This window comes from Photinus pyralis, unplaced genomic scaffold (genome assembly GCF_008802855.1).
Source record: "Photinus pyralis isolate 1611_PpyrPB1 unplaced genomic scaffold, Ppyr1.3 Ppyr1.4_LG6, whole genome shotgun sequence".
Classification (NCBI taxonomy): Eukaryota; Metazoa; Arthropoda; class Insecta; order Coleoptera; family Lampyridae; genus Photinus; species Photinus pyralis.
In genome coordinates this window covers 2,538,955-2,600,266 of record NW_022170663.1, presented here as the reverse complement: position 1 = coordinate 2,600,266, position 61,312 = coordinate 2,538,955, and the positions used below count along the sequence as shown (strand labels likewise).

Here is a 61,312-nt window from a genome sequence, read left to right as displayed (position 1 = left end):
ATTAAAGTTATCGATAATTATCGACAGTTATCAATTAATGATTAATCGATAATTATCAGACTGAACAGACTTATCGATAAATCGATAACAATTTCATGTATCGCTCAGCTCTAGTAGGTATACGAATTCACGTAAACTGGGACCAATTTATTTGTGCACAATGCTGCATGGTTATAAAAAAAGCTGATTCGCGAAATTTAGTTATCAAATGTGAATGTGGAAATGATGTAGCTGCCTGCTTGCAACGGACAATATTTTGCCCTCAATTTTTTTTGATTTTTTTTTAATAACAAAATCTCCCGCTTTCAGTAACAATAAAAAAATGTCGAACCTGCCTATTGTACTGTCTGTGAATAGAATGTATGAAATTGCATTCCTTCAAGGACAGGGACTGCAACCTTCGTTCGTCTAAATGTATTATTATTTACATTACAAATTTACGCAACGCTTCTTAAGGGATCTATTTTTAGAACATTCCAATCCTATTTATAAAACCATTCCGATGATAACACAAAAAACATCCCGAGTTCCTGACATCTAACGATTAAAAAGGAAAATATTCGAATGGTCAAAATGAATGGTTTGTAATGCTGCCATCTAATGTCAATGTAACGCTCCACTTTCGATCGCCCACGGACTTTCAAACGATCGAACTGCCCCTAGCGGCGGAAAGTTCGCATATGGTCACAAACTGTTATAGGATCCGCGATTCTGATTAGCTTATAAATCAATGGCTATATCATTGGATTAAGATAGCCGGTATTTGTATAATAGTCAATGGCTACAGCAAAGTATTGCACAATATTATGAAACAAAAAATGTGAAGCACCTTGTATGACATGCCACCTTCACGCATGCGCAATCCATATTTGTATCATCATCTGTAAAAAAAAGTTGTGGGTGAAACAAATATGTCGGAATTTTGGGCTTGATAACTGAAATCAGTAGTAAATTCAGTAATTGTTCGTAAATTATCATTTGTGCAATTATTTAGTAATTGTGAAACCTTGACTTTTACTCTGTCAGTAATTTAAGGTAAGAAGTCATTTTAGAAATACAAATGATATTTACTTAATGATTACAAATTGCTTTTCTTGATTTTTCTGCTGAAAACTATAACCAGTATTGATTAACTGTAGATAATTATTGCAGAGCACTTTAGGGATAATCTGAGTGATTCATTACTTGTGATGCAAGTACTTTAATTCATGTGATTAGCAGAGATAACGCAATCTCACTTGTATCTTCTACCTCAATTTGCGTTAAAATAATATTCTTAGTTTGTAGAAATGACGACTTGGAATAGCGCCCCTTATCCTCCACCAGGTAAGAATCGCACTTGATAACAAGAATGTTAGTTTATAATCTTCCATTCAGATCCGTATGGTGGTCAACAAGGCTATCCACCGCAGCAACCTTACCCAGGAGCTGGCTATCCGAATGCCCCTCCGGCTTACCCGGCCGGCGGACCTGGGGGATATGCTCAACCGGGGCAGCCACCATACGGGCAACAACCTTATGGCGGACAACAACCCTATGGACAACCGGGCGGCGGAGGCTACACACAACCAGGTGAAGCAACTCGTCTCAATAATATGACCGGTTTGTTTTCTTATTTAAAGTAGTTTTTTATTCGAATACTGTGTGCGGTATTAGCTTACACCATTTGTTCGATGAGTTTATAAATACTGGAACACTTACGGCTGTTGAGGTAAACCAAATTGTGATAAACAATCCGATTGATATGCAACATGTTTTATTTCAAAAGCTGTTTTTATCAAATTGATATGGTATGGATGTTACTGTCGGTAAGCAGTTTCAATCGAGGGGTACACCAACTTTCAGAAATTTGTTGCAAATGTTTTGGAATTGTCACAAATGTTCATTTTTTGAAATGCGTAGGAGTGTTCTAAATTTTGTGGAATTATTTTGGAAATAATTAGGATATTCCATTTTACAGGGAATCTGTCCGATGGTATTCTTGCACAATTAAGGCGTTGTGCGCGGGTGCACCATCATGTTGAAACCAACAGTTTTTAAATTTTGTTTTTTTGTGTGTCGTACATCATTGTACAGAGTTATCATAAAATAAGGGATATATTTTAAATTATTATAACTTTAACAAATTAAGTTAATAATAAAAAATAAATGAAATCTAATTGGGTAAGAAATGGGATTTAGTATGCCCAAAGCCAGTTACGGCAATTGCTCAGTATGACCTTCATTTTGCTGTTTCAAGATTACCAATCTTTCCTCCAAATTGTACACAGCATTCCGTAACGTTTTCATGAAGAACCTCTGCTACTTGGACATCACCAATTCTTGGTCTTCCTGATCTTAGTAGGTCAATTACAGAGCCTGTTCTTTCAAATTTTTGTATCAAATTGCGGTACGCTTTCATTTGAATTCTACATTTACATGAGTTTTAATTTGAAACTAAAACTCCAAATTCAATGATTTCGTTTTGACACTTGTGTCAACAATTAAAATAACAATTTTGTTTTCTATAGATGCAATAAAATCCCATTCCTTAAGCAACTAGATTTCGTTTATTTTTTGTTATTAACTTCGTTTGTTAAAAAGTTATAGTAATTTTAAGTATATCCCTTATTTTATGATAACCCGATATTTGATACTTGATACTTTGCCATATGCCTGGCGTCGCCGCTTCTCCCAGGATTTAGTCAACTCTCGTGGGGATGCGTTTCTGGTAGGCACTATCAGGGGCGTTTCACCACTACTTTGTTCGTCACCGGCTTGACACCACAGTGTTGTCAAGTCTGGAGAAAGTGTCATTGACAAAGTGTTAAGGGGCATCTTAAGACCTAAAACCAAACCTTGGTATGGAAGTGTGGTCAATTTACTAGGAAAGGCATAAAATGGCATTTTAGTGGTTATATTTTTCAAAATGGTTCGAGTAACGACTCCCGTTTAAGGTCGTCCGCCATCTGACAGTGACTTTGGGAAGTATGTCAAAGTGAAGGTCGCCTGCTAGGTGGCTGTGACCTTGACAAGTAGATAAAGGTGCAAAGCATGTTTTCGAGGTTTTCAGTGACACAATTTAAGTGTAGTCATATTTCAATCCCAAGCTTACCAGAGGTCAATCACCCCATTTTTTGTGGGACCACATTTGACTTCCAAAGTTACTAAAGGTCAATAATCCCGTTTCTGCAATGCCATTTTATTTTCAAGGTCATCAAAGTTCAATGTTCAATTTTTTGCGGTTTAATATTCCATTACGCTTTTGAAAAATATCCCTTATCCGTATTCGTTTCGACATTGAAAACCAAATGAAGATCATAACAATTTGTTGACATGTCTATGAAAACCAAGCTTTAGAATAGGCCCTACATGGTTCACAAAAATCAAGTACCTATTGCCCTTCAAAATAAAATTTATCAGCACAAAAATGAGGTCATTGACCTTTGTTGACCTTGAGAATAAAATAACACTACAAAAATGGACTGATTGGCCTTGAAAATGAAATATGACGCCACAAAAAATGGAGCTATTGACCTTTAATGCCCTAGGGAGTAAAATGTGGCACACGCCAAAATATGACGGTACAAAAAGCCACGTGGCACCATGACTCACTTTTCCAAGTCGCCACCAGGTGGACGAGCGTCCTTAAAATGGTCCAGGTTTGCCATTGTATATCTACGGAGTTCCAGCTGTTGATCTCGTTTTCCTTTATTCCAGTCTTTACTGTAAAAGGAAAATATGTCGGGCAATCATTAAATATTAACGGTAGATTTGATTGTTTCTTCCTGTTTTTAATCAAAAAAACTTTAAAATTGACCTATTTCTTCCCAAACGTGATGACCTGATTTTTTTTTACTAGACACCTAGTAATGCAATATTGGCTATTGATAGACTGTCCCTATGCAATCTCGGTAGTTTAAACGTTATCTTGCATCTAAATTCAGGAAGTGGATACCGCTCGCTCGGCGGTTTTTCATTTGTGTACTCTATACAACTTATCATTTCCGTAGTACTTTAGAAATTGATAAAAATGTATGCGCCATCTGATAATGGCGAAGTAAGCGACAGATGTTAAATTTAAGCTCATAATAACAACCAATTAATTGCGGTGTTCAGGTTGTAGTGAATAAGATGTAAACACCTATGGTTCACAATTAAAAGACAGTGTTATGTTAATATTTCTATTTGCATTCGTCATTTAAATAATTTGTTGGTATGTATTAACATAACTTTATGTTCTGGGACCTCTGCTGTATTGGAGTACAATGTCCGATTTATTTTGAAAATGTTTGAATTGGAATTTGTTATCTAAACAGTAGAAATTTACCATTTAGTCTGTCTGTCTGACCGTAGGAAATTATTTCGTGACATAATGAAAAAATTTGACACATGACACTTGTACATAATTAACTTAGGTACGTCTAGTATAGAAAATTCACCCATCAACACTAATTTTATTCTTTTGTTCCCCAGATATGTATGGAACAACCTATCCGGACGATCCCGATGTCAAGGGATTTGAATTTAACGATAAAAGTATACGAAGAGGGTTTATTCGCAAAGTTTACTCCATTCTAATGGGTCAGTTGCTCATAACGGCGGGCATGATTGCCTATTTCCTTTACGATAAAAACGCGAGAGTGTTTGTCAGAAACAACTCGTGGCTAATGTTTCTCGCGCTTGCCGTCGTCTTCGTCGCAATGATTGCACTGGCGTGCTGCGGCGAGGTGCGACGTAAAGCTCCAATGAATTTCATTCTGCTCGGTCTATTTACGCTTGCCGAAGGGTTTATGTTGGCCGTCATTTCGTCGCAGTACAAGGTTGACGCCGTGTTAATGGCGGTCGGGATAACGGCGGTAATATGTCTGGCGCTTACGCTTTTTGCCTTTCAAACCAAGTGGGATTTTACGATGTGCGGTGGATTTTTGTTCATTTGTGTCATTGTTTTATTAATCTTTGGGCTTGTCGCTTCTATAATGGCTGCTACTGGCAATGGTAATCGGGTTGTTAATCTGGTTTACGCGTCACTTGGCGCTTTGCTTTTCTCAATTTATCTCATATATGATACTCAATTGATGATGGGAGGGAAGCATAAGTATTCGATATCTCCCGAAGAATACATATTTGCAGCTTTAAACCTGTACGTCGATATAATAAATATCTTTATCTACGTTCTTACAATAATTGGTGCTGCAAAAGACTAAATAATCAAAAATGTAATTGTACCAATTTCTGTTGTTTATTTTATATTTCACTATCTGGCGCATACATGTTTATATGATAGATTAGTGAAGTAAACTTTTGTTTTAAAACACCTCAACGTTTGATTTTTTTAAAGATTGTAATTTAGTTTAAGCTGGCGAGATGCACTTTAGCTTTTGTAGATTTTTACAACGTCGAATATCTTAACAATAATCCTGATGACGAGGGGCCTTCTGCCAATCGAACGAATATAAATGTTACTGAGATAGGTAGTTATTTATATTTATAAACATAATTGTATTCATTGCTTGGTGTATATTAAAGCTGTAGTAATTCTGTAAATATTACGATTTAATAAAGGTGTAATTTACTACGTGTTACTTAGGTTCCTAATCGACTGATAAATATCCCTCACAGCTTTTCGTGTATCAGTATTTTGTTTAGTTGCTATTTTATGTACATTTTTTTTTCAATAAATCACAATGCTACAGAAACCGGACTTTGATGTTTTTCAATTTACAATGCTTTTACTGTAACTATTGTTATTTATGCCAGTTACAGAAATGCTCTGTCAATCCTCTTGTTTTCAAACATTTAATGTAAATAATTACGGGCCTGTATTGCATAATGGGGTGAAGCACCATTCTGCTAAAACTACATGTCAAGATTTATGTCTTTGCCCAATAATATCAATGTCTAATTGATTTCTTAAAAAATCTTACATTATGCCATTGAAATTTTCAAAAAAATAACTATCCCCAGCAATAATGCCTTACCAGACATTAAATGGGATTTCCTCATCCAGTGTGGATTTTCCTGCGCCCAAATAGTTATTATTGTGTCTTGTTTACCTTTGGGAAATACCAGAAAAATAAAAATTTAAATGTTTGTCAATAAGAAAACCTGCCCACGATTATGGAAAGTGGTTTTGTCAGAAAAAATGTTATTTTTCAAGACCTAATTTCATTGCATTTGTGCACTATTTTCAAAATGTTGCCTTTGGTGAAGAGCCAATGTGGTATGGATGAAGAAACTTGTGCAAGTGCAATATGATTATAAACTGATTTTTTACTCATTCCCACATCACCAGCAAGCCTCCTGGAACCTACGGCTCTGTCCTCATTCCTTTGACGTCTTCTTCGAACTATGCTTTTGAGTACCATGTGACACTCCGGGTTGTTTGGATTTGAAACCTCTCTGCCCATACTTACAGCTTCTCTGTAATTTTGTCTGCGCTCCCTCAAAAATTAACTTGTCCACATGTTAAAACAGTTCCATGTTTTAAGTAATAACATTGAATAGAGAATCTGACGGCCAGGTGCACAAAAAAAGAATCCAGGATTATTGTTTAATCCGGTATTAAGACATTTGATTGGCTTTATATTGCAGTTGGCAGCCAATCAAATGTCAAAATTCTTGTTTAAACTCACATTTGGCAAATAATGTAGGATTTTGATTATAATTCGCTTTCTATAGGTTCATGGGTGACTAGATTTCACGAGGAGCCAGAGATTATTTGCTCCGTCCGTCTGTCCGCTCGTTTTGCGACGCTACTAGTTCTTTATCTTAAGAGCTATTGTTCTACTTTTTTCGCTATTTGGTTCGTTATGGTGTCGAGGCTTGCACCAAGGAAGGAATTTTTTCTGCGTTTATTGCTAAAAAAGTTATTGTAAAAAAACCAACAAACCGTTTTTACATGTTCCATAATTTTACACTTTTGCCGTTTATTAACGATTCTAGAGATCGTTTATAATTTTGTATTGCTGTCTGTCGTCTGTCTGTTGGTCTGTCCGTCTGTTCCTTTGCCTGTCTGTCCCTCTATCTGTCCGTGTGAACGATAATTTTGTTTAGAAATGTCCGATCGCTTTTACATCTCCGTTAGTTATGAACTGAATTGCATGAAATTCAATATGGGCATAGCTTAGCCATATAATACGCAATGCCAAAAGTTGAATCGAATCGATTCAAAATTCACAGTACCCTTTTCGCATCTCGACCATTTATAAACCGAATTGCAAACTTTTTTACTTATAAAAGTATTTGAATGAAATTTGATACATAGGCACTTGGAATAAAGGAAAATCAAACGCAAATTTCAAAATTTGGTTTTGCGCATGCGCAGTGCCAACTTTTTATTTATGGAAGAATTTAAACGAAATTTGATACATAGGCACTTGGGATAAAGGAAAATCAAACGCCAATTTCAAAATTTGGTTTTGCGCATGCGCAGTGCAAACTTTTTTATTTATGGAAGAATTTAAACGAAATTTGATACATAGGCACTTGGGATAAAGGAAAATCAAACGCCAATTTCAAAATTTGGTTTTGCGCATGCGCATTGCCAACTTTTTTATTTATGGAAGAATTTAAACGAAATTTGATACATAGGCACTTGGGATAAAGGAAAATCAAACGCCAATTTCAAAATTTGGTTTTGCGCATGCACAGTGCCAACTTTTTTATTTATGGAAGAATTTAAACGAAATTTGATACATAGGCACTTGGAATAAAGGAAAATCTAGCGCCAGTTTAAAAATTTTATTTTGCCCATGCGCAGTGCCAACTTTTTTTATCTATGGAAGCATTTAAGTGAAATTTGATACTTTGGCGCTTGGAACAAAGGAAAATCTAACATTAGTTTCCAAATTTAGGTTTGCGCATGCGCAGTTCCAATTTTCTTATTTAGAAAAGCATTGAAATGAAATTCTTCTTATAAACTGAAATTGAAATAGCATGTCAAAAATGGATTGCTCATGTGCAACGCTATCTTTCATATTTGTGGCCGGATTTTTATGATTTTAACAGAAGTTGCATGTTACAAATGGGAATTGAATGCAAGTGGAAATGCGGTTTATGTAAATCGTTTACGATTACTTTCTAAATTGTTTTAATTGGGTTTGGATAAGGACGCGTTGGAATTGGAATATTAATTACTATTGGAACTCGTGGAAGGTTTCGTTGGTAAACGAGTCAATTGGGAGGTTGTAACCAAGTTTTGTGTTTTAATGTACCTACCTACATTATACATATGGAACCAGGTTGAGGGAGAGGAGGGGTCTTATGTGCGCAGCTGTGAAGTGCTAGGTAGTCTGGTTACTGCGACAGCTGCAATGTCATATCTATAATTTAAGTAATGTGGAGTACTTTAATCGCCAGAGTTGAATTAGGATCGAAATATTGCTCACGAGGCTCCCGGTACATAGTTTAACTTCATTTTAGTGGATACACACGCCCTCTGCGCTAGAGCTAATATTGCTTTATATATGTATAGCGCAGATGCGGTAGTTTGAAGATATATTAAATATATCTTGGGTAGTTTATAAGATATTTCCCCCACTTTAATAAAAAGAAGTCGGACAGAGACGCGAGGGTTTCATTTCTGATTATGTATATATACAACCTCGCTAATCCGAGTTTTCTCTAATCCGAACACGCTGCAAATTTATGCCTCCATTTCGCTAATCCGAACAAATTGGGGATCTGAACAAAAGTGCGAACACGTGCACAATTCTCCTACCAAAACGTGTGATATCGTACAGTCGGTACAGTTCCGCATTTGATATTTACAATGTGTTTATTATTAGATATTTACATTTTTAGGACAGTCGTTGTATGTTTCAAAGGAGCTTATCAAGTTTTGTACGATTTGAAACTGTTTATTTCTCAATAAATGATTCAAAATATAGTTTTATTGTTAATTTTCATAATGCGAACAACCTGCAATTCCTCTTTTTCGTGAAAGATAGCTTTTGGAATTGGGGCAATGAAAAACTATTATTTAAAAAAAATGGCGGTTTAAGATAGTTTAATGCTAATTTCAAACTTGGCGCGGTTTTCTAGGGATATTTGAGACCTTAAAATTGAAAATCAATTTAATTTGTACTCATCCTCTATTGTCATTGCATTATGACCTCATACAAATTGAACGTCAAAAGAACTCTACTGTAAAGTGATGATATAAAAGAAATGGCAAAAAAGACTTACGACTTATTATTTAAATTATTACTAATTGGCGATTCCGGCGTCGGTAAAACTTGCATCTTATTCAGGTTTTCTGATGACGCCTTTACCACAACCTTTATTTCCACAATAGGTAAGATAACCTCAAGTTTATTTATATTCTCTGCGCCTAAAATCTTCCAAGAGAAATTGTTTAAAATATAAAATGGGGTTACATAATGAGTGCGTTGCAGGAATTGACTTTAAAATCAAAACCGTCGAACTTCGAGGTAAGAAAATCAAATTGCAAATATGGGATACGGCCGGTCAGGAGCGCTTTCACACAATCACCACTTCGTATTACAGAGGAGCAATGGGGATTATGTTGGTTTATGATATAAGTAACGAGAAAAGTTTCGAAAATATAGTTAAATGGTTAAGAAATATAGACGAGGTGAGTTGCGATCACCCTGTCATAATTTATACATTCAGCTTTTAGCACGCCAATCAAGATGTGGAAAAAATGATTCTGGGTAACAAGTGTGATATGGAGGACAAGAGGACTGTTAGCAAAGAACGAGGCGAAGCGGTAGGTTGTTTTCCAATTATTGCCTCTTTTTGAATTTAATTTTAGATTGCGAGAGAACACGGTATTAGATTTATGGAAACGTCAGCAAAGGCAAACATAAATATAGAAAGAGCTTTTAATGAATTGGCGGAGGCAATTTTAGATAAAACTGCGGGTAGGGAGTCGGGAGATCATATCGATAGAGTAATGGTGGACAGACGCCAACAGGCGAACACTTCAAGATCTTGCTGTAATAATTAGGTCAGTTGGTTTGTAGTCAACTGCAAAAGTAATCAAATGGGATTTTTTGCAGATTAATTTTAAGCATCATTGAATCCTCACCAAATTAAGTTTTTTTCTTTCAGTATGATACCAATGTACGTAGATTTACGCTTTCGTATGAAATTTTTATAAATACCGCCTATTGTGTTTACATTTCATTTTGCAACACGCAACCATTATGTGATCCATTAACATTTAAAGTGTAGTGTAAAAAATGCAATAATCATGTTGTTTTGTCAGTTTGAGAATGTGCATTACGTTGATTTTAAAAGGTTGAATTTTGTACACAAACCGTACCGGAACATCGAATGACTCTTTTCATTGGGGTGATTTCAGTGTTTAATAAAATATCGGCGACACCAGCAGTTTGTTTGGCTTTTTCAATAAATGTTAGATACAATTTATCACAGTTGTAGCTTGTCACCTAATTATTTGTCACCATAAACATAAATGTAACACTACCTACTTAAACTTTGTATATATTTGTATTTTGATAATTATCTCTTTATATAAATGTTTATAGGAGTTTAAGTTACATTTTTTTTCACACATGATTTAATACCAAATTTTGTGTGCATGTAAATGTATAACAATTGGAGTAACGCTTTTTAAATAAACAATGCTAAGATATTCAAATTGATAATTATTAAGTAGGTACTTCGGTGCTATGACACAGTTATAGTAAAATCTAATTTCAATACAAGTGCATTCATAAATTTCACTTAAATATAAATAATGAACGCCCTGTAAAGATTTCAGCCTTTTAGAATTGCATCAAGAGTTAAAGAGTGCACACGAGAAAGTCTTGGACGTACAGAGTTGTACACTTTCTTATGGAAACGCCCTTTATTTTGAGAGATAGAGAAAAATGGACCTAGGTACTGTCTGGAGATCAATTTCAAAAAGAAAATCACTGGCACAAACAGAATTCAGTTATCTCTAATCGTTTGGCCGCTAGGGGGCGTTTCTCAAATTTAGTTGATTTCTTTAATGCCCCATAAAATTTTACGAGATGAGCTCGTATACCTACATTATGAAATATTGCCTTAAGTTGATTGTTCGGAGATAATTGGACGTACCCAAAATTGCTTTCTTGGTTTATTTATCCGCTTCCTTCGTAATTCGATAACCTTAATGAATCAAACTTCTGGGATCTTGTGGTGCTTTGTATCCCTAGGGACTTTAAGAGTATGGAAAACGTAAAACAGCATATACTAAAGCATTTTTCTAAGACAGGAATGTAAACAAGTTGTATACGATGAAAATATTTTCCCAATCGAAATGTTAGCATAAATAACGAGTTTGACATCTTTTGGACGAAATGCTCATAATTATCGCACTTATACAAAACTCGGTTTTATTGGGAATGAGACGTACAATTCCTCATTAAAAATGTTTTCAGAGAAAATGGTGCAACCCAACACTCATTGAAAATGTGTTTTGCGTTTTGAGATCAACAGTTTGACACTGGAGAAGAAATTGACAAAGTTTCGATACAAGCAATGGGGAATATTTTCGTAGCCTCCTGTGCTTATCCAAATAAAAAGCACTTTAAAGAAACTGTATAAACTTTAACTATACCCTGTATATTCAAACAATCGAAGGTGCAAAGGTGGCAACATCGTTTTAGTCGACAAATTTACCGTAGGGAGCGCTGTTGTTGTCCCTACGAATTTGACAGATGACATGACAATTATTTAATTGTCAATTGTGATCAAATCGAAAAATTTCCAGTGTTTTCATTAAATCTGTTTATTTTTTTGTTAAAACCGGCGATATCTTTTAAAAATGACCTCTTTTTTTGGAAGTGCGCTGGGCGGCAACCCATTTTCTACAACAGTGGGAAACAAAATAGGTATACATTATTATTTTTGTTTAGATGACTGTTTGTCTACAGCAAATCGATTTTTCTGTTTAATTTTATTTTCAATATTGCTTTTTCCACGTAGTTACGTAGTACGTTAAATTAAAAAGATCGCGTCGTAAATTAGGACAATTAAGGTGTATGTAGTGAGTCATAAAACTTGTGGTCGTGCTAATAAAGTTTCTTTTTTGTCATGAAAGTTGTTGCGAATTTTTTTTATTGCAGAGCAGGCGACAGATGGCACGCTCGCCTCGGAAAATTGGGCCCTCAACATGGAAATTTGCGATTTAATAAACGAAACGGAGGACGGACCGAAAGATGCGATTAAGGCGATAAGAAAACGACTCACTCAAAATACGGGAAGAAATTATACGGTTGTCATGTACACTTTGACCGTTTTGGAAACGTGCGTAAAAAATTGCGGACGAAATTTCCATTTATTGGCATGCAACAAAGATTTCGTGCAAGAGCTGGTAAGTAAACGTAGCTGATCATTGAACAAGGATGTCATTCATGTTTAGGTGAAATTAATTGCTCCAAAAAACGATCCTCCGCAAGCCATTCAGGATAAGATATTGAACTTGATACAGTCTTGGGCTGACGCCTTTAAGCATCAACCGGAACTGTCAGGAGTCGTTTCGGTTTATCAAGATTTAATTAACAAAGGTATCGAATTTCCAGCAACCGATTTAGATGCAATGGCTCCGATTTTTACTCCACAAAGGGTAAGCATAGCAACTTGGTTATTAAGATCTTTTTTAGTGTAGTGTCCTTTTGTAAGAATTATTCAACTTAGTTGAACAATGTCAGTTTAAACTTCAATTTATTGATTGGCTAATATATTTTACAAGTTAACCAATCATGTTTCTGAAATCTGTCAGTTAAACTAATCTGAAGTTTAAACTGACATTGTACAAGCGCGCCTTAGCAGGAAGAGATTTGGTTACTTAATAAAAGACACTATAAGCCACCTCACTTCAATTTTATTCAATTTATTATTTTGAATAAATTAGAAAAAATCGGCTGTAAAATTGTCTGAAGAATCCAAAAATGTAAAAATATACAGGGTGTGTCACTTGAATTAAAAAATTTAGGGTTGTTTGCGGTCCAACCGGGAAGTGACAGGAAAGTACTATTCCAAGCATTCAGTTCGTTTTTATTCACAATATGACTCGCAGTTTTAGTAACCTTTACAGGGTGTCCCAAATTCAAGGGTAACCATTGGGCCCTCGGAAAAGATAAGAAATACGAAGTCTGTTAAATGGGGATTCAAAGTTTCGCATTTGTATCGAATCTAATACTACTTGGAAAAAGCGCCCATAGAGGGTGCTAACTTCAGTGTTTCCGTGATAGCTCAGTTTTCTTTGAAAGATTTTTCAAAAATTTCAAGTTCGTTTTTTTTTAGTCACAAAAGAGACTCGAAAAGGGGCAACTTTGCTCCCATTTAGCCTACACTGTATTTCTCAACGTTGCGGAGATTCCCACGAGTTTGAACCACCCAAAAAAACTGAGAAAAAATGTCAAAGTTTAAAAAAAATTGTCTATAATATTGTAGCTAAAATGCACCCAAACGAAGATATAAGCGAAAATCTGAAGAAAGCGCCATTTTTTTCGTTTTTTTTAATATGGCGGCGAGCGCGGAGGTCGGGGAATTATAATCACGGTCTTGTCTCCCCACTTACGCCGAGACACGCGCATATCTTCGTAAAAAATGTGCATCTTCCTGTCTGAAATTTCGTCTAACAATAAAACTTCTTATCGTAAACGACCAGATATAACTTTTTATACCTAAATCATGTAAAATTAGACCAGATGCGTTTTACTTCTAGCACCTTAGCTAAATTGAACAATTTACAAAAGTGAAAAAATTAAATTAAACAAATTTCTAAAAGGAAAAACAAATATTGAAACACAAGTTTAAACGAATGATCACCCTTTGTGTTTATTCATAAAAAAACCAACCAGATTTCATTACCAGAGTTCATCTCCCTTATAACGTTGTGAGATGCATCAACATAAGTTATTTCCTTTGCAGAGTGTGGAGGCGACCACATTACCACCGGTAGAACCCGAGCAGCCCTACTCCACAGCGCCACTAGTATCCAGTCCCACGCATGGAGCGTTATCACCCGAACAACGTTCTAAACTACAGTCGGAATTGGACGTTGTCCAATCGAACATGGTTGTTTTCGGAGAGATGTTAAACGAGATGCAGCCTGGTAACGAGCATCCAGACGAATTAGAGTTGTTGCAGGAGTTAAACTCCACATGTCACGGAATGCAGCAGCGTCTCGTCGAGTTGATAAGCAAGTTGTCCAACGACGAACTGACCGCGGACCTGTTGCGGATTAACGACGATCTGAATAATCTGTTCTTGAGGTACAGTAGATGGGAGAAAAATCGCGAGGCGGGCGGTCAGTCGGCTTCGGCCGTGTTGGCTAAGGCGATTGGACCGGGCCCGAAACCGATTCCGTCACAGGCAGATGACAGTCTTATTGATCTGGGGCCGCCGGATTTGTCCGATCATTTTGGTAACTTAAGTAAGTTCCGTTATAGCAATTTAATTTTAAATCGATAAGGGTTTACCACATAAACAGTTGATAAGGAAACGCCAGATACTGAAAAATCTAAAGGTCATGCTGATTAAAGCGTTTCAATTTTGTACTTTCTAGTGTTATTTATAAATTATTGAGCAGGGAGTAATCTGGACTTGGAAAATGAAGTAGTTTTGAGTAGACTTGTCTGAACTTCACCCTCAAGCTTCACTTTTGGTTTACATCCTACATGGTTGATGTTTTCTCTTATTTCCAAGGTTATTGACTTTGGTTTGGAATTGATCATTGTTAGTAACAGTTGACTGTAGATCATGCAACAATGAAGTTATTAAAACACACTTGGAAATTTAATGTGGTCATTGGTGACAATTACAAAAATGTTCTTAGAGTGTGATTGGTCTCGCTACAGTAACAAGTGTATGAGCGGGTACTGTACATTCATATACACATGATAAATTACATCTAATGCATAAATCCATAAGTGTAAATGGTACATGTTTATACTGCTGCTCAATAGAGGGCGCTGTTAAGTGTATCTAAATGTGATACCCATAAAATACATAAGGTTAGCAATCTGTTCTATGTGTATATCTGTGCTTTTTGAGTTAGAATCGGCTCTATATAACGTGCTCCTAGCAGAGTTTCAAACCGAGTTACTTTTCTAGTAACTTTCGAATATAGTGACTTTTTGACTTGGAATTCAGTTTGGCATGATTGCGGTGCGTTATCAAAGAATGACGCCTATTAGTGGGAGGGGCATTTAGTCCATAAGACCCCATTTCAGAAGGGCTGGTATTATGCCATCCAATTGTGGTGATTCGTATGCTGAGAACGATTTCACTGTCCAGATCACCCTTGTCACATCCAACATCTGACTGGCAACCGCCCAGTCATTCTCCGTAGGAATGAAGGGAGTTACCTCTGGCCAATTGGGATATGGCGCTGTGGTGGCTCCGGGAAAGTGGGCGTCTCTCAGTACCTCTGCTGTCTCTGAGAGGTTGGCAATGTAGGATCCATTCTCTTGTCTGAGGCTAGCTGGGTTATAATATGAACCTTTTGTGTGTTTTGTGCCAAAATCTCCCAGGATAGTACTGATGTTATTACTACTTGAGCTTTACCTTGTATTATAGTCGTGAGATCACAGCCACTTAGATGTGCCAGCAGAAGAGCCTTAAGGTTCTAGAATTTTCTTACTGTGTATGGGTTCTTTTGGTGCCCGAAGACATAGAGTAAATAATATAAAGAGGTGTCATGGGATAGGATATTGTTGCAGTAGAAAATCTTGTAAGGAAGTGTTGCTCTTGTGACTGTTCTTCAAAGCTGTTGTATCGTTGTATTACCATATAGCAGCATGTAACCTGTATTACCTATTTAAATATACTGGCAACAAGGTTGAGATTTGAATTACGTCATTACTTTGCACCAGACACAGACCATGATACTGTCAGCATTATATTTAATCACCGGAATGTGATATGCTTCCAATGCAAAGAGTCTTTTAATTCTTTCAGGCCATAGACTATTTATTTTATTATTTTAACGCCTTACCTTTACCCAATTACAAACTTTATTTGAATTTAGCTAGCAATGAAAATTAAATAGGTACAGTGAGAAAATATAACTGATTATTATATAATTTCTAACGTTTTTGTTGGATTAGCGGTACACGTAGACCGTTTTAACACTGCTTTAGCAATTTTGTGTGGAATTTACGCAAACAAGGTGCTTTTGCGCAATTCACTAATGTGGGAGTGCTGTAAGTATGGTGTATTTGTGAGAGAAAAGATCAATTCCATCCATACTACCATTGTACCTATATATAAGGATGTATATTATATACAATATTTTTTTTTCGGGGCAAAAAAAAGGCAGTGTATACCTTCCTTTTTTCCAAAAATCGATTGCACCAAAATTTCTCGGGAAAACACTGTTTCTTATTAATTTTGGGGCGTAGAATCCAAAACAATTCGTACTTTTTCGATCAGACTTCTCTTCTCAATCAAAAGTTATAGACTAGAAACCAATTTCGAAAGAAAATTCAAAGGGCTGTAACTTTTGAACTAGCAGCCCAATCTTGGAACTGTTTGAAATTATGGATTCTACAGGCCACATTCTATAAGAAAATTTTTTTCGGGGTCGATCTGAGACCATTTTTTTTTCAGGGCAAAAAAAAGGCAGTGTATAACCTTCCCTTTTTCCAAAAATCGACTGCACCAAAATTTCTCGGGAAAACACTTTTTCTTATTACTTTTGGGGCGTACAATCCAAAACAATTCGTACTTTTTCGATCAGACTTCTCAATCAAAAGTTATAGACTAGAAACCAATTTCGAAAAGAAAATTCAAAGGGCTGTAACTTTTGAACTAGTAGCCCAATCATGGAACTGTTTGAAATTGTGGATTCTAAGGCCACATTCTATAAGAAAATTTTTTTCCGGGTCGATCTGAGACAATTTTTTTTTGGGGTCTCAAAAAAAGGCAGTGTATAACCTTCCTTTTTTGCCAAAAATCGACTGCACCAAAATTTCTCGGGAAAACACTTTTTCTTATTAATTTTGGTGCGTAGAATCCAAAACAATTCGTACTTTTTCGATCAGACTTCTCAATCAAAAGTTATAGACTAGAAACGCATTCAAAAAATACTACATCAGAAATAATTCGGCACTGGGCAGTTGGCAGTTCCGCACAGAAAAATCAGGAAAATTCTCTCTTCGCTGACCTACTTCCTACTTTACGAAGATTGAATTACTTTTATTTCATACTGTCCGGTAGATGTTCGATTACACTATCATTTTGAGTCCGGTAGGTGAGTTATTACAGCATCGGAGCCGGTAAGTGTCGCTAAGCAACACTTACCGGACTGTTATTTGTATACATCAAATTTGACATCTTCACACAATTAATTGAAAACCCCAACATAAATTTGACTGTAATTCTTTATTTCAAACATTAACATTGATTGTAATGAAACAATTTGTATTGCCCTCAACACTACGCCTGGGTTATTACTGGATGTCGAGTTAGTAATGTTTGATTCCTTTTGCTGTAGAACTTCAATGAAATTTTCGCCGCCTTGTATCAGTTGTATCATACGGGCAATGTAAACTTTTCCTTCTACCGAGCCTTCGATGTATTTTTCTGCCGTCGATGAGCTTTTCCATGCTCCATGACGCTTTAACACCGATACCCAGGCAAAAAATCTCAATTCAAAAACTTACTGCGTCCAAAAAGTATGCCAACATGACTTTTTCCTCTACTTGTTTCGCCCCATGTTCGTTCCTCAATTGGCAAAACACTTAGTACTGTTTTTCATACCTTGCGGCCGACTTCTTAGGAACCAACTTTTCGGTTGCTTCATGAGATTTCGACAGGATTGTATCGGGAACAGTGGAACATCCCACAACGTTTATAACGTCAATTTTTCAGTGAAAAAAATTCAATTGTCAACAAACTACAAACTATAGCAACGGCCGTTGCCACAGAAACAAGGTAATGCGATTTTTACAATATAATAAAATTTTGTAATCTTTGAAATGAAATAATGATACAAAACAGACTTACAGTATGAAATAAAATACGTTACGATATACGTCCGGTAGTACTTGTAACAGTACTCGTTTAAGACATTCTTGACTCGGCTACTGACGTCGCCTCGTCCATAATGTCTAACTCGTACTGTTACAAGTAACCTACCGGACTTATAACGTAAATAACTATTATGGCTTGAAGATAAAGCAAAAATCTACGTAGGCCTAGATGACGATCACATTACAAGGCCATTTTCACTTTTATCTATAATTCTATAATAGAATTTGAAGTGACGTTTATGATTATGTAGATTACTTCTTATGACGTATGTGATGAAATTTTTCTGAAATACTTCTCGTCAATTTTCTTAGTGTAATTTAGTCCATGGTGCTCTACACACTCTGGATTTTGTTACATGGCAAATTTACCGACTCTATGGTGTTTCTAAGCACATAGGTGACGAAAACCTCAAAATTAAACCGAATTCTATACCAAGGCGCCACAGCATTGAAATTTCTTTTTTTTTGTAATGATAATTAAGCTACAGAACAAAGCGATACAAGCTTTATATAGGAGGTCGATGGTGTCCGTCTGTCCGTCCGTGAACACGATAGGTAACTGCCAAACGCTTGAGCAGATTTGGTTCAAACTGTGCACAGTTGGCCTATACTATATATCATGTGTAATAAACTTATTAAAAATTGGTCAAATCCAAGCACCCTGTACATGCATGTATTTCTCACTTATAATTGCACAAGAGGTTTGTATTTTACCGAGTAAATTTGGGTTGTTTAGGTAATGAAAATCTGTTGCCTAGCAATTAGACCAGAAAAACTGTCAACTAATAAAAATGCGACACCGCAGGTGGAGCATTTTTAGGTTGACAGTTTTTCGAGTCCAATTGCTAAAAGGAAACAGATTTGAATTGCCACAACCCAAATTTATTCGGTTTCAATACAAACCTCGAGTGTAATTCGGCAGGACAATTTAACGAACAAGAAATTCACCAAACTAATCAATTATTGACAGACGTCAAACTAGTCATATGGGTAAGGATAATGCGATTATTGGTTCGAAAATGAATAAGTGAAAAAACCACTAGTGCATTTGTCGCTGGAAAAGTTGCAGGTAACTTTTGCCGCTGTCAAAGTGACAATTACACTGCGGCTTATGTGATTTTTATACATGAGTTGAATTGTCATGTTCAAAAACATGCACACAATAAATATGAAATTTTTTTGCCTATTGTACACAATATACGAATTTGAATTTTCATAAAATAATTGTTACGTAAATCAGTGATGTCATTTAAAACGCTATGCCGTCTTGCGATGCAAATATAGCTAAGATAATGTTCTATAATGGGCATCATCAAACGATATGCAAAAGTTTATTATTAAATGACAAATTGTGGTAGGTCAAGGTAATTGTAATTTAGTACACTATTCTTGAATTCAGAGGGAGCGTCGGCATTTGCTTTTCGCCATCTATGTTCAGGGATAGTCTCTCACTGCCACAAATTTATACAGCATGGAACCTCTTTATATTATTTACTCTATGCCGAAGACCAGAAACCCTTGATTTAAATTTAACAACCCAGGGTTTGTGAATGAGGGCAATGAAATGCTGGTGTTGTCTTGCCGCTTTGGTTGGGGCTGTGGTCTGCCCTTCGTCGTCGGCGGTTGAATCAGTCCTCTGACCTCTCTCTCTCTCCGCCTACCCGTTTGCCTGCCTCATCAGAGGTAGTTCTAGGAGCCTACTTTTGGGCCAGGGTTGGATCGGAGGTGGATGGTTTGGAGGTGACTGTTGGAACAGTTTGACCCATTTGGGCCAGCCTGGCCTTCTTTCTCCTCTGTTGCTTGGGACCGGAGACGCGCTTGCGTGTTGTAGAGGCTCTGGGACCTGTAACATAGGATGAGGAGTATCCTGGGACGCTCCCTCAGGTTTATTATTTTGATCGGTCTCCATGTCAGAACAGATTCGTCCCTCCCCACCCACCAAGGAGTCCAACAAGGGCATGTCTATTCAGACATCAGGTCGAGCATCAGGTTATCAGTCTGCTGCCACTAATAATAATAATAATAATAATCTTATAAATAAAAAATGACAAACCAAACCCATTTTTAGACTTATCTTCCGTCTCCGCATCCGCACAACTGGCGCAAGTCGGTACCGTAACAGCCAGAAATGGTCCGAAAGGCGATGACGAATTTGACATGTTCGCGCAATCGCGAAACGCGACGTATGAGCAGAGCAAAACGGGGTAAGANGTATAACCTTCCTTTTTTACCAAAAATCGACTGCACCAACATTTCTCGGGAAAACACTTTTTCTTATTAATTTTGGTGCGTAGAATCCAAAACAATTCGTACTTTTTCGATCAGACTTCTCAATCAAGAGTTATAGACTAGAAACGCATTCAAAAAATACTACATCGGAACTGATTCGGCACTGGGCAGTCGGCAGTTCCGCACAGAAAAATCAGGAAAATTCTCTCTTCGCTGACCTACTTCCTACTTTACGAAGATTGAATTACTTTTATGGCTTGAAGATAAAGCAAAAATCTACGTAGGCGTAGATGACGATCACATTACAAGGCCATTTTCACTTTTATCTATAATTCTATAATAGAATTTGAAGTCGGACGTTTATGATTATGTAGATTACTTCTTATGACGTATGTGATGAAATTTTTCTGAAATACTTCTCGTCAATTTTCTTAGTGTAATTTAGTCCATGGTGCTCTACACACTCTGGATTTTGTTACATGGCAAATTTACCGACTCTATGGTGTTTCTAAGCACATAGGTGACGAAAACCTCAAAATTAAACCGAATTCTATACCAAGGCGCCACAGCATTGAAATTTCTTTTTTTTTGTAATGATAATTAAGCTACAGAACAAAGCGATACAAGCTTTATAAAGGAGGTCGATGGTGTCCGTCCGTGAACACGATAGGTAACTGCCAAACGCTTGGGCAGATTTGGTTCAAACTGTGCACAGAGTTGGCCTATACTTAATACTATATATCATGTGTAATAAACTTATTAAAAACGGGCCAAATCCAAGCACCCCGTACATGCATGTATTTCTCATGTTCAAAAACATGCACACAATAAATATGAAATTTTTTTGCCTATTGTACACAATATACGAATTTGAGTTTTCATAAAATAATTGTTACGTAAATCAGTGATGTCATTTAAAACGCTATGCCGTCTTGCGATGCAAATATAGCTAAGATAATGTTCTATAATGGGCATCATCAAACGATATGCAAAAGTTTATTATTAAATGACAAATTGTGGTAGGTCAAGGTAATTGTAATTTAGTACACTATTCTTGAATTCAGAGGGAGCGTCGGCATTTGCTTTTCGCCATCTATGTTCAGGGATAGTCTCTCACTGCCACAAATTTATACAGCATGGAACCTCTTTATATTATTTACTCTATGCCGAAGACCAGAAACCCTTGATTTAAATTTAACAACCCAGGGTTTGTGAATGAGGGCAATGAAATGCTGGTGTTGTCTTGCCGCTTTGGTTGGGGCTGTGGTCTGCCCTTCGTCGTCGGCGGTTGAATCAGTCCTCTGACCTCTCTCTCTCTCCGCCTACCCGTTTGCCTGCCTCATCAGAGGTAGTTCTAGGAGCCTACTTTTGGGCCAGGGTTGGATCGGAGGTGGATGGTTTGGAGGTGACTGTTGGAACAGTTTGACCCATTTGGGCCAGCCTGGCCTTCTTTCTCCTCTGTTGCTTGGGACCGGAGACGCGCTTGCGTGTTGTAGAGGCTCTGGGACCTGTAACATAGGATGAGGAGTATCCTGGGACGCTCCCTCAGGTTTATTATTTTGATCGGTCTCCATGTCAGAACAGATTCGTCCCTCCCCACCCACCAAGGAGTCCAACAAGGGCATGTCTATTCAGACATCAGGTCGAGCATCAGGTTATCAGTCTGCTGCCACTAATAATAATAATAATAATAATCTTATAAATAAAAAATGACAAACCAAACCCATTTTTAGACTTATCTTCCGTCTCCGCATCCGCACAACTGGCGCAAGTCGGTACCGTAACAGCCAGAAATGGTCCGAAAGGCGATGACGAATTTGACATGTTCGCGCAATCGCGAAACGCGACGTATGAGCAGAGCAAAACGGGGTAAGATCGCGCGACGCATTTTTCATTGTTTGTAAACGGAACATTTTAGAGGCAGTTCGTACAAGGATAATCTTAATCCCGATCAAATCTCCGGCGGTTTGAGTTCGGCGACCCAAGCTCGCCAGGTAAGTCCCTCTTTTCCTTTTTCTAGTTGTAGCATGTGTTTTTGTGCGGCAATCAGGGTTTAGTTTCCTTTATTTATATTCTACAGAACTCCAGGGACTCTGATTTTGATGAAATGGCTGCATGGCTTGGTGACACGGTACGTATTGCTACTTCTTTTCTTCCCCAGTTCTTAACCCGCTTTACGTTCATTAACCACTACTAGCGCTCGCTTTTTGTAATCCCCCTAAATCGACGACGTAAACATTTTTATTTTCCGCAACAGAATACAGCCGAAGAATCGGTGACCAGTAGCGAATTTGAGAAGTTTCTGGCGGAACGAGCGGCCGCCGCCGAGTCATTACCGAACGTAAGCGCGACCCCTAGCAGTATCAATGAATCTAATGACCAAGAAAACATTCGATCGCGATCAAAAAATAATAATAAGAAAGAGGGTTTATTAGCATTGTGAATTAATATGATATATTTTGTACATAAGAAAGTGTATACTAAGAGTTTAGTATTGTATAATTGTTATATTCTTAAAATGTTGACTCCTATAAGTATTCTTTAATGCTTATGCTAATTTCTTAATTGCTTCAACTGATATAAATGTTATCTTTTATTAGAGATAGAAATAAGACTACTATTGTAAAACTATGGATATATAACACTTTTAGAAATTTCATTGTTGGTTTTATAGTTCGTTTTAGGTTTTGGGTTAGACGTTAGGTTGTGATCTGTACAATATTTTACCGCTTGCACCATTACACTTTAGAGGTCCCGTTACAAATAGTGACAAAGAGAAATTGTTGCAAGTTACTTCACCTGGTAGACGGATAGCACAACTGACCAACATACAAATACATTTGTAGGTATTTGCACTGTACATCGAAACGCCGAATAATGAAAAACCCTAATTTAACGCACGATACAGAAATGAATTACAATATCCGAGTCTCATATTAGAAGTCTAAATGATATTTTGTTGTGATCAGAATTATACAGCGCCTTTTGTCTATTTCAAACCAAGATTCGGATTTTGCTGGCAGCTAGTAAGCCGCAACCGGTTAGTATTAATTTTCCATTCTTATTTGCCATGTAACTTTTACTTTTTAAACTGTACTTTGCGATTATTATTGGTTGTTAAGTATTAATCGAAGAATTTTTATTTTATATAAATGTTGATAAATTAGACTGTTGGATAATTCGTATAACCAGTGTTAGAATTTTAATATTTTTGTCCGTACCTAATTGTTAAATCGGTATATAATTGTTTTGTTGATGCTTAGATTATAATTTTAGAGTAAGGTAATTGTACTTATTAAAGAAAAAGACACTTTTAACAGAAAGATTTGTTTTTATTTTGGATGGTAATGATTTTTTGCTTTCTTATGTAAAACTTGTTCGCTTACCAAAGAATTATGTTACTTAGGTTTAGTAGATCCTCTGTGGTTTTTCTCAAGATATCTATAATAAATGCATTTTAGCTCACTTAACAATTATTTGTTTTTTTTAATAAATCCCTTTCCGGTCCAGATTTTAAAGTTACATTTTATTTATTTTGTTTTGTTATAGGAAACTTTTGGAGACATAAGCTGAGAATCTGTTTCAAGCGTACAGTTATTCACAAACAACATGTCCGGTCCTGTTTTCTGCAGTGTCTTGATCAGTCTCCCATTATCTGTTATAGCAATATCGCCTTGATTGCTTTATTTTTTTACGTTTGTGGTTGAAATGACACCGAACTAGCAATACTAGCGGGTGTTCCTCAAGGGCCTCTCATCGGACCACTTCTATAAAATACCAAGAGGTGGTGAAAATAAAGGCGCGATAAATGGAAGGCTGGAAAATCACTTGCGATAAACTTCTGCCGGAAGCTTCAGATCTCCTCTACACACAAAAATAAACTGTATAATTACAAAGCTGAAATTTAATGAAGGTAAAAAAATTGAACATCTAGCTGTAATTTACAAGTCGAAATCTGTAGACGATGACGGCGGCGATAGTCGACGGAATGGGATCACCAGAAGTTTTTGGTCTCTCTTGCTTATGGACAAGATGCAGTCGCTGATGGTAAGCTCCAGGTAACTCGAGTGGAGAACGGGGGTCCCAGGAATTCTTAAGGTTTCTCTGTAGTCAATCCGCCATGGAAAAATTGCTAAACTTTCTTATGAAATGCTGCTTTTGTAGTTGAAGTCTTAACAAATTCTCGATAGTGGATATTCTTTGCAATGATGAAAAGAACGGCGGTACTTAAAAAAATTGAAATATCGGTCTTAGTTTTTTAGGAAGATCGATGAATAGAAAAATCGTTTTTTGTAGATAACAGCCGTTGTAATGAGGGTAGAAAAACGTACAGCACCAGTTTGGAAATCCGCCAGTATTTCCTACGGCGGTACTTAAAGATATTATTTCTATTTATTATGATAAGGCATATCTTTTAAACAATATGTTTCGAGATCTTCAGAAAAAAATCAAAACGCTAACGTAAGGATAGGCAACTCAAATTGCACTTATAACGCCTGAGGCGACAACTCATTACTTGAAAGGGAAAACAAAAGAAACTACCTGGCATTACCCTACACATTGTTACGCCGTTCCTAATGATATGGATTAGATAAATTACTATTTATTATTTATTTATTTGAATGCTGTTGATTTGTAAATCATAATTTTTTTTCATTTTTTTTGCATCCCATCCATGCGGAGCAGTCAAGAGCCGATTCCCACAAAATGTGGTGTAAATGATTTTAACGTTTTAAATGGTCCATTTAGGTCCAAATAACGTGTATTTGAAGAGTGTACACCAATTTTTTCCGCCACAACTTTTGGCAGCCAAAAAACCTCAAAACGTTCGGACTTTTTTCAGTTTTTCGCTTAAAACTCGAAAACGGTCCATATTTTATGAATAACACTTCTTTAGTAAATTAAAGAAAACAAAATTCTGCGTCGATAAAAAAAAAACAAACAAAATCGGACCACCTTTTGCTGGTCAAAATTATCTGCATACTGTACTAAGAGTAAGTTTTCGTGGAAATTATCTATTTCGAGAAATGCGACCAAAAGCAAAAAATGCACATGGCCTTTGCTTTCCATAAAGTTGCGCCCAATAGATAACAAATGACACATAGGCATTTTTTCACTTATTAGCGGAACATAAACATAGGAAACGTCGTGGTATATTATATAAAAGAAACGCTACCGATATAAATACAATTCCCTTTTTTAGTTACATTCCTAAGCGAGATATACGACTACTAATGGCAGACACTGACAATTTTATTTAAAAAAGTGTCACTGTTTTGCTCATGTAAAGTCAAGTTAGTGAAAGTGGTGGATATAAAAAAATTCTTGCACTTTTAAAAAAATTCGACTATTTATCTTTCCGTTTGAGAATACCTTTTGATGGAGTCCCACAAACTTCACATCAACTTGGCGAATTTTTTTCAAATTTCCAATACTCGTAGCGACAGAAACCGGTAAATTTTTTACTACTACCTACTTCTTTTTCAATATGGACTGATATCAACTTTATCAACAGGAATATTTGTCCCTCAAAAAATAGGAGGATCAATTAAATTTTATTTTTACCAGTGAATTCAGGGCAAAAAAGTGAAGTCATCTTACCGCACAAAAGATGTTCGGAAAAATTCTCCATGGGTCGTGCATAGATATAAATAAGTAATACGCTAAATGTACAATTGTTATTAATTTTTGAAAAGATAAGGATTTATTTAGAATCAGTATAAATGTTATATGTATTTTTAATCATTGTAACAGAATTTTAAATGTTAGCTACCATTTTTATGAAAAACATACAATTTTTTTTGTTTACCCTTGTATATAAAGTGTTCGAAGTGCCGGTTTTTTTAGGATCCTACCATACCTAAGTGAATTCATTCATGCACATGTACCTAATAACTACCTATAAAAATCTTTATAAATCAGTAAAAATAATTAGAACAAATCACAAGAAATAAAGGGGTAATTAAAAAATGTTATAACAAACAATCCTACATAGTCCACTAATTACCTGAAAACCAGGTAATTTACAGAAGGTGTCATTATAGAAAAATGCAGTAAATACATTGAATAAGTAATTTATTCAACGTAACAGAAATAGGTATTTGTGCATCTCCAGTCAAATATTGTACAGCTTTTCGATAAACTTGCTTACATAATTATTAGTTCTTGATCATTATACATGGTCTATTGTGTTTAACAATAAATGAAGAGAATATGCAAATCTGAGAAGAATAGATAGGTACATCGTTGGTTTCACTCAAGGAGATCATGTAGCAGTGTGTATTGTTGGCTTAGACCATATAGTACATGGACTGCTAATTGTAACTAAAATATAGTCAAGGACATCGCCTGGGCATGTGAGTTTCAGGGTAAACGAGTCTGTCCGAAGTTGTCCGATTAGGCACGATTTGAGATTGTCAACCTATAAATTTACAAACGTCAATTAATTAATCGCATTGATATCCCTAAAAAAGCAAACTTATTCTTATTTGTGGACGTATAGCAAATAATGAAGAGTATTTAAAGCTTCCTGTACTACGCGGTTACTATAAAACTGCTCTTTAAGCGACCCTAGTGGTGTTTACGCGACTTTAGTTTACCCTGAGATTCACATACCCACGACTACAGTGCCCTCTATCCGTGACCATCCATTTTGTATTGAAAGCATAGGGCGAATAGCAGTCCATGTACTATATGGTCTAAGATTGTTGGTGGTCTAACAGAAAAACTTAGTTACGGAACAGCCATTCTTTTAATATGTGGCTTATCGTTGTTTGTGTGTGTAGTGACCTGTTGTTCGTAATTAAAATTTTCTCCGTGAATGAAGCAGTCACGGGGCGGCAAAACCTGCACTCAAATGAGTTCATTCAACTGTACGTTCGAAACCCCGAACGAGGGGCGAATTACATATCTCGGGGGCGAAATATTATGCAAATCAAAGCTCTTTGGTTTTGAATCTATGTGCGATAAATGAGTTGTGATTCATCAATTTCTACATATTTTGTCTTAGTTGAATTTGCCTACAAGGCCATGAATTTTCCATCTTGTCCTTAACTAAAACACTTAATTGCACCAAAGATGCATATGTACCCTCAAAGCCAACTTGAATGATCATCAATTTTGCAATTTAAATTTGTGAATGTTCGTATTTTCGCCATATCTCTGCTTAGAAAACAGTTAGCAAAATGCAGTTTTCACTGACATTCTCACTTTTTCCCCTTATTTGATAATATCATATAATAATTATATCGTTCCATTTGAAATTTTCAAAAAATAATACAAAGTTTTTGTTAACGTCACATCGCGCCCTCTACCACGCAGCACATTTACTAAAAAGACTCTATTCATGTAAAATATTGTAACGTGATTTATAAATTCGGGTTCGATTTATATCAATATTTATTAGACAAAACTAAAACGCTATAAAAACCGTACAATTTATATCGACTATTTATATTACACACTTCGCAATTTATATTTCCGCGCTCGATGTTTCATACGTACTCGATCTCGTTCGGTAGTAAAACTGACTGCGATGTTCGGTCCGCAACCATTTATACACGCAAGCAATGTAAGTCCAGAACACTCGCGTAATTACCGGATAGTCTCGAATATTCCTATACAAATCCCACTATCGCGCGCGTAGAAAATTCCAGAGCGCCAAAGGCGACGTCATGTCTGGAGCGTTTCCGTTACAATATGATTCCACAAAGAGCGCTCTTTCCAATAAGACCTATTATGTAAAAATCTGTTAATCTAATCCGAAGTTACATTTAATTCCTTAAAGAGATGTTCCCCTTCCCACACTCCTCATATTTTATGAGCTAGAGCAATATGTGCTGCATCAAAATGATGCAAAATTGCTGTGCATGCATTTTTATGCGTTTGTTGGGTATATTTTAGAAAAAGTCATTTTTCTACTTAACCATGAATCGCACGCCCTCTAGCGGCGAAGCTAGAAACTTGACAATTTCCAGAAATTTGGCCCTTTTTGTTAACAAAATTTTTTTCCCGAAGCTGAGCAATTAACGGTTCCATAAATATAGCCTGTGACCATTATTAATTGGACACCCTATACACTGAATCTATTCATTATTATATTTTTTAAATATGTAGATGTGTTCTTAATTCTCAACTGGTCTGAAAATAGGTGAGGAAAAGTTGGAGGTTGCGGGTTGACTTCCAGATATTGAAAAATAAGGGATTAAAGGGGGAGTGGTTAAAACAAAAGATAAAGGGGGTGAAGGTAGAGTGGTCATGAACACCGTAGGTTGTTACGCGAAGTTGTTAACTCGGCTTGAGTCGCCAATGAGGATACTTCAAGGCACGCCAGCGCCCCCTACGCGCGTAGTACTTTTTTCGCAATCCCCTAAATGCAATAATAAATCAAATTAGTTCTTAAGTCCTAATGTTTGTTCCGAGCCCCAGTGCCATGTAATTGGAATTTTTATTCTGTATGGTGTCTGGTTAAACAAATAAATAAAAAAAAATGTTTTGAGACGTTTTCGGTTGCCTACTATGCTGGTCATGAAAAAGTAGATTTTTGTGGGTTAAGTAAAAGATAGAATAATGCTTCATCTGAGTCTTCATTGCAGTCAAACATGTTTAAATAGTAACATAAATATTTCCATATTGTTTATTAAATTAAACCAGCTATCCATTTTATACTGTACTGGCAGTACTTACAATTATCTTTAATAACTTAAATCATCGAGAAAGGTATGATCACAATTTGTGTGTCTTTAAAATAATGTAGAAATGATAGAACTAAACAAAATATACACATTATTACTATACATAAAACTTCGTACAAATCACATTAAATTAAATCGTAAATGTCCTTTTGGTAAATTCAAAGAAAAGTTTGTACATAACGCTAATGTAAAGAGACCGTAGAATTTCTATCTAGGAACGTGAATTTAAGCACTATCGTCGCTCTCTTCCGGCAAAGGGACAAATTCCTCTTGCTGTTGTACCGAGTTGCTTTCGGACTGGTACTCCTCAACGGTGGGGGAAGTAGATGACTCGGCGTCATTGGCATTTCTACCAACCGTAGGATCAAAGGCCTCCCTTATTTGACTACTGGCCCCTTTCGGATCCAAATCGGTTGCCCAACTGAAGTGCATCAGGGCCAAGTCGGTGTTTCCCAATTTCTTGTGCACCTTACCCATTAAATAATAAACCAAAGATTCTTTGGGTACGATCTCTTTTAGCTCCTCCAGTTCCTTGAGCGCTTCGGCATGGCGCCCGAGCGCGAAATAAATGGAGCCCCGATGAAATTTGCACAGCGCATTTTTATTGTCGTTGCTTATGGCCGTATTAAACGTCTGAAGAGCTTTCTCGCTTTTCTTTAACGCGTGCTGTACCATTCCGACATGGCACATGAGAACGGAATTATGGGGGTTGATCGAGAGCGCTCTCCAATAGTTGATCTCGGCCAACTGGTAACGTTCCTGCTTCGAGTATATCGTGCCAATGCCAAACCACGCGTTGTAATGACGGTGGTTGATACGAATTGCGTTCCGAAAGCAACTCATTGCCTTGTCTAGCTCTTCGGTCATGATGTATTCGTGACCTAAGAGGGTGTAAGCATATGCACAGGAAGGGTCGACCTGCACGGCGCGTTGCAGAAACTTAATGGCGGTATCGTGTTCCTTGTGTAGTGAAAAACAGTTGCCGTTCACGCACCAAGTTATCGACGAATTCTTGTTTAGCTGGATCAGTTCTTGGGCTAAAGCCGACAGCGTGACCTCTTTCTGCAAATGCCATAAGGCCGACGAGTAAATGTCCATATAGTCTATTCGATACGGTTCCTTACTACGAATTTCGCTAAAGTAATTTATACAATTCTCATACTCCGACATCTCGAAGTACGCCAGGCCGATCATCGAGTACACCCAAGTTGTTGTGTGATGGTGAGAGGGGAGATTATTTAATTCGACTATCGCTGTCTTACAATTAAATTGTGATAAATTGAGATAGGCCTGGCCCATACTTCGTAATAGACACATCAGACCTTCGGCACTTTGTTTTATGGCAGCTTGTTGACTCGTTATTGCACTATTCTTCGTTTCAGTCGAGGTTATCGTTTCCGCTTTCTCCTTCTCGAGGCGATTTTTGGCGTTTTCTGTAAAAGTGTCCGTTTTGGTTAAATTACATTTGGCAAAACGTTGCTTTGTTTTTCTCGACGGAGACTTTGGTGTCGCAAACTTATTTCGATTCGGAGATTTGTTGTTCTCTTTAACCGAGTAGCTATGGCTGCTAAATATGCGGGAACTACGCCGTACGTTCGACTGTATGTTAGTGGCGGGAGTGGGAGTACTTGGGGAAATCGTATTACTAGACTGGCTAAAGACGGGTTTACTATTTTGCAAGTGAGGTTCCTTTCGATTAATTAAGTGTCCCATATGAGCTCTAACTTTTTTCGCTAGCGATTTGTGTTGATCGTTCACTTCGGTGAGTGTCGTTTGAGAAACTATCGGTGTCGACATAAATGTATCGGGGCTATCGAACTGCAACTGTCCAAAACTCGGCTGGGGACTAATAGATCCGGATGCCAAGCGATTTCTTAGGGGCTTTATTCGAGAAGGGGGTAATAATCCGAGTCCCGACAAACACAGTGGATTAGCTAGTGGGCTTTCGTCTGGCGAGCAAACCTTCGAATTGAGACGAGTTTGATTTAAAATAGGGAGCTGTTGTGGTGTTATAAACGATTGGGTATCCATGTTCGGTGTCGACATATTTTCTACGTTATTCATACTGAGTGAAACGTTATCTGACGATGACACTTGGAAAATACTGTTCGGATTTGGTTTTTCTCCTAAATTACACAGCTCTACAAAGCTTGACCATAAAAATGGGTTCAATTTAAGCGCCTTCCTGAAAGCTTCCGCCGCCTTCCCTCTTCTTTCAGTTTTAACCAAAATCTTCGCCAAGAGAAATAACGCAAAGGAAGCCTGTTCACCGAATTCGGTGATCAAACTATCAAAGGATCCCTCGCGCTCCAACAATGCCGCCTCTGCTTCGAAATATCTGAAACAAAACTAATGTAAATTCTGTACAACAAAAATGAATTTTAATAACGTTCAAACTACACTGTATTCATTGCTTACACCGAATATCCACCAAAAATGCCTACTTACTTTTGCATTTCGTACGCACAACAACCAAACAAATAGCGACATTGAGGAGTTGAACCGAAGCGATCCTTCAACACATAATAAGCGTGATCCATCTTCCCACTCCTATAGTAAGCGGTAGCAAGCATAAACAAACTGTCATCGGTTTTCACTAGAATCAACCGATTAAACACCTACATATTACATAATGAACCACTACCTTCAGCGTGTAATCTTTCGGATAAAAAAACGGCGTCTAAATAATCGTAATGATCTAAGCAATGCCATATTGCTGCCTGAAAGTATTATGTTTAATATACATCTTTTTTTTTAAGGTTAATTGATACCTTCACAGGTTCTTGAAGAATCATGGCTTCAATTCGGAATTATCTATTTAACCACAATAACTATAAATATATCATCAGTACAAGGTTTTGAGGTAATGTCCCAATGGGTCTTTGGCTATTTTAATATACGTTTATTTTCAAAATTTTTGACGTACGCTTGATAAAATCGCAGCCATTTTATATAAAATTGAATCTTTGACAATGTTGCCAAACTAGCTTCCACAGAGACGTCACCATTTTGAATGTACAAGGTACTAAAAAATAATGGATCAATCGATTTAAAAAAAAACAAACCGTATTCGTATACATATTGTTACATTATACAATGATTATACATTAGCATGCATTGTATTATTTTTTGTTTACTCTCTTTCACATCAGCGATAGAGGAAGCATCAATTGCTAATATTATCTCTTTATTGACCTATGATGGTGAGTATTTACCTGAGATACTATTTCTTGTTAATGTATTTCTCTTTTTAGGCACTAAGCTGTCGGCGGGATGTGTGCCGCGTTTGCTCATTCCGGACAAGCGGAACCCTGAGACCTTTTTATATGTTTGACCATTGAATAAAAACACTATAAGAAGCCTAACGCTTATGGAAGAAAGCGCGACAAATCTCACAAATCCCCTTGCACCCGCATTGGTTGTGAAACTCTCTTTGCGGTAAATAGGAGGAAAGCAAATTCTCATTCTTCTCAGCGAATCGACTCTATTGACAGTGTTCCCATTATATTCTCAGTTCAAACTCTGTCGCGCTTTATTTCCACGGGGTTAGGCTTCTTATAGTGTTTTTATTCAATGGTTTGACGCTGTTTAAGCGCAATGCGAAAGCGTTTTTGCGTCGTTTCGAGGAAACCTATGGATCCACTGGTACACACCAGAGACCAAGGAGCAGTGGAAACAGTGGATTTCACACGGCGAATCAGTTCCGAAGAAGGCGAAAACTGTCCTATCAGCCGGAAAGATGACCGTTGATCTATCTGGAGAAGGGCAAACCGGTCACAGGCCTCTACTATGCCGAATTATTGAACCGGTTCGACGCGGTGTGTCATATATTTCTTCGGTATACACACAAATTGACAAAGGAGAAAGAAAGAGGCTTTCAGAGCCAGATTTACACATACCACACATGGAAGCGATCGATAGACAATTAATTAAAGAAAATCTTAATTACTTACAGTTTTTAATAATCCTTACGAACTGTACGTCTTGAGAAATCTGTAAAATTAGTAACGAATATTTAAATTTTGTTCTAGGAATGGAAAGAAAAGCAATTTTTCACTCAAAAATGGCATAAGCCACAACGCGAATTTTCAAACAATACTGAATAATCAAAGCTGAACATATGTGACGTATTTCTACATCATTTAAATTGATATAGTATACGAAAAAGTATGAAAAAACAAATTAATATATTGTTGTCACAAGAAGTTCTAATTTAAAGACACGTTCTACCATTGAATAAATAAGTTCTGTGCTTCTACATTGCAAATGTTTCTCGAGTGAATACGCAACACACTGTACAAGGAGTATTAGTAGTGTCAACATTGTAACAAAGTTCGTGATATTTCGTGAAACGAACTGTCACTTCTGTCAAAAACCTGTCAAATTTGTTTTTTCGTTGATACCGTCTGCTCCATGCGGATTTTGTGGAAATATTTTTATCGAAAAGTGATTAATTAATTTGAAAAATGCCTCCAAAAGCAAAAGCAGCTGCGTCTAGTAAAAAAACCGAACAAAAAAAGTTTTTTCGTTGATACCGTCTGCTCCATGCGGATTTTGTGGAAATATTTTTATCGAAAAGTGATTAATTAATTTGAAAAATGCCTCCAAAAGCAAAAGCAGCTGCGTCTAGTAAAAAAACCGAACAAAAAAAGAAGGAGAAAGTGATAGAGGTCAGGAAATACAGAGCACTTATGGGTCGGCTTGCTTATGATTGCTTTTAGGACAAAACTTTCGGATTGAAAAACAAAAAGGGCGCTAAACAGCAGAAGTTTATTCAGCAAGTCGAAAAGCAGGTTAAATCTGGCGGGCAGCATCCGATTATGCTGGATGGCTCCGGCAAAAAAATAGACAAAGAGAAGAAGCTTAAAGAACAGAAGGAGCTGGCGATGCTGTTCAAACCGGTACAGTCGCAAAAGATCGAGAAAGGTGCCGATCCTAAGTCGGTCGTTTGTGCGTTTTTCAAACAAGGCCAATGCACGAAAGGCGATAAGTGTAAGTTCTCGCACGATTTGACCATTGAACGAAAGGCGGAGAAACGATCGCTTTATTTCGACATGCGAGATGATGAAGATGCCATGGATAGTTGGGATGTCACAAAACTGGCAGAAGTGGTTGAAAAGAAGCACGGCGAGACTAATAAGATACCAACGACTGATATTGTGAGTACCACGAGTCGAGGGGTTTTTGACCATTTAATTTAAAAATTTAAAAAAAGGTGGTTCACTATAATAATTTTTGAAAATTTTGGAATTTGCTTTCATGTTGTGTACCATTTCCCAGTGTGAAACACCCCTCAGCTACGACCTACTGCTTATTTTTTATTGCAAAACATTTCAGATTTGCAAGCACTTTTTGGAAGCCGTCGAAAAATCGAAGTATGGTTGGTTTTGGCAGTGCCCCTCCGGCGAAAAGTGTATTTACAGGCACGCTCTCCCTCCCGGATTCGTCCTGAAGAAAGACAAGAAGAAGGAGGACAAGGGAGACGAAATTTCCCTAGAAGATCTAATCGAGAGGGAACGAGCAGCGCTTGGTCCTAATCAAACGAAAATCACCTTGGAAACGTTCGTCGCGTGGAAAAAGCGTAAACTGTTCGAGAAGGCGGAAGCTGAGAAGAAGGCAGAGGACAAGAAACGAAGCGATTTCAAAGCCGGTAGGCAAGTGGGGCTGTCTGGTAGGGAGATGTTTAGCTTTAATCCCGATTTGGTGGCTGATGAAGACATGGAGGAGGGTGATGAGGCATTCGATTATTACGCTGTCGAGGACGAAGATGATAATGTATATAAAGAATTGGAGCTTGATATTATAGGTCTGGAAGCACAAGAGGCGGATAACTCGGGTACCATGGCGGCGGTAGATCGCCTGAAAGTTAACCTAGTAGAAACTCTACCTAACGGAATATCGATAGGTGGAGAGGTCCCAATTAATGAGAACCTATTTGTCGATGATGACCTTGAGGATTTAGACAATGAGCTTCAAAACCTAGAGATTGAAAAATGATGCACACTGTAATCATTAATTTTAATGTAAAAATATGTAACTATTAAATTAAGAATAATTTAGTATTCTTCAGTAATCTTCCACAAGTCCTCAAATACTTTGTGGTATTGCCCGATCAAGTAGGGATTATCTGTAAAGATCAGACTGTCCCAGTTGCCGGTCATTCCTTGAATTGTTAAGTTTAAAGTTCCAAAGAACATTTTACGCTTCATAAGTGAGTTTTCATCAGCATAACAAAACTTGTGGTGTATGACTTCGTCTGAAGATTTTTGTGTCTTAACGGTTAGACCTACAATAAAATTAAGTCACATTGAAATTTGGAGGACATTGCCCACCTGCAGCTTGAAGATGCCTAATTCTTGCTGCCTTATTCTCTGCCATTGTTTTATCCACTATGATACGAACTTTAACTCCTCTTTCATGAATGAGGATTAGAGCATCTTGAATTTCTTGCGAAGTTAATAAGCATATACACAAACACAACGTGTATCTTGCAGTTTTAACAAACTCAACAATTCGCTGAAAGTCAAAGTAAGCGCATGTCTGTTGGCAGGGACGGCTCTTGTAAATGTGAAGTTTGCAATTGTAATTATCGACCGAAAAATGTACAGGTTTATACCAGTAATTATCTACAACCTTTTTCTTCAATGCCTTATTAGCTTTGTATCGCATGTACCTCAAAACAAAGTATGCAGGTACACTGGAAACAATTGAAAGCACTAATAAACTGGGCGCATGAGGGCACTCGGAACGAATTTGACGAAGAATATCCATTACAGACTAAAGTTATAAACTATAGTTTAAAAAATCAAACATCATATGTAATAAACCACCTTTTTGTTTATGATCAAACGCACAGCCCATCACAAAACACGTTTTGTGCAGCCCATAAACATAAACAATGCATCGCACGTGGATAACATAACACTTGTTACAGTGGCCACCGGTGTTGCCAGATTTCAAACGCTCATTTCCGTACTTTTAAAATTGCCATAGGCGTACAATACTGCGAGGAAAAATCGATATCCAGGTATTTGTGACGAAATTGTGAATTTAAACTTGTAGTGTACTTAACCCCCAGGTGCTATTTAAGGCTATCTTACGTTAGTTGTAAACAACGCTATGAAATACTGTAAGGAAGCACCGCAAATTAAAACGCTGACATAACCAAACGTTTGTTTAATAATTATCGTTATTATTGTGAACGCTCGGAAGGTTAGTCCAAATAAATTACAATGTAAGAATAAACTTTGTAATGGTAGTACACCCTGTAAAAATAGTAAGCTGGGGAAAAAAGGCACTTGGCAAGAAAAAAACCAGCCCACAAATTAATATTAAACTGTAGTATAGTACAATTACCTAATTAGTGCATATGTTGAAAAGCTTGTTTCGACTGATTTTTACAGCTTATTTTATGTAAATTTCAGAACCGATTGATACCACTCTCCCAGAGTTGAGCATTTTGAGGTATTCAAAATGGCGTCCAAGATGGCGCCCGAAATATTGCAAATTTTATTCTGAAGCGATATTAGCTTGTTACTATTATATGTTTTTTTAGCGCAAGGAGTAGGTATGCATAAACAGTCCAATTTTAGGTACAGTTAATTTGAAAAATATTATTCCCAAACCATAGAGGAAAATTGTATTTCCTCTATGCCCAAACTAAAGCTGCAATGAACATTTTTAAGTTTTAAAGTTATAAAAATTCGATACAGATGCGAAGATCGTTTTTGGACTGTACTTTTTGACCCGATAGTCTACATAGCTGAACATGCAATAGAGACCTTTCTTATATCCTTAAAAACAAGCGTAGTAATTTTCAAAGCGATCGGACTTTGAGCAGAGTTATCGTGTACACGAACACACAGACGGACAGACAAAATTATAAACGATTTCGAGGATCGTTAATAATTGAAGGAGTATTGCTTCAAGAATACGTTCGATATTTAATATATCATAAAAGTTACCTTACTTCAAATGCCCTCTGACTTCGGCATTGAAATGGACTGTAGTTCTGAACCTATACCTATAGTTTTTTTGCTAGGAGAAGGTAATAGTTATATTTATATAAGTCAGGAAAATGACACATTACTGGCGAAAAAAATGAAGTTTAATTTCCGAGTCATTATAATTACTAATTTTGTATTAAATTTGAAGGTTTCATGACGATTTTGGGTAAAAGTTTTGATTTCTAGCGTAGTGTTTTAACCGCTGATAAGAAAACCAGCTGTCGCACATAATTGTGAGGTTTCTAATTGCTACCGTAGAGATACGTCAATTATGTTTTTGGCATCCGACAGCCCTCGGTATGGGGAAGCAGAGAAGGAATAATATTTTATAATTTCAATTTAGTTAATTAATTATTACCGATTTTAGTTTTGCAATGTTAAGCGAAGACGAGCATTAAAGCATCGAGTCATGTAATAATGGGCAGTTACTGGGCTACTGAATTTGGAAATTTTAATCCGGCTATTTAAGTGAGTATAATTAACCGTAGTTAATTAATTGTGTTGCAGCAAACTTCGTCTGATTATATTGGGTTTGGTCTCAAAGGAAGTGCGCTTAATTAACTTAGATTTCAAGATTTGTCTCCGATTTTTAGGACGCCAGGGAGCTTGGTAATTACATAAAGAAGTAGGTGAGTAGGTAAAAGGAAAAATTCAATTTTGCGTGAAGCTCATATTTTCTAAAGCGATTGATTCATTATAAAGAATTCATAGAATCGTACTACCTATAATATTTTAGCACAGCCTGAGGATGGCTGCTCGGCCGAAATTGATTACTTTAGAAAATAAAGCTTCACGCAAAATTGAATTTCTCATTTTACCTGATAACATAGAAATTAAAAAAAAATTAAATACTTTATAAAGAAAATATAGTATATTAAGTATGGAGAACGGTAAGGGATTTTTACCGTTCGAAGACAATTGTTTGGAGGAGGAGCGAAGCGACGACTCCAATTATTGTCTGAGAACGGTAACCCTTAACGTTCGACGTGCTTATAACATTTTTTGCGCGATCGAAATTAAAATTATGCAACCAATATAAATATGCACTAAGAAATTAACGAGCAGAATAAATCGAAATGATCGAAGTGGTATGGTGTACATCACTAGGTAACCAGTTTATTTGTCAAAATTGAAGTTACTAATTTCATAAAAATGTGCATGTGTCTGATGTAGTTTACTAGCTTTGCACTTCCTTTATGACTTTATGAGCGTCTTGCCATAGGAAACAACAGCACAAATTGTACGTTTAATGTAACAATAATTAAAGATTAAATGTAATGTAAGACTGTTGATTTTTAAAAAGGCGTCGGTAAGTATTTTTGCTGTTCTGTTTTTAGATCGGTAAGTAATTTTGACGTCGTCGTAATCATAGCAACTGGTAAATTCTACGTACTGTCATGGAAACACCCATGGTAAATAGTCAGAAATGACCGATCGCGCAAAAAATAAATTTAAGTATAAATTGGGTTCGTTTTCCTCGTTTCATTTTCACGTAGTTAGTAAATAAAATGCAGTTAGTCAATTTGTGCTTCCACTACCGTATGAGAAATGGGTACCGTGTCCGTATATAGCAATTACCATACAGGCCAAATGGACGTCAGAAGGTAAACCCTCCCCTTTACGATTTGACACGGCCTACAGTAATTTTGTTTTATATATTCGCCAGAGACAGCCGCCATTTGCCCTCCAGATCTCTGGAGTTGTCCATTTCTCTGTCCGGGTACCCGTGCGTTGCGAATTTCCACTCCGAAACCGCCGTCCTGGACCAGGAGCAAGGGGTTGAAACCTCCTGGTGGCGCTCGAGATTTCTGTACCGTTTGCCGACCACCACATCCAGGTTGCCGCGGACTACCGTCGCTTTCAGAATCTTTTATTCACTGATTGTTTCCGCAGATGGAAGTAAACAATGACGCACGTGTTCTCTTGAGAACCCGTAATAATTGATCGTGGCTTCTCGCTCGGTGCCTAAACGAAGATTTTTTATGAATTTTTAAACTACCCGTGTACACAAAATTTGGCGAACCATAAAAACGTACTTTTCCGCTCGGTGGCTAATGGCAGAATTCAACTTCCTAATTAATTAACTCGTTTGATTCGTTTGACATCCATCAATTACGCTACCTCTAGAGCCATTACCAAAATCCCACGCTTGCGATGAAGACACTACGTATTTTCTACACCGCCTATTTTGGTCACCTAGACCTAATTAAGATAGCATTCTCTCCTGTTATCGTCGACAGGTTGTCGCCAAGACGACAGTCATTAAACCCGTATGTAATCAAACGTTATATCAAGGAGTCGTCGAGAATAAAAAAAAATTCCTTTGAACTGCAGGTCGCAACCTTGTGAGCTCAGAAAGCCGCGTTCTGCCCCATCTATAACAGATAACAACACAATCAAACAACAAAAGGAGTAGTGAATAGCGCGGCACAATAATATTGCGAAAGCAATGTCTAACACCAGACACTGATCAGGTAAATCGTATAATAAAACTGTAATTATTACTCAATAATATTCAATAATTTTGACGACCACGAATTTCTCGTACAAACTAAATTTCTATACAACAGCAGTACAATATAATTAATTTAAAATGTAACTCAGGTAGTATGAACAAATTCTTCGGGATAAAGCAAGTAACGTAAGTAGTAATTGGAGATATCCATTTCGGATTTAACCTGTCGAGAAGGTACCTATTCTTCGTAGCGAAACAAGTAGCGTAAGTAAAATCAGATCTATCAGAGCAATTTACAAGATAATAATTTCCAAAAGGGTTTCGTTAATAGGTACTTGCGGTTGAAATTCAGTAATAATATCGAAATCTTCAAGTACAAATTTCGATGTAGGTAGTGAGGATTGTAGAATGAAGTAGAATCACCAGGTTTATGTAGGTAGAACGGGGTAGATCACATGACGTTGTCTCTTCTAATCTTGTAAGCTGGAGGGTCCAGGTAAAAATGTGATGTCGTGCACGTATTGTGTAGGTAATAGGTTAATATCCAGGTAGATACAGCGAAAAAGGTAATCCAAAAGAGAAAACAATGAGAAAACTCAGAAACTTGTTGTTGAGGAACTCTAAATGAACTTGAGGTAAAATAAAGAGAATTTTGAGAAAGAAAAAGAAATACAACTGACCGCAATTCCAAATTAAAGACGGGATAGCAACGACCTGGGGCGGCGAAACAAAGAATTGTGATAATAATAAACCACTACAGGAATAACTGGTGGATAACAAAGGATGCTAGATGGCGTAAGAATATCAAATTTAATTTCTATTTTAAATAAAACGTAAGTAACAACCTGAATAGTTCTTATTTATATGAAGGCTTTAAGCAATATATTTACACATACAGCTGACGTTCACTATACTAAAAATATTCCAATGGTGGTACATCTTCACAAGTCTCGATCTGCAACAGCAAACAATTTTGTATTGGTTCCACCTCCAGATAACAGTGTCTGCAAGTGTATTAATATACAACTTTGTGTAAACATACCACGTTAAGTGTGTACCTTTTTTCGTCCTTTACCGATTTATGAGTGGCAGTCGATTTGATATCTTCCCTGTTTTTGAAAAAACTCTCTTTGTAGTTTAGCTTTGGCATTGTAATAAGCAAATGTCCAGTGACCTGCGATCTTTGCACTTTACTCGCCTCGATCTTAATTTCCTCCGGAAGCACGTATTGGAATATCTTTCCCTTTATGGATACTCTCACATATGTCGGCTCCAAATCGACGTTAATAAAGTTGGAATCCAAATACCTGTATATGGCGACGTCCAATCTGAATTCCCGCGGGTCATCTTCAAATTTGAAGGGAAGTTTGGTTTGGTTAATGTTCAGGGGACGACCTTCCTTAGTGAATAGCCGAACAGCTTTGACCTCCTTAACGGGCTGATCCGTACAATCGCGCTTTCTCTGCCTGTTCGCTAGCTCCACTCGCGTTTCCGGAGCGTTTTCGGACTTTGTCTTCCAAAAGGTATCATCGTCCACCTCGTCCTGAGGTCGGGACAGCCTTTCTCTCTGCTCATTTCTGAAGACGTAGTAATCCGCTTGGCTTTTCAAAACTTTGCCCTCCACATGGCGCAACATTTGCGCAGCTTTAATTCGCTCGCTTCGCGTAATTTCTGCGTTATCCAACGTTTCGATTTGCGGCAACTTTGCGATGACGTAATTTCGATAGCCGGAATAATCGGAGCACGGATTCCCCGTTAAGCATAGGTATTTAAGGTGAGTGTTCGCAATTAGACTGGTTACACTTTCAATATCTCCAATAAAGTTGAGCGTCAGGTCTAATTTTTCCAATGATTCGCATCTTTCGAGATTTTCCACTCGTTCTATGTTGTTGATCGCAAGATTAAGGTAACGGAGGTTTTTAAGTTTGTTTAAATTTTCTGCAATTGTGCATGATGAATAGTTAAGACTGTTTTTACCTACCTATCTTGGAGATTAAATTCGACTGCAGCAGTAAAATTTCTAGATTTCGGCACCAGTTATTTAGGTGTTCGATTTTTTCGACATGCTCTTGGTGTAAAGACAGCTCCTCCAACGAGTTTATTATTCCTTCATTATGTTCTGATTTCTTCCTAACTAATTCTTCTGTAACTGAAGGGCAATGGGTTATCCGAAAGGAACATGGTCATCTACAAATACTTACTTCTGACCATTTTAAAATTAAAATATATTGGCCACTAGCTTATAATGTCAAATTCGCATGTGTGACAATACACATATCGATCAAACAATGGTAGGGGAAACCAAATTATACCGCTAGATTTAATATGAATTTTTTTAATGGCACGTCATTTTCAGCATATTTCAAACGTTTACCACATTTTCTTCACGCATAGGTACCCACATAGCATTCGATATCTTATGTACATACATTTTAAATCCATAAAGTACACGGAATATCCTGTCCATCTTATGTATATACTATGTATACTCATTATCGGATAGGCATTATGTATTTTATGTTCAGTATGGATATTCTATAAATATACATTTTGGATATGTATAAACATGGTATTATATGTTATGTATATGCGTTTTGGATTTGATACATGCGTGTACTGTATTACCGACGTTACAAACGTTATTATAAAAAGTAGTCGAATACTTCGAAAAGTATTCGAATACAGTAAAAAGTATTCCAATACTTGTCACTCAAATACATTAAAAATGTAAAATAGTATACTAGATAAAAGTCTTAATACTACTTCAAAAATCAAGTTATATGGGGTTAGCTTTTTTTATATTTCTATTGTTATATACAAATTTAAGGGGAGTAAAAGTAATAATTTCAAACAGTTCTAAGATTGGGCTACTAGTTCAAAAGTTACAGCCCTTTGAATTTTCTTTCGAAATTGGTTTCTAGTTTATAACTTTTGACTTGAATGAGAAGTATTTGTATCGGACACTGCCTTTTTTTGAGCTCCGAAAAAAAAATTGGTTTTCTTATAGAATGTGGCCTGTAGAATCCATAATTTCAAACAGTTCTAAGATTGGGCTACTAGTTCAAAAGTTACAGCCCTTTGAATTTTCTTTCGAAATTGGTTTCTAGTCTATAACTTTTGATTGAGAAGTCTGATCGGAAAAGTACGAATTGATTTGGATTCTACGCACCAAAATTAATAAGAAAAAGTGTTTTCCCGAGAAATTTTGGAGTAGTCGATTTTTGTTAAAAAGGGAAGGTTAAGTATTCCAATACTATGCGAAGTATTCGAATAATAAATATTTGTGAAAGTATTTGTGTTACAAATACAAATACTGCTTCCATAAAAGTATTTAATTACAAAGTATTTGAATACTTTAAACGATTTGAATACTAAAAAGTATTAACAAAATCGAATACTGCCCAGCTCTGGTATAGACGCTAGTAACCTTCCCGAATGTTAGAGGAATCTCTATAGAACATCCATTCTGTAATGTATACAACATACATAGAATATCCTATTTAACATCTTTTGCATATTACAGGAATATTCATGGTATATCCAGTTGTCAGTATACCAATATACATAGCATGTCTGATGCATATACATGCATATACGTAAGACATCCAAAACGTATATACTATGTATTATGTGAGGTCTGCCAAACTTATAACCCATGCACATACATCGGACATTATCCCACGTGGAATGTACATGGTATATGCAATGTATATAGGTTTGCTATGTGGGTAGGTACGCCATATCCTTTGTGTACATGCACAGCTCCTTTAAGCGTACCTCCATTGACACCTGATTGCCTGATTGTCTCTTTCTCTTCCCTTTTTTTCCTGTTGCTTTTCAAGCTACGACATTGTTCATTTACTTCCTTCTGTCTCTACCGTCGTTGCTCAGCATTATTCATTCAACAGCTACATCAGTCCATCTCAGAATTTGTTGCATCTTTGAAGGGAAATTTGAAAGACTGCATGTTGATTCCAGTTCATAGGACATCGCTGGTCTATGTCTCAAATGTGGTCCACCAAATCATAGACCACGTGATTGCAGAATTAACCGTAACTCCTTGAAGTGCACCTCCTGCGAAAAAGTCGGTCACGTTACAAAGGTATGCGTCACTACCCTGCTACAAAAATCGAAAACAAACATTCTGACGTCCCAACACCCTAAAGAGAAAGAGGATATGAATATGGCATCGTTCGGATCGAGGTTGTGTACGAGGTTGGACCAGGCACGGATAAGTACGCCGTCGAAGTCATAACTGCAAGGGGGGTTTCTCTCACTGTCACTCATTGGGCAACTGATCACTAATATAAATTCAAAACATATCAAATAGGCTACTATGTGCATGAGCGAGAGTAGGACAGATATCCCCCTTGTGGCCCTCTCTCTCGGATCGCGCTTGCGGACGGAGCGCGTGTTCCAGTATAGTAATTATAGTTAAGTGATAAAATTGGATTGGCAAATACTCATATTAAAATTCCACTCGTAGATATCTTGTGAACACAGTCTGGCACCCAACCGGGGGCAATGCCAATGTCAATTGTTCATATTTGAAAGTAACAATTATTGTTAATACAATATGCAAAGTTTCGAAGAAGATTCTTTGTAGATAATGTAGTTTCTTTAAGCATGACGTAATTTCATAATTCTTATACTGCAGTGAAATTCTCCACACAAAAAGTTCTATACACGTTTTCGCTGGGATCAATATTTAAAAAGATATTTGACAGGGGAAAATTAATTATAATCAATTCTATGCATAGTGAAATGTTGTGTCATTGGCGAGTGAGCCAAGCGAGCGGTATTCTCCAATCCTACTGGAACAATATCTGATGCTTGAGGGACGGATTTTGCTTGTACAATCGGTCGAAGGTTACTAGACAGCTACTGTTTTCAAATCGCCTTGGAATTGAAGACTCCAGGGAAAATTTCGAAGATAACGACACATTGGGGGTGTTATTGTGTTCTTATTTACCAGGAAACTCTTTGTTTGGAATTTTTTTAATTGGCATAAGGTTGGTTGAATACAGTCGAAACCACACAGTTAATTTTACTGATTTCTTACAGAAAAGGGAAAGTTTTCGTTTCTACACCGTATAATTAATTAAGTTCATAGTAATGCGAAAATGTTTCTTCACATGGACGATGGATACACTTTCAGTCTGTCGCCCGGAAATTGTTCACCTTACTTGATACTAGATAACGAAAGAATGTTTATGATGCGTTTATTTTTTACGGAATACGAAGTTCCGATTAAGTTTTTTGTTCGATCGCGCCACTCAAACTCGGATCTTTCTTTGATTTGAATCAACTAGGTCCTCGTACGAGAATTTTCTAATTAGTAGACGATCGAATCTAACCAAACTGCATTACGCACTTCCTAACAGCAAAATGAAACTTTTATTGCGATATTCGCGGGTGATACACCTCAACAATCAACACGTGAATGCTGAGGATCGTACTGGGTCGCTTTGAATACCAAAACGCGAATCCTGATCCCTTTTAATTACATCTTAAAATTTTGAACGCCCACAATGGTGGCTTATCACTCAAAATGGCGATCACTAAATTTTCATTTGTTAGTGTTAATTTACCACCAATCTCAAACTGCTGTTAAAGGTCCAAATCCAAAAACAACACGATCAGCAGTTTCCATGTTGCGAGTTTATCTCATGATGAATTCACTAATGTAATATATCTCCCCATTAAAAAAATCTGTACTCTCGCTATCTTCGCCTCAAACAATTAAAGAAAGAAAAACCTAAATCCCAACTGTGCAAAATGACGTGAACATTCATCTCCCTACAATCATCAAAATAATTCCTGTATCTTACATCCACTAGATTAATATTTAATAGATCTAATACTTATGAGTTTTAGAGGCAAAATTATACCCATAGCTATATCAATCAATCAAACTTTATTGACGCTAATGGGCAAAAAAGGCATTACAAAAGAGAACCTAAAATTTATACGGTTTTTATTTTATTTCGTCTAGGATCATTCTCATTCACTTCTCTTTTCTTCGCCTCTCTTCCAGCATTTCACTCCTGCTTCCCCTTGATCTTTTCACTTCTTTGCATTCTCATAGCATGTGCTATATGTGCTTTCTTTTTTCTTCTTATCTCCGCTTATCCTTCTCTCTCTCTCCCCATTTCTGCATCTCATCTTACCATTATCTTAATATGTTTTCTTCCCTTCCCTAAGTATTTCGGCTCTTATTAGTTCTCTATTGTACCTAGCTACTGTTTCCTCGTAAGCTCTCCATCTTCACTCTCCGTTGCGGTACTGTTGCACCAATATCCCATGCATCCATTCTTTTACTAATTCTCCTCCTCGAATATTACCGCCCGCCTGCGCCCAGACACTATCCCTTTCTTCTCCATTTTCGTTTTACTCCTCTAATATATAATTTGGTGCCCTTTTGTTTAGTCGCATTATCCTCTACTTATTAACGATCCTCGAGACCGTTTATAATTTTGTATTGCTGTCTGTTTGTCCGTTCGTCTGTCCGTCCGTCCGTCTGTCCGTGTGCACGATAACGTTGTGTAGAAACGTCCGATCGCTTTGCAAATTGATACACATGTTCTTCAGGATATATGAAAGGTCGCTATTGTTTTTTGGCTACGTAGACTAACGGGCCAAAAAGTAACCGCCCAAAAACTGCCCAAACCTCCAAAAAGGGTTTCTCTTTTATAACTCTTGTTACAAAGAACATATGAATGTCCGGTTTTCTGTGTTAGTAAATATTTCTTAAACTTCAGGCAACTATGCAGATGTAAAAAAAATATTGCGCATGCGTATTACAAATGTTATATTTGTGCAATCCCAATTTTTTATTTGTTACGATATTTAATGGAAATGTGGTATGTAGGCATCTCGAATAAAAGGAAAACTTGTGCCGAATCAAAAAATTTGTTTTGCGCATGCAAACTAATGCCGATTCAAAAGTTCGTTTTACAAGCCATGCTGATCTGGTGGGACAGAATCAACCCCTTAAGGTGTATTGTAAAAATGATGTATGTGTGAAGATCTCGAGGATCGTTCGGCATTCAGTTGTATCAAATTTTTGTATAATATTCCGTCAAGTTCATCTCATTAATTCCTCCACCTTCGTTTCGCACATAAGCTTCCTTGTTCTAAAGTCATTTTTGAACCTCGCCTATCTCCTATTCCCCAGGCCTGTGTCATCGTTATTTCCTCTTTTTTTCTTAGGTCTATTTTCTATTTACATCCTCTGCCTCATTGGTACTGGGTACTGTCAATATTAATTCCTTCTCTACTCTTCCTTCCCTCCATACCCATTTTATCTCTCCTTTCCTTCCACCCTTTTTCCCAAATTTTGAATTCTTCGACTTTCCGACATTTAACTCCTTCCTGCTGTTTTGACCACTTTAACAACTTGTCTAGGTCCCCGTCAGGTGTCATTCACGTCTTCTTTACGCCATTTCCACACCTGTATTCAAATTATTTGCATTTTGCGACGTCTCCTTCAATCTATTCTTGCGCTTCTTGTATATCCCATTCATCCATCCCTCTTTCCTTCACATCCGATCTACGCCCTCGTCGCGTATCCTTTACGGTCAGTTTACAATTTCCTTTAAGTCTGTAACTACCTCCTTCACATCATCAGGTCTTCTTTAAGAATTATTCACGCTTACTTAACAAATTTACCTTTGAACTTCCGGTGACAACCTGTTGAGCTCAAGAGGACGCGAAACTGCAAATCTGTAAACAGACAGACACACAAACAAAAAAATAAGAGGGGTAATGATTCGCGTTGCACAATATATCGTATAAGAAATGGTTAACGTCCGACACGAGAGGTTATTCTTATACGTAGAATTGCAATCAGTACTCAAAAGAATCAAAAATTCAAATGACTTTACAGCAAAACAAAATTTGGTTCGGCTAAGGGTTGGTCTTTACAATCGGTATGACATATCAAAAAGTGCCATAAACTTTAAGATAGAAGTAGAACATAAACAATAATTGTGGTCGTAATTGATGGTAATTTAATAAAATGATCTGAAAATATTACAAATAGGCCGCTGTGATATCTAAATGTTTAAATTTAAATAACTTTTTCAGTAAAACGGATCAATTCGTAGTCAGGGAAATTATTAAAATCAAAACAAGCTTCTGCAGAAAACGACGGTTGTTAAATGGCTATCAAATAAATGTAGTAATTATAATTCGATTGTATCGAAAACCAGTAGGTATGTAATTAAACGTTATATTAAGGAGTTGTTAGAAAATAAAAAAAAACATTATTTTGAACTCTGGTTGTAACGGCCTTTTGAGATCAGAAGGGTGACTTCTGCCTTATCTGTAACAGATAAAAACACAAACAAAAAACGAGAGGGATAGTGAATAGCGCGGTACATAAATATTGCGGTAGCATTGTCTAACATCAAACTCAAATCAAAATAATTCGCCCTGCCCACTATACGTCCATTTTATTTCTAGTTTTATTTTGCTACACTTTATTACTGATTTTGACTCTCCGACGTTTGCTATATTTATTGAAACAGATTTTGAAAAGGAAACTCGACGAATACCACTATCAACAACATAAATCATTATCTGTTCTTCTTCTGTCACCTAAAATGTATCTTTTTATCACTTACAATTAACGATGTTTCTTCGTTATTATTTTACATGACATCTCTGTAGCACTAACTCTTAAATTCTTGTAAATCTTGCGGATCGACTGAACTGATCTGTATGAGTACTATCATTCTATACAGCTTTTGTGATGTTTATTTCTAAACCATAGCAGCAAAGCGTAATCATCACTTTATTTCATCTTTTTGTTTTATAGCATAATGGTGATCAGCCATGGTCTCCTGGTTGATATTTACAGGAAATCTAAATCGGCCTCTTCAACTGCAAGAGTAATTTATTGTCTTTTACTGACTAGCCAAAAATCTTCCATATAAATACTTCCAGTTTTATATTGAGCATGGGGTGATTATTATATTGGAACACTCTCAAGAACAGTACCTAGATTGGAAATGTCAGTAGAGCAGAATGTCTCCTTCGTCGCTAGAGTACGTTGAACTAAGTCAAATAAAGTACGTATTAAGGTAGGTATATTTTGCTGTATAGAAGTGAAAGGACAACCGGTGTGATAAGTTCATTTGCATTTCTCAAGTAACTACACATTTAACATACACAATTTACGCTAACAAATTATTTATACGATTTCGGAACTCATCTAACCCTTTCTTATTCGCGTGGTACCAGGATAACGTTGAGCAGCGACGAATCCACCCCTTAATGTTCAAGTACTTTTCGTCAATTGCTACCAAACAATCTAAAGTTGTTATTGTAGGCAGCAAACTTAAATCGGCCAACGTTAGAAAATCTCCAGCGACCCAATTCTTCCCCTCTAAGAAAGTTTCCAAAAAATCGTAAACGGTAACAACCTCATCGATGGAGGACTGCGGAATGGTTTTTGCTTTCTCGAAGAGAATAGGCATCTGAAATGGTTTCAACTTGGGAAAATTACCGGTTACGAAAACTTACAACTATGCGTATGAAAGCAGGAAACGCCAAACCGGAATCGAAGTGTTGCTTTTGGTGGATAACCGCACGGGTGAATGGATCTTCCGGGTACAAGGATCTGTCTTTGCTGTACTTGGTAACTAAATAGATCATTATTGCGTGGCTGTCCCAAATAATTTTGCCGTCATCGTCCAGCGTGGGTACAGTGTGTTGTGGATTTAGCTAAGAATTAACCGCGAGTGATAGGCAACTACGAATCGTGGCCATACCTTAACAAATTCCGGTCGTAATTGATCTTCATTCATCAAGCTCATGTGGATGCGTTCTAACTGCAAACCCAAAATTTCGGCTGTCAAGTAAACAGCCCGTACTGGAGGACTCGTGTCTAATGAGTACAATTTGAGCACCATTATCTGCTCTGCATGTATCACACTTGCACATACTTTCACTTACTGAAAGGGTGTCATGTATCCATTTCGTTTTAGAACAAACGAGGTGGGACCGAGCGCTTCAAATGGCGATCGTTTACTTCATTTTCCTTTACGACTCATTTACACCTGCTTCATCGACGCCTTTCTCGTTTGCTGTTTGCAGTTTTAAATTTCTCTAATTCGTGTTACACTTAAGTATAGGAAAATTTACATAATGTAACGCATCATACGATAGCGATAAGCGAGTGATAAGACGAACGTACTTAGAGAAGCGGGCGATGTTGCCGCAATTACTGTTTACGGTTGTAGAGGAATGATATACGGGAAGATTATTAACTCACAGCGGGTTGGGTCGCGGCATTTGCTTTTGGTTCCATTTCGGTTTTTTATTCGGTGATTTTAATAGAGATCGTCGCATTCCAAGACTACTGGAGAATATAAAACCGACTGTACCAATTTTCACCGAAGAATAATTATAAAGCGTCTGTGGGTCCGAATTGTCGTAGGGCCTAGTTCAACTTGCGTATAACATTGTGCGACCAGTCGGAAGAAATAAACTGATATTGCGTTTTATGGAATATATTTACAATATACAAGGTGTTAATTAAGTAAACTTTAAGAGCGAAACTAGACGGTCGTTTTTTCCGCGCGGAATCAAAGCAGCGTAATTTCCGTTACCATTGCAACTACACGGTAGCGTCTTTTACAATTTATCGGTGCCAAATAAACGCTAGTAACAGTTATTTTGCAGCGGAAAAACGCGTGTATCTCATACCAGCATGTCCAGTTTCGCACTAAAGGGCGAATCTTTGATTAATTTTAAGATAAAAAGTTCATATGAACATGGGTCTGCAATGGCTTGGTTTCTGAGATACAGGGCGTCCAAAAAAACTATTTTATTTGGTTTTGGGCTATATTTTTGTTAAGTATCATGGCAATTGGACGAAATTCCGGATACCGGGTATATTGATATTACTTAGCAAAAATATAAGCAAAAAACCACATAAAATAGACCGATGTTCATATGAACTTCTTATCTACGTTCTTACCGGTTGCCCGTTTTGACCAATGAGGGTGCAACATGTTTGAGTTTGCTGCCGGATGTCCATGCGGCGCGTCGCCACATTACGTAAAGAGCGATTTTTAAATTACGAAGATATAAAGCTCAACTAAAAAGGCAAATTCACCAAACGTTCAATGACCTCATTCGTTGGGAAGAAATGGTGGCATAAACAAACTCTCCTTCGTAAAACGGTCTTCGTTGAAAATCAGAAACGCTTATCCTATTTACAGTGACATTTTGCTCACGAAAAAAACTCCAATAATACGCATCAAAATTGGCGTGTACAGGGTAGTCGGCATTTAGCTTTTTTATTCTTGTGTAACTAGAGTTATTTGTTCGAGAATTTTACGCAGAGGTCCAGGTAAATAAGCTTCATTATTCTGAATATTTCCAAAGAACAAGAGACAATCACTAGAGCAAGTGACAAAAGGGTTCAACTGTATCAGCCCAAAAACGATCCAGTTTTCAATTTTTCTTGGAGGGGGAAGCCTTTTTCGAGAGGGGGCCGTACCATTCGTAACCTAAAGAAAAACATCGATTCCAGGGGATACCTATCAGTTGTATTGGTGAGTTATTTGTAAGGGGGATTCCAGTAAATTTTTGTTTGAAATTGAATCGATGGACATTATTTACCTGGAACAGATTTGTATTGAGTTGTATTATTAAATTTAGACCCATACAAAGGAATTGGTTGTTTTTTCAGTATTTAAAAGGATTTTATATTTCAAAATTCGTTTGTTTGAAAATCTTTGTTCTTAATTGAGAGATCATTAACGGAAGTTAATATGAAGTCTCACTATAATTACAAGCAATACTACATCTTTTATAGTATTTTGTAATCACTTACACTAGGTTGTAATTAGCCCTTGTACTTGAGGAAATCAATTATATCGGTCTATTGATAATAATATCAATGATTTGGAGGAATTATAGGATATCGTTAGCGTGTCTACTAATAAGATTGTGGATGGGATGCAATAATTATAATTTGGTAATGTGCAATGCTGCGTAGAGGATATAATTCCTTTTCCCTCAACGAATTTCTCATTTGGAATACATTCGTGGGTGAAATAAAAATTAATTGTTACAATAGAATTTTTGCCAGTGTCGTAGAAGTTCAATTTTAGTTAATGCAAGTGGAGTCTTCAACCCTCATAAAGGTAATTAAGCCGTTACAAGTGACGCACGAACGTGGGGCTCGAATTAACCCCCTGTAAGGGTCTTGTGTTACAAAATTATAGTAAAAAATCGAGTTGCGTACGCGAGTTGCATTTAAACGGATTTTTTTTTAGTTTGCGCGCACGCGGTAGGGTAATGGACCGTTTGCAGATTTAGTAAATACTAAATACACAAGAGAGTGATCGCAGAAGTTAGGATTGAAGTTTTCCGCTTCCAGTGGCGGAGTAAAAAAATTTAAAAAATGGGGTTCCAGAATTTTTAAAAAAGCGTTAAAACTTTTTTTGAATATATAGGAAGGTAGGTTTTTGCAAATCGTATATGGAATTACGGTTCGGATTAAAGCTGACCAAGATAAGTTAAGAGAAGAAGAAATATTCAACTTAAAAACCAAAATGAATGTGAAATAAGAACTATTTAAGAGAGAGCGATAAACGAATATAAAAAAAGGCTTTTTTAGTCCTAGTGTAAATATTTCCGAAGTTTTTTTCCGAAAAACTGCTAATCCCTAACGAAATTGTGTATATATAATTAAAATAAATGCAATATAATTAGAATTATCTGTAGTTGACAAATAAGATTGTTTTTATAAAAACACGTACAGATAACCAGACGTAGTACAAATAGAGCATGATAATAAATCCTACCCAAAAATAAATAGCTTTTAGGAAAGCCAAAGGTCATTCTGGTTACATCATGTCGAAATGTTTTTAATGAACGGTGGTACAGTCATATTTGTCGTAGACGTTGTGTTGTCAATTCGTATTTCAATATGAGCTTGATATTATACAAAAGTAATATAAGTCCACCGGTGAGAACCGTCCAAATGGCATGTAAAGCACTAAATATTGAAGTAGAGGAAGTTGAAGTGAATCTGCTTGACAGAAACTACATGAAGAATGAGTTCATAAAGGTACCTACTATCAGATTTGCCTAGGATTTTTGCACTTGATTAATTTAGATCAACCCAGAACGCACCATTCCGACTCTTGTGCATAACGGTAACGTGATATGGGATAGTCACGCAATTATCGCCTATCTAGCAATACTGTCTGGCAAGGAAGAAGAGTTTTACCCGACCGAGCCCTTAAAACGTGCACGCATTAATCAGAGGTTGCACTTTGAGTCCTGCAATATATTTGGATTGTTTCGTCTGATGGCGGTAAGCTTATAAGTACTTGCTTTTTTTTTTATTTCAGTCAAGTAATGCCCAAAAAGAGGAATGTAGATTGTGCAAATTTGAAGTATGAGATGGTTGGGAAGTAAGCAAGTACCCACCCAACGTCCTGAGATAAGCAATAGATAAAAAGGTTTGGTTTTTCACTTAAAAGGTATCTCGAAAACAGCGTGTCCTAGAAAAATTTTTATAGTTACTGTATGCTGACAAAATTTTCTTTTAATATTTATAGAGTTTTTCAAGATGTTTGGTACAATTTTGCCCTTTTCAGAAAATTACAGTAGAGCTATATTTTTCATCATTTCTGTACTGAACACTTGTTCAGTGGGTCTTCCTAGTTGTGGTGTATACTTACGTAACGTCATTTCATGTATATTATGTTGCACTTAAACGGGGGGAGGGGGGTGGGATTTTGTCTGGAAAAGAAGCTTTTTATGGTATCCAAAATTATAAAAAGTTCGCTACCCATCTATGTACTTTAAATTTGTGGTCAGTGGCGTACCGCTGCATGGTTATATCCAAAAAAAGTGTACTATTTAATATGTAATGGAAACCAGTAGTTGCCATTAAAAAAATGCCCCTTTTGTAGAACTATCTGACAATTTTTATTTTAAAGGTTTTGTACGGTCAATTTTTAGCGCGAGATTGGTTACTTTGGTGGCAAAGGCGTGTCCGATTTCAACATTTCCGAATCCAACGAATCATACGAACGGTTAAACCTGTTTTTAGAGAAAACCAAGTGGGTTGCCGGCGACGAGATCACCTTAGCTGATTTTAGCTTGATTCCTTCAGTTACCACCATGGATGTTGTCGTACCGATAGATCCAAAGTATACGAACATTCATAAATGGATTGAGCGGGCTTCCAAGGAATGGCCTTACTATAACATTAACCAAAGAGGGTTGGATGAGTTTAAAGTCGTGTTCAATAGCATCCGTGGGCAAGATTGACCGTTTCTTTTTGGTTATGAGGTTCAAACTTTTTAAATATTTTTTACATTTATAATAAAAGATTGAATTGACTGATGATTTAATTGTAACTTACCATAATGAAAATCCTTTATCCTCAGGTAGGTATATTTGTGAGGATGACCTGTGCCCTAAATTTCTACACATCCAAGTTTGTTATTATCAAATATTGTATAAGTTGGTCGCTCTAAAAGCAATGTACGAAAAAATGAATGTTCCGGGTACCCAATTCAAAGGTGCCTCCCAATGGGCAGTTATCTTAATTTCCGAACTGAAAATCCTTTAGAGTCGCAGCTTTCATCACATCACTCAATTAATTCAATTAAGGGATAGAATAATAATGGACAGATTAATTAAACGCGCTGGGTTATTTTTTGCTACAAAATAATTCAGCTGCGCCGCCGTTAAGGCAGTTGAAAAAGCTTGGAAGCCGACCTCTCTCATTATAGACCTCTTTTATTACAGACGTCTTGAGACCCGAAGGTCACATAGGTTCACCGGCATCTTGGTTAGCGTCGAGTTGTTAGCGGAGGGCTGCACCCTGACGGGAATTGTTCTTAGATAAAGACATCATTTAAATATGCTAACACTAGAACAGGGACGAGTTAAGCCCAGTTTTGGAAATGCCGAAGCAAGAGTTTCTGCTTTAAAACCCATGTCAGTTGGTCAGGTTGGAACTTCAAGCAGCATTAACGGGTGCCTGCCTAGGTAACCATCTAATGAAGAATTTAAACCTGGACTAATTCAAAAACAGTTCTCCATTGGACTCGATTAGAGCTGGGCGTTTTAAAGAATCCTTTGTCTTTGCGAAATTCCAGAATTGACTGGAAGTGTGTTGGATCTTCAGCCAATTCTACAGGTGAAGCCAACAAATATGTTATGAACTCATCAGAATCAGGAGATTCCAGGTGGATATATGGGCTAAAATTTTTCTTATTAAATCCCTAAGAATGGCAAAGAGAAACCGAAAATGATTTGAAAACTGATTCGAACATTTTAAAAATGAAAAGATTCGATTATACTTGCATCAACTTTGCAGTAGAAGATTTGATCGCTGATAATCCTAATCCTGAAAGATTTTCAAAATTGATGAGACTTATTAGAGCTACAGCCTACATCATCCCAGTAGAAACATGAAGAACATCAAGAAATCCACAGTGGCAATGGATTGAACTTTAGCAGGACTGAAAAGGAAATTTCACATCTTGACAATTTATCCTGCAAGAGATGTCAAGGATGGTAAGGGAAATGTATACCGACGAGCACTATCCAAGCCCATTGTGCTTGATCTTCCTTAGTAATTGGTGGAAGAGAGGCAATTACTAGGGCGGAGAAATGTTTCAGTAGGTTCTAAAATAATCAAAAAGTTAACAACAAATGTAAAAATGAAAGCGGTTCCAGTAAATCGTTGAAGAAATAAAGAAAAAAACCTAAAAAGGCAACAGTTCAACAATTTAATTAGTAATTTAAGATTTTCAAAATACTGAACGATCGTGTCCGAAAGTATGAATTCGTTACAATCGGTCTGGTGCCATACGTTGCTATTTTAATATTTGGCGTGATAAAGGTGAAAATACGCGTTCCCGGTTCAATAGGCTTGGTATTATCAGAGAATGCGCTTCTTATCTCAAGGTAATTGAATCTAACAGTGCTACAAAAGTAAGAAGAATAACCAATCGGCGATGAAAGTGTTTTGTTTAATTTTACTCGTAACTACTAATGCAATTAACGCGAACTACTTAGGGGGAAGGTTTGAAGCGCTATCCTCCCCGAAAGTGTATGCAAAAGTCCTTCAACAGTACCTATCCAAAGAAAATCCGTTAACATCGAAGTGTAAGGAGGATCTGCTGGATTTGGTGAAGGGCCTTCAGGGAGACCAGAAATGGGCAATACATAGTAAGTCTTTATTAGTGTTAGGTGAAAATTAACACGTTTTGTAGTGTACGATGCTGGCGCAAAGCTTCAATCTGGTATTTTGGATGGAAATTTTTTCGCATTGGGCTCATTCGATCAATGCATAAACGTTCGTAAGGAGAATAGCAGCTTGGAAGGAAAATATTGTCCGGGATTATTTACCACTCCTATTGACTATGTAAGTATTTAAACATAATATGCAAAATACATCGGCTTCTGGTGATATAACTATCCACTATCCAATAGATTCTTCTACATAACTTTTCGTGACACTGGAAGATTTCCATCCTCTGTGTTTGGCAGGAAACTGTCAATTGTGTTTTGCCTACCACTTGGTGGAAGCACCTTCCATTCCCTTTTTTGAGCCCCGAAAAAAAATTGTCTCAGATCGACCCGGAAAAAAATTTTCTTATAGAATGTGGCCTGTAAAATCCATAATTTCAAACAGTTCCAAGATTGGGCTACTAGTTCAAAAGTTACAGCCCTTTGAATTTTCTTTCGAAATTTTTTTCTAGTCTATAACTTTTGATTGAGAAGTCTGATCGAAAAAGTACAAATTGATTTGGATTCTACGCACCCAAATTAATAAGAAAAAGTGTTTTCCCGAGAAATTTTGGTGTAGTCGATTTTTGGTAAAAAAAGGAATGTTAATACACTGCCTTTTTTTGAGCCCCGAAAAAAAAATTGTCTCAGATCGACCCGGGAAAAAATTTTCTTATAGAATGTGGCCTGTAGAATCCATAATTTCAAACAGTTCCAAGATTGGGCTACTAGTTCAAAAGTTACAGCCCTTTGAATTTTCTTTCGAAATTGGTTTCTAGCAGGGTTTCTAGTCTATAACTTTTGATTGAGAGGTCTGATCGAAAAAGTACGAATTGATTTGGATTCTAAGCACCAAAATTAATAAGAAAAAGTGTTTTCCCAAGAAATTTTGGTGTAGTTGATTTTTGGTATAAAAGGAAGGTTATTTATTACTGCCCCTTTTTGAGCCCCGAAGAAAAAATTGTCTCAGATCGACCCGGAAAAAAATTTAAGTTTTGAGATACAGGGTGTTAAAGTTTTGAAAAATCAATTTTTTCTTCTCATTTTCATACCACTTTAAATATTTTTATGAAATTTGGTGTACTGCATTTTTTGACCTATAAACATTTTGTCTTTATAGCAGTGGCGTCCGTACTGCACTCAGATTAGATATTTTTTAAGGAAAAGTGGTAGACCACTGCTTTTTCTTAACATAAAAATTATATTTGGATTCAATGTAGTACAAATTTGATATCTTGACTTTTTTTCGTACGACCCACCGTTTACGTATAAAAAAACGAAATGCATTAATTTGTACGCTGTTTTGAAATTAGGAAGTAACAAGAATTAAAAACGATCTAGAATGTAATAAGCAGATTTTGTTTTGTTTTGCAAATGAAACACTTTTGATAGTTGCCGTACGCCAAATTTCATAAAAATATTTAAAGTGGTATGAAAATGCAGACAATAAAAACTGATTGTTTGTTAAAACTTTAACACCCTGTATCTTAAAACTTAAGATGTTTTGGACATACGTTCATAGGGAGCTTTTTTTCTTAAACGTGGACCCCTTTTAATTTTAGCATGTTATTAAGAAACACCCTGTATATAGATAAAAACAAGGCGCTGTCGAAATTGAAAACTCAATCAAAAAGTACACTGACACATATAGGGGGACGCGAACCCGCATGTTGTATATAAAGCGAAGTACAATACACTACACACAAACAACTGTGTAAACTCTGTAATTGGGCGCAATCCTGTTGAGGGCCCAGAACAAGAGAGGAATAATAAATAAGAAAAAATAAACTAAGTAATGCGTATACAGGGTATCCATTTTTGGAGTGCTACTATAGGGATCTCGCTTACCTTAAGAGATAGAAAGTTGCTTAAATGAGGGCAAAGTTTCGAACTTTCGTATTGAATAAAAATTTGAAAAGAAATTCAAAATATCACAAAAATTCGAAAGTTTCTGATCGTTTTGAATTTTTCCATGATATTTCCTAGATATTTCTAACCAAAACATTATTGAGATAATTTTTTATGGAGAATTTCAATATGGCAAAAGACGAAAACTGATAACGTCAAAATCCAAAATGGCGTTCTTAAATAAATTAAGTTGCCACGTACTTCTCCGTTATTTTGAAAATTATTAGAATCGGAATGCCACAAAAAGTGTCTAATGTTTTTCTTAGAAACGTACAGCTAGTACGATTAGTTCATCACGAAAAAATTATGGAAATTTTCGTTTTTTTTAAAGATATTTGCAAAACTAGTGAAGATTTTTTAAATTTTTTTTCAAATTATGGATTAGCACGAAATTCTTTTCTTTGCTCTCAAGAATGTTGAAGCATTAAACTGTTGTCATTGTATCGAATCCAAGTCTTATCAACAGTAGTAGTAAAAATTTGTTTTTTATTATACCTGAATCACAATCGCCGTTTAAAACACTCAAATGCGTGCGAAAAAAGGCCTTTAAAACACACGTGCTTTAAAGTTGCTAGGTAATGATACTTCAAGTATGACTTTTGAAACTGTCATCTGGGGTTGAAATAAAAAATCCTCTTAGGTCGCTTTCTGTAAATGCAGAACATTGCTTTGGCTTGTACCTACCTATCCTTTGGTTGAAGCTTCCACAAACGCGCTCAATTTAGGGTATGCTTCCAAATCTGTTCCACTTTTTAGTCGCAGCAATGTTTGAAGTTTTGAATGAATGCACCAAAAGATAGAAGATTTAAATTCCTTTGACATTTCCTTCATATTTATTCACTAAGACGATGATTTTTATAAGCAAACGTCAAGTGATATTTCCATGGCAATCGTGAAATTACGAACACCAAGCCCACTTAATTAGATATGTATTCGAGTATAACGTCAATATGATTTCATTGTATTTCCTATTTTTAAATTATACTGCAGGTATAATAAAAAATACTATAAGATACACGTGTATAATTGGTATTTAAAGCACTTGCAACGTTAAAGGCACTCCGCTTTGCGTCGTGCCCTTAAACTCGTTGCGCGTGCTTTAAAGACTTGATTATACACTTGTATCTTAATATACTATTTCTTTACGGTTAGAACAGCTTATAGTGGTGAAGAGTAAATACTAAACGTGGATTAGCGAGTATAGTTGTTGAAATTAATCCAATGACCTTTTAGATAAGACAAGTAGCGGATCTACCACCAGACATCAAGGTACCAGAGGATATTGGTTTATCAGTTTGCCTTCCCAATTCGTGTACCGCTAGTGACATTGAAAGCACAGAAAGTGGACTTGGATTTAACTTAAAAATCGACGAAGAATTGTGCCAGACGAAAGCAACCCAAGCCAAAGTGACTACAGGAGGCTACATAACATTGTAAGCACCACCAAATCGTTGACCTCAACTCAAATACTTTGCTTTAGGGGTTTCTTTGGCATAATACTAATACTGATGGTTGCCTCAACCGTATACGATCTTATCTGCAAGGGTAAGTCGCGAGTGCTGAAATTAGTTCAACAAACAAATTTTAGAAACTGCACACTGGGCGTTAAAATCGTTTTCCGTGCGATCAAATGGAAAGATAATTTTTTCGACTGCCGCACCCAATCGTAACCAGATCACGTGTTTCCATGGTCTGCGACTATTTGCCATGATCGAGGCGATGACAAACCACGTGTACTTTTTTCGGTTTCAGTATCCCTCCATGAACATGTTTTACTATTACTATGTACTGCAGTTAGCTATTAGAAAAGATGTTAACGTTCTTTTTTAGTGGAAACGCGAAGCCGTAAATGTGGCCTTAGCCATACCGAATTGGTCCGTTGATCTTTTTCTGTTTATAGGCGGCTGTTTGGTGTCGTACATATTTTTGCTGAAATCCGCCAAAGGCGTTAAGTTTAATATTATTTTTCATTACATCGGACGATACTTCAGGTGCGGTTTGTAAATCCGATGGTAGGTAGGTACTTGAATGTGAGAACTGTTTTAGACTTACTCCTCCAATGATACCTGTACTATTGTTTACTCTAACATGGTTTAAGTATGTTGGTTCCGGCCCACTATGGAATAACATGGATACCTTGGTTGGACAGTGCCAAACGCAGTGGTGGTCTTATTTACTCCACATTCAAAATTTCATGCCTTCTGTGGTAAGCATATTGTTTACATTTGTTTATAGTTTCTGGAAAAAGGGTGACCTGAGTAGAAAGAAATCCTGTGGATTGTATTTTCATATCGAGATAACGGAATAATTTTTCGGGTACCATTTTTTAGGTTTTACCATTGAATAAAGTGCTTATTCAATGGTTTTGTTTTACTATGGTTACAATTGTGGTAACAATTGTTGTCATAGTAACACCGGTTTTTGGCCATATCTGAGTGTATTTGAATCTTACTAATGCTAGAGCTACTGAAGTGGTTCATTTATACCGTGAGGATTCACTAAACTTTAATTAACAGGAAAAGTTACTCCTGAAAACCCTATTTGCTGCTAAAGACTGTAGACTCCTCTGGCGTTGTTTGCACTAACTTTAGTAAAAGTTCAGTGTCTTTTCTTTAAACAATCACCGTCCAAGAAATGATGTACCAACCTTCTTGGCATCTTATTAAAAAAATTCAATATTTATTGCTATTTTTAGTTACACTTGCCATAGTTCTATAGTGCTAGAGATGTTATAAAAAAGTTCACTATAGGATTACCATAGAAAATCAGGATCATAGAAAATTGCCCGAAATTTAAATCTTTAAAAGTACACTTTTTCAATTAAAGTTCTTTTAAAGTTTTTAATTTACCATAGATTAGAGAAATGAAACGCTGTGCCAACTTCGATTTGCACTCCTCCCCTTCTCCGAAAACCAAAAGCTTCCTTACTAGATTATTTATATCGCTAGGATATCCACATTAATAGACAAATTTTAATAAATGCTCTTTTTATTTACTCTCACTGTTTAACTCATTTTTTTGTGGCCAAATCAATTAATATACAGGGTGTTTTTGCCGAATTGAAAAATTAGTCAAGAGTAAAGTGTCTTTATTTTAGCATATATAACAACAAGTTAAAAAGTAATCGTAAACGATTTACATAAAGCGCATTTCCACTTGCATTCATTTCCCATTTGTAAGATGCAACTTCTGTTAAAATCGTAAAAAATCCGGCCACAAATATGAAAGATAGCGTTGCACATGGGCAATCCATTGTTGACGTGCTACTTCAATTTCAGTTTATGAGAAGAATTTCATTTCAATGCTTTTCTAAATAAGAAAGTTGGAACTGCGCATGCGCAAACCTAAATTTTAAAACTAATGTTAGATTTTCCTTTGTTCCAAGCGCCTAAGTATCAAATTTCACTTACCATAGATAAAAAAGTTGGCACTGCGCATGCGCAAAATAAAATTTTGAAACTGGCGCTAGATTTTCCTTTATTCCAAGTGCCTATGTATCAAATTTCACTTTAAATTCTTCCATAAATAAAAAAGTTGGCACTGCGCATGCGCAAAACCAAATTTTGAAATTGGCGTTTGATTTTCCTTTATCCCAAGTGCCTATGTATCAAATTTCGTTTAAATTCTTCCATAAATAAAAAAGTTGGCACTGCGCATGCGCAAAACCAAATTTTGAAATTGGCGTTTGATTTTCCTTTATCCCAAGTGCCTATGTATCAAATTTCGTTTAAATTCTTCCATAAATAAAAAAGTTGGCACTGCGCA

The 61,312-nt window shown here is 36.7% G+C and overlaps 10 protein-coding genes across 18 annotated transcripts in view; 6 read left to right on the top strand and 4 right to left on the bottom strand.

The window, feature by feature from the left end:
* The first annotated feature begins 872 nt into the window (after positions 1 to 872).
* LOC116173718 (protein lifeguard 1-like) lies at positions 873 to 5,564 on the top strand. Of its 3 annotated transcripts, none has more exons than XM_031491381.1 (4): positions 873 to 1,035; positions 1,288 to 1,326; positions 1,378 to 1,602; positions 4,456 to 5,564. In XM_031491381.1, the coding sequence occupies exons 2-4, from the start codon at positions 1,290 to 1,292 to the stop codon at positions 5,184 to 5,186; spliced, it is 993 nt and encodes a 330-aa protein (XP_031347241.1). In that variant the 5' UTR covers positions 873 to 1,035; positions 1,288 to 1,289; the 3' UTR covers positions 5,187 to 5,564. The 3 variants fall into 3 exon arrangements, with proteins under 3 accessions (XP_031347241.1, XP_031347240.1, XP_031347242.1); XM_031491380.1 differs by having other exon boundaries at positions 1,281 to 1,326; XM_031491382.1 differs by having other exon boundaries at positions 875 to 1,035; positions 1,281 to 1,326; positions 1,378 to 1,572.
* Positions 5,565 to 9,067: 3,503 nt separating this feature from the next.
* On the top strand, positions 9,068 to 10,504 carry LOC116174289 (ras-related protein Rab-10). The gene is made up of 5 exons (XM_031492182.1): positions 9,068 to 9,277; positions 9,378 to 9,577; positions 9,623 to 9,712; positions 9,758 to 9,952; positions 10,005 to 10,504. Exons 1-4 carry the CDS (start codon positions 9,151 to 9,153, stop codon positions 9,950 to 9,952), a joined length of 612 nt encoding a protein of 203 aa, XP_031348042.1. The 5' UTR covers positions 9,068 to 9,150; the 3' UTR covers positions 10,005 to 10,504.
* A 1,117-nt stretch (positions 10,505 to 11,621) lies between these two features.
* LOC116174836 (TOM1-like protein 2) lies at positions 11,622 to 22,655 on the top strand. 2 transcript variants are annotated; one of them, XM_031492839.1, is made up of 8 exons: positions 11,622 to 11,828; positions 12,063 to 12,310; positions 12,359 to 12,562; positions 13,873 to 14,377; positions 20,047 to 20,182; positions 22,126 to 22,201; positions 22,288 to 22,338; positions 22,465 to 22,655. In XM_031492839.1, the coding sequence occupies exons 1-8, from the start codon at positions 11,762 to 11,764 to the stop codon at positions 22,648 to 22,650; spliced, it is 1,473 nt and encodes a 490-aa protein (XP_031348699.1). In that variant the 5' UTR covers positions 11,622 to 11,761; the 3' UTR covers positions 22,651 to 22,655. The 2 variants fall into 2 exon arrangements, with proteins under 2 accessions (XP_031348699.1, XP_031348700.1); XM_031492840.1 differs by lacking the exon at positions 22,288 to 22,338.
* Positions 22,656 to 28,773: 6,118 nt separating this feature from the next.
* LOC116174835 (cell division cycle protein 27 homolog) lies at positions 28,774 to 31,863 on the bottom strand. The gene is made up of 4 exons (XM_031492838.1): positions 31,672 to 31,863; positions 31,545 to 31,620; positions 31,349 to 31,496; positions 28,774 to 31,238 (listed from the first exon to the last, which is right to left on the bottom strand). The coding sequence occupies exons 1-4, from the start codon at positions 31,693 to 31,695 to the stop codon at positions 29,126 to 29,128; spliced, it is 2,361 nt and encodes a 786-aa protein (XP_031348698.1). The 5' UTR covers positions 31,696 to 31,863; the 3' UTR covers positions 28,774 to 29,125.
* A 1,470-nt stretch (positions 31,864 to 33,333) lies between these two features.
* Positions 33,334 to 34,960, top strand: LOC116174837 (zinc finger CCCH domain-containing protein 15 homolog). Of its 2 annotated transcripts, XM_031492842.1 has the most exons (4): positions 33,334 to 33,359; positions 33,492 to 33,570; positions 33,622 to 34,059; positions 34,238 to 34,960. In XM_031492842.1, the coding sequence occupies exons 2-4, from the start codon at positions 33,499 to 33,501 to the stop codon at positions 34,895 to 34,897; spliced, it is 1,170 nt and encodes a 389-aa protein (XP_031348702.1). In that variant the 5' UTR covers positions 33,334 to 33,359; positions 33,492 to 33,498; the 3' UTR covers positions 34,898 to 34,960. The 2 variants fall into 2 exon arrangements, with proteins under 2 accessions (XP_031348702.1, XP_031348701.1); XM_031492841.1 differs by lacking the exon at positions 33,334 to 33,359 and having other exon boundaries at positions 33,426 to 33,570.
* LOC116174838 (mitochondrial cardiolipin hydrolase) lies at positions 34,900 to 35,884 on the bottom strand. 2 transcript variants are annotated; one of them, XM_031492843.1, is made up of 3 exons: positions 35,731 to 35,884; positions 35,233 to 35,677; positions 34,900 to 35,186 (listed from the first exon to the last, which is right to left on the bottom strand). In XM_031492843.1, exons 2-3 carry the CDS (start codon positions 35,669 to 35,671, stop codon positions 34,957 to 34,959), a joined length of 669 nt encoding a protein of 222 aa, XP_031348703.1. In that variant the 5' UTR covers positions 35,672 to 35,677; positions 35,731 to 35,884; the 3' UTR covers positions 34,900 to 34,956. The 2 variants fall into 2 exon arrangements, with proteins under 2 accessions (XP_031348703.1, XP_031348704.1); XM_031492844.1 differs by having other exon boundaries at positions 35,233 to 35,823.
* A 4,380-nt stretch (positions 35,885 to 40,264) lies between these two features.
* On the bottom strand, positions 40,265 to 41,668 carry LOC116174782 (protein tilB). The gene is made up of 4 exons (XM_031492774.1): positions 41,563 to 41,668; positions 41,343 to 41,510; positions 40,420 to 41,299; positions 40,265 to 40,365 (listed from the first exon to the last, which is right to left on the bottom strand). Exons 1-4 carry the CDS (start codon positions 41,570 to 41,572, stop codon positions 40,275 to 40,277), a joined length of 1,149 nt encoding a protein of 382 aa, XP_031348634.1. The 5' UTR covers positions 41,573 to 41,668; the 3' UTR covers positions 40,265 to 40,274.
* A 6,768-nt stretch (positions 41,669 to 48,436) lies between these two features.
* Positions 48,437 to 49,731, bottom strand: LOC116174001 (glutathione S-transferase 1-like). 4 transcript variants are annotated; one of them, XM_031491771.1, is made up of 4 exons: positions 49,322 to 49,709; positions 49,138 to 49,253; positions 48,890 to 49,090; positions 48,437 to 48,843 (listed from the first exon to the last, which is right to left on the bottom strand). In XM_031491771.1, the coding sequence occupies exons 2-4, from the start codon at positions 49,180 to 49,182 to the stop codon at positions 48,541 to 48,543; spliced, it is 549 nt and encodes a 182-aa protein (XP_031347631.1). In that variant the 5' UTR covers positions 49,183 to 49,253; positions 49,322 to 49,709; the 3' UTR covers positions 48,437 to 48,540. The 4 variants fall into 4 exon arrangements, with proteins under 4 accessions (XP_031347631.1, XP_031347630.1, XP_031347629.1 ...); XM_031491770.1 differs by having other exon boundaries at positions 49,312 to 49,708; XM_031491769.1 differs by having other exon boundaries at positions 48,437 to 48,825; positions 49,138 to 49,731.
* A 2,142-nt stretch (positions 49,732 to 51,873) lies between these two features.
* On the top strand, positions 51,874 to 53,736 carry LOC116173999 (glutathione S-transferase 1-1-like). Its single transcript, XM_031491765.1, has 3 exons — positions 51,874 to 52,451; positions 52,500 to 52,700; positions 53,354 to 53,736. The coding sequence occupies exons 1-3, from the start codon at positions 52,311 to 52,313 to the stop codon at positions 53,663 to 53,665; spliced, it is 654 nt and encodes a 217-aa protein (XP_031347625.1). The 5' UTR covers positions 51,874 to 52,310; the 3' UTR covers positions 53,666 to 53,736.
* A 1,482-nt stretch (positions 53,737 to 55,218) lies between these two features.
* Positions 55,219 to 61,312, top strand: part of LOC116173998 (nose resistant to fluoxetine protein 6-like) — a 10,490-nt gene continuing 4,396 nt past the window's right edge. Inside the window, exons 1-7 of the mRNA XM_031491764.1 lie at positions 55,219 to 55,579; positions 55,624 to 55,775; positions 58,781 to 58,980; positions 59,028 to 59,092; positions 59,136 to 59,332; positions 59,378 to 59,538; positions 59,594 to 59,753. Of these exons, the coding sequence (XP_031347624.1) occupies positions 55,366 to 55,579; positions 55,624 to 55,775; positions 58,781 to 58,980; positions 59,028 to 59,092; positions 59,136 to 59,332; positions 59,378 to 59,538; positions 59,594 to 59,753 (1,149 nt within the window). The 5' untranslated portion in view covers positions 55,219 to 55,365. The remainder of the gene's footprint in view (positions 55,580 to 55,623; positions 55,776 to 58,780; positions 58,981 to 59,027; positions 59,093 to 59,135; positions 59,333 to 59,377; positions 59,539 to 59,593; positions 59,754 to 61,312) is intronic.

Coding starts and splice junctions, on each gene's coding strand:
- LOC116173718 (XM_031491381.1), top strand. CDS start 1,290: ATGACGACTTGGAATAGCGCCCCTTATCCTCCACCAG. Junction 1,327..1,377: donor CGCCCCTTATCCTCCACCAG/GTAAGAATCGCA, acceptor TCTTCCATTCAG/ATCCGTATGGTGGTCAACAA. Junction 1,603..4,455: donor TCGTCTCAATAATATGACCG/GTTTGTTTTCTT, acceptor TTTGTTCCCCAG/ATATGTATGGAACAACCTAT.
- LOC116174289 (XM_031492182.1), top strand. CDS start 9,151: ATGGCAAAAAAGACTTACGACTTATTATTTAAATTATTACTAATTGGC. Junction 9,578..9,622: donor GGTTAAGAAATATAGACGAG/GTGAGTTGCGAT, acceptor TTCAGCTTTTAG/CACGCCAATCAAGATGTGGA. Junction 9,713..9,757: donor GCAAAGAACGAGGCGAAGCG/GTAGGTTGTTTT, acceptor ATTTAATTTTAG/ATTGCGAGAGAACACGGTAT.
- LOC116174836 (XM_031492839.1), top strand. CDS start 11,762: ATGACCTCTTTTTTTGGAAGTGCGCTGGGCGGCAACCCATTTTCTACA. Junction 11,829..12,062: donor AACAGTGGGAAACAAAATAG/GTATACATTATT, acceptor TTTTTATTGCAG/AGCAGGCGACAGATGGCACG. Junction 12,311..12,358: donor AAGATTTCGTGCAAGAGCTG/GTAAGTAAACGT, acceptor ATTCATGTTTAG/GTGAAATTAATTGCTCCAAA.
- LOC116174835 (XM_031492838.1), bottom strand. CDS start 31,695: ATGATTCTTCAAGAACCTGTGAAG. Junction 31,621..31,671: donor TTCTTCAAGAACCTGTGAAG/GTATCAATTAAC, acceptor TAATACTTTCAG/GCAGCAATATGGCATTGCTT. Junction 31,497..31,544: donor CGAAAGATTACACGCTGAAG/GTAGTGGTTCAT, acceptor GGTTGATTCTAG/TGAAAACCGATGACAGTTTG.
- LOC116174837 (XM_031492842.1), top strand. CDS start 33,499: ATGCCTCCAAAAGCAAAAGCAGCTGCGTCTAGTAAAAAAACCGAACAA. Junction 33,571..33,621: donor AGAAGGAGAAAGTGATAGAG/GTCAGGAAATAC, acceptor GATTGCTTTTAG/GACAAAACTTTCGGATTGAA. Junction 34,060..34,237: donor AGATACCAACGACTGATATT/GTGAGTACCACG, acceptor AAAACATTTCAG/ATTTGCAAGCACTTTTTGGA.
- LOC116174838 (XM_031492843.1), bottom strand. CDS start 35,671: ATGGATATTCTTCGTCAAATTCGTTCCGAGTGCCCTCATGCGCCCAGT. Junction 35,187..35,232: donor TAGGCATCTTCAAGCTGCAG/GTGGGCAATGTC, acceptor ATTTTATTGTAG/GTCTAACCGTTAAGACACAA.
- LOC116174782 (XM_031492774.1), bottom strand. Junction 41,300..41,342: donor GAATTTAATCTCCAAGATAG/GTAGGTAAAAAC, acceptor GCACAATTGCAG/AAAATTTAAACAAACTTAAA. Junction 40,366..40,419: donor TCGGTAAAGGACGAAAAAAG/GTACACACTTAA, acceptor ATACACTTGCAG/ACACTGTTATCTGGAGGTGG.
- LOC116174001 (XM_031491768.1), bottom strand. CDS start 49,278: ATGGTGCTCAAATTGTACTCATTAGACACGAGTCCTCCAGTACGGGCT. Junction 49,091..49,137: donor TACGACCGGAATTTGTTAAG/GTATGGCCACGA, acceptor GTTAATTCTTAG/CTAAATCCACAACACACTGT. Junction 48,844..48,889: donor CTGCTTTCATACGCATAGTT/GTAAGTTTTCGT, acceptor AAACCATTTCAG/ATGCCTATTCTCTTCGAGAA.
- LOC116173999 (XM_031491765.1), top strand. CDS start 52,311: ATGAGCTTGATATTATACAAAAGTAATATAAGTCCACCGGTGAGAACC. Junction 52,452..52,499: donor TGAAGAATGAGTTCATAAAG/GTACCTACTATC, acceptor TGATTAATTTAG/ATCAACCCAGAACGCACCAT. Junction 52,701..53,353: donor GATTGTTTCGTCTGATGGCG/GTAAGCTTATAA, acceptor GTCAATTTTTAG/CGCGAGATTGGTTACTTTGG.